This window comes from Grampus griseus, assembly GCF_964374135.1.
Source record: "Grampus griseus genome assembly, chromosome: 14".
Lineage (NCBI taxonomy): Eukaryota > Metazoa > Chordata > Mammalia > Artiodactyla > Delphinidae > Grampus > Grampus griseus.
The window spans coordinates 4,208,341-4,280,429 of record NC_139008.1 but is presented as its reverse complement, the minus strand read 5'-3'; the positions used below and the strand labels follow the sequence as shown (position 1 = coordinate 4,280,429).

At 45.6% G+C, this 72,089-nt stretch overlaps 2 protein-coding genes across 2 annotated transcripts; both read left to right on the top strand.

Annotated features, from left to right (window-relative positions):
- Positions 1-15,953: 15,953 nt before the first annotated feature.
- On the top strand, positions 15,954-21,579 carry LOC309832229 (speedy protein E4-like; the record flags this gene model as incomplete). Its single annotated transcript, XM_082669854.1, has 7 exons — positions 15,954-16,062; positions 16,582-16,794; positions 17,020-17,078; positions 17,562-17,647; positions 19,181-19,349; positions 19,510-19,614; positions 21,454-21,579. 7 exons carry the CDS (start codon positions 15,954-15,956, stop codon positions 21,577-21,579), a joined length of 867 nt encoding a protein of 288 aa, XP_082525980.1.
- Positions 21,580-32,933: 11,354 nt separating this feature from the next.
- Positions 32,934-53,554, top strand: RBAK (RB associated KRAB zinc finger). The gene is made up of 5 exons (XM_082670260.1): positions 32,934-33,029; positions 34,027-34,084; positions 44,716-44,842; positions 45,113-45,208; positions 48,810-53,554. Exons 2-5 carry the CDS (start codon positions 34,070-34,072, stop codon positions 50,714-50,716), a joined length of 2,145 nt encoding a protein of 714 aa, XP_082526386.1. The 5' UTR covers positions 32,934-33,029; positions 34,027-34,069; the 3' UTR covers positions 50,717-53,554.
- Positions 53,555-72,089: the final 18,535 nt, after the last annotated feature.

The following is a 72,089-nucleotide window of genomic DNA, read 5'->3' as shown; positions in this document are numbered from 1 at the left end:
TAGGGACTTCCCCGGTGGGCCAGTGGTAAAGAATCCCCCTTACAATACAGGGGACCTGGGTTCAATCCCTGGTCAGGACACTAAGATCCCACGTGCCACAGGGTAACTAAGGAATGGTGTGGAGGAGGTTAAGGAAAAGACCACGCCAAGCACAGAGGCCGTTTAAGATGGCAACAAACTCCTGACATTGACTGGAAATCAAAGTTCTTTACGTGTAACAATCGAAGAGGCAGGATGGGTCCTGTTAGCAAGGTCCCCTGAGATGCCAGGTCACCTGACCCCCAGCTCCAGATGCAGAGACGTCCGGGACCCAGGCTTTGCTGGCCTGGGAAGGCTGAGGGTGCCCACCTGCTGACAGGACACCGGGGGGTGGGGGGTGGGGGGGTGAGCGGGGCGGGGGGAAGAGCTGGTTGCCGCCCAAGGCAGACGAGCGTCTGTGCAGAACTGCCTCGGCTCAGCCTCGAGAAGCCTGTCTCAGAAATCGACAGCAAGTCTTCCAGAAGCTCTGCCCATATTCCATTCAGGCGTCACTGGTCACACCTGTGGCTGCCCGGATGAAGACTGGGGGCCCACACGTTCACACACTGAAAGTTATTACCAAATGCAAGAGAGTGAGGGATCAGACCATGAACTACTCTCATTTTAAAGCGTAAGTAGAATCACGCAACCTTATTCTCCTTTCCGGTTCTGCATTTGTAATTTCACAAAATGTGTGATCTGTGGGGCTTTTCTAATTGCTTGTAATTTTGCCGGATGAGAAAAAAACAGCACAATAAGAAAACATTGTAGTTTTCACTGGTAACGGGCATAAAAATATATGCACTGTTGCTGCTTGAAAACAGCATTCATGTGAATGTTCCAGATGATTTTCTATTTGGTGATGGGTTAAGTGGCTTGCCCACGTTCACTTTTATGTAAAGGGAGGATGAGAAAACTGCACTTTAAACTTAAAAAAATGGATGTCAGGAAACCTGGATAACAAATTAAGAAAGCAATCAGAACTGCAAATACTGAGGGGTTTTAGGTTAGTTTCAAAACACAAGGGAACAACCCACGACGTACGTGTCTTAAAAGACCACTTGGTACAGTAAGATTCCACACAGACAGCCTTGTAATCCCACAACTCAGAACTGGTTACACATTTCCCACAAGCCACTTTCTCAGCGTTACGTTCACAGTGTCGGCTCACTCCCCTGCTTGGTGGCAGAGAGGACGGGTCTCCTTTCCTTTCTGAGATTCTTTTCATGAGTGGCTAGAAAGCTTAAGCACTGGAATTCCATTAGAGAAAAGGAGTTTTCCTCAGAGGATTGTACGTGACAAAACCCCAAGAGGGCTTTAACAGCTGCGTCCCTGTGTCAGAGATCTCCCATGCATGGCTGGGGCCCAAATGACACACAACAGCGGGGGCCCAGGGGCCACAGTCCTAGGACGCTGCTCCACAACCAAAAAGGTCCTCTCGCTCGTCAGGGAAAAAGAAAGGTGTTCCCAGACACACACAGCCTCCACAGCCAGGAAGCGAGGATCCCACCTGCCTGGCCTGTCCCAGGAGAGTGGCTGATGCACTGCCCAGAACCAGAAAGGGGAACTGAGACCCAGCAGAAAGGGAACCACGAGACCGACGCATTCCTCCCCTCTCACGCGCCTCCGCCCGCAAAGAAGCTGCACCTCAGTACTGACCAAGGAGGGTGCTCTTCAACTAGGACTCTTACCCACACAAACGTGCTGATTTCTAGAAACTTTTGAAATGCATAGTATTCAACCTCTCAAAGTAAAAAAAAAAGTAATGAATTACATAGCAATGCTGGAAAATACAGGAAAAAGACAATAAACTTTGGAAAACAATGTTTACTAACATGACCCCAACTGGAAAAATTTAGAAACATTTAACACGACTCTGAAAGCCAATAAGACAAGGAAAACAAAACAGAACGAAACAAAACAAAACAAGACAGTATTGGGGCAGGAAGACGGGCAATGCACATGACAGGCCCTTCATATAAAAACAGAAATACACCAGTCTGAAAAGACCACACACAGAAGGATTCCAACTACGTGACATTCTGGAAAGGGCAAAAATACACAGACAGTAACAAGATCAGCAGCTGTCGGGGGCTCGGGGACACTGTGGGGGATGAACAGGTGACCGGCACGGATGTTTCGGGCAGTGAAGTGCTTCTGGGTAGCACTGCAGTGGTGGCTGCAGGTCATCACACTTGTCCAAACCTGGGCAGTAGGACACAGAGAGGGAGCCTTAATATAAACTACAGACTCCACGGGAGAATCAGGGGTCAATGCTGATCCATCACTGAGATGACGCGCCACACAGGCCTGAGAGGTTATCAAGGGAGGGAACCCAGAGGGACGGGCATAGGAAACTGCTGTCTGCTCGATTCTCCTGGAACCCTAAAACTGCTCTAAAATCTGTCTATCCATTAAAAAGAAGAAACAGCTTCTAAGCATGTGAAAATACTCTCAACCTCATTCACGATTCAGAAAAACCCCAAGGGAACGTCCATACTGCTTACCGGGGCCTAGGACCAGCGGGAACACGCCGCGGCCTAGCCCCTTCCTGTCGGGCAGCGCGCTGGAGCCCAGAGTCCCCCTGACTTGACCCACCGCACCCCACCCCGTGTTTCATGCCGTCCACGGTCTCTACACATGACATCTTTAGATCAGATGACTCACTGTCCCGATTACAAGGTTTCAGTTTCTCCACAGGATGAAACCAAAACCAGCACAGGGGGGAGGCTCTTCAGTCAACCTCAGGGTCTGCCTGCATCCACGTCTCGCTGTTCCTGACGGGAGGCCCACGTCCTAAGGAAGGAGGTCCTTACCAGCACCTCAGGAGCCTCATCCAGTCCACCTCACGCTGCTCTGAGAGCCTCGCCAACCTCTGCAGCTACCCAAGTCCTGGTCACTTGAGGGCCGTCACCCTTCCCCAAGTCACTGAGCCATGTGCTCTGACGATGCATTTATAACCAGGCTCTCGGGCTTCCCTGGTGGCGCAGTGGGTAAGAATCCGCCTGCCAATGGTGGGCACACGGGTTCGAACCCTGGTCCGGGAAGATCCCACATGCTGCGGAGCAACTAAGCCCGTGAGCCACAACTACTCAGTCTGCGCTCCACAGCCCGCACGCTACAAGTACTGAGCTCACGGCCCACAACTACTGAAGCCTGCATGCCTAGAAGCCACGGTCTGCAATAAGAGAAGCCACCGCAATGAGAAGCCCGCGCACCGCCACAAAGAGTAGCCCCCGCTCACCGCAACTACAGACGAACGCCTGCGCGCAGCAACAGAGACCCAATGCAGCCAGAAGTGAATAAATTAATAAGTAAAGAAACAAAAATTAAAACACATAGATAAGTAAATAAAAGCAGGCTCTGCTGTGTCAGCACTCTGGAGTTCCCGACGTATCGACGGGCAGGATTCCCGTCCTCTCCCGTAATTACGTCTGTGAAGTGCCTTTCCCGAGGAGAACAGAAGCTCCTGGAAGCAGAGAATTGCTCAAGATCACATGCAGAACCTGAAGACATCTGAAGTTTATGTCTAAGATAAAAGACACGACACTAGATGGCGTGAAGGGTCCCCGAGGCCAAGAGCCAGGGAAGCAGGACACGTCGTCTGGGGACCCTTCCACCAGCAGAGAAGAAAGTCTCCGTGGCCAGAACTGGCACTCAATTCGCTTTGAGCTGAGAAGCACCCGTGTCATTACATAGGCTCCCCAAAGAGTAATTCCTCCCACATGTAAGAGAGGAGATGGCTCTTCAGGCAGACAAGCCAAGTACAGTCTTCCCAGCTGGCTGAACTGTGTGTGCTGACGGTCACCATGGAGCTGGGCCCCAGAGCTCTGCTTTCTCCTCAAACCCCCAACTTCACCCTCACCCTCAGCTGAGGAGCTGCTTCCCTGAGAACAGAGAAGCCATTGGAGGGCTTCCCCACCTGCAACCCAGCTCTGCCATCCCCTCCCCACTCCAGCACCCCGGGCAGAAGCTCTCCCCTCCCCCACACGCATCTACTGGATCATTCCCACTCTTATTTCTCCCGTCAAAACACACCACAACACAACACAACACAACACAACATCCTCCCCGGACCTCAGCTCCTACTCCAGCTACTGTCCAATTTCTCTTTTCCCCGTCACAGCAAAACGTCCTGAAAAAGTTAGAAACAGAACAAACCCAGTTCTCCCACTCCTCTCTCCTAAGCGTCTCCGATCAGGATTTTACCCCACAGATCCATCCAAACGCATCATCAGCGAGGTACGACCTCCCCCCAGCGCTGGGCTCGATGGTTCCATTGAACGGCTACCTCGTTTGTCCAGTCACCCAGGGAACCTCTGAAGTGCTTCCCATATGCAGACAAAATGCTGTGATTAATATTTTAGGAGAAATACTCAGCGTGCACAATACACTTGAGCAGCCGGAGGAAAGAGCAGCACAGAAAAAAAGTTTCCGTAACTACAGAAATGAAAAGATAAGCTATTTTAATGGTAGCAAGTACGGGATGAGGGGGAACGACTAAAAACCATTTAGACTACATTAACAAGCCTAATACTACAACGTGGTAACAGAGGCTGCAGAAGGACTTTAGAATGAACCCATTTTTCTGGGTAGGGTGACAGGCTAGACGATGCAACGATGAGCCGCCAGGGACAAAAGGAGAAGGCAAGGGGCGGGGGAGCTGTAAGTAATCATTCTTGGATCTACTGGATCTAGCAATTTGAGGTGCCCTTTGGACAAACTCCACAGAGATGCTGGCAAGTGGCTGGACAGAGGCATCTATCTGGTCCCGCTGGGAGAGCTGACAGAGCTGGAAGTGAAAAGCACCACAAGGCGAAGTCAGACAGGTTGAAGAGTCATGAACCAAGAGTGAAAAGACAACACACAAAGGGGGGGAAGAAAGAATCAGTCAGGAAGAGAGCAAGGAGAGATCTGTCACAGAAACCAACACAGCAGACTCTGCAGATGGGAAGGCGACAGTGGTCTGAGGTGACGACTGGCAAATCTCCACCGGTTTGTATGCTGGATGCCAGGTCACCTCAACCGGATCAGGTTCCGGGGAGGGGCAGAACCAAGACCGCAGGCTGCATGATACAATTCAGGTGGGAAACACGGAATCTTTGCCACAGACATCACTACAGGGTGTGTAACGCGACCCTGTTAGATTGTAAGTGACAAAGAGAGAAATTTACTGGAAGGGTGACAAGGCTGTGCTTCCAGATGCTCCTCTTTGCATCCCTGGATTGAGCACTGAAAACAATGTACCTATGTGACAACGGTGTTCCAATGAACAGAAAAGTTCTATGCCCTGAGTGCTCCCTGGAAGGCATGATCTCGGCTTACGGGAAGGACAGGAAGGCACCGATGTCAACACGTTAGGGGCTGTGGCTCAGGAAGGCTAGCGGCCTACAGCGGGATCCTCAAGGAAACCTTTAACACCCGAGAACAAAAGTGCTTCGGCAGGACAATGTAAGTCAAGCAAGGGATGGCGTTTTGCCACAGATGTCAAGAACACGAGGCTTGTACTGTGTCTATAAGAGGATCGTGGGATCTACACGTGGAACTTGCCAGAAACACTTGGTACTGACCTGCTCCTCTACGCTTTGTCGAACCACATCTTTTCCCTACTCCTACTTTCCCATTTCACGTTTTGAACTATTTGCCTCCCAAGGTGTTATCACAAAAGAACAGCAGCAGGTAAATAAGTAAACAGCAAAACTCACCAGGGGCTGATTCATTTTCTGCTGCTCTTGGAACAACGTGCAGGACTGTGACAGTGGAGGCGGACCTGCAGAAGGAAAACGCAGGCAGTGAAGCTACGTCTGAAGCGGCTCGGGGTTGCACGAGCACCCGCCCCGCGCTCCACAAGAGACACCTGTGGGAGACCCGCCATTTCCTCTTCAGAAGGGCCTGTTAGAATGAGGAGGGAGCAACCACCCTCAGGTCTGAAACTCCCACGTGGCTGGGGTACCTGAGGGGATACTTTTTTTTTCAGTAGCGAGTGTACATTGAGTCCTATTAAAATAAACCTCCGTCAATAAATATGAAATTAAAAGACGCTTATAGTTTATCCCTTCTAAGTCTGTTAACAACTTAGATCAGGAAATCCACAGCATACCCGGAATAAAGGGACACAGGTGCGTTTCAGTCTTTCAATTATTTGTACAAACTTTACAAACTTCAGTGCGACGCTCAAAAAACTCTTTCATTACAACTGACTTTAAGTGGACAGAACACCTGCCCTAGGAGTTTGGAGTCCTGTTAGCGACCCCACGTGCACACCCGGTGAGGATCTAGGACAAGTCATCTCCCTCCTCAGGCACAATCTCTTCCTTCCTCAAGCGAGGCAGCAGGACAGAAGCCTTGCAGACTCATCCAGCACTAACTACACTGTGCGATTCCACAGGGCACAACCCAGGGCGGCAGCGGACACTTAGCTTAGACAACCAATGTGCTAACGCGCTTTGAGAGACACGTGCGAGATGCCCAGACGGCGACAGGAGGAGGAAGACGAGGAGGATCGCGGTTGGACCGAGGAATGGACGCGGCACGTCCCGCCCCTGCTCCCCCAGGACCCCCGGAGCTCACAAGTCCCAGGGGAGCCCCATCCGGAGAGGCCGGCCCTGCCCTCCAGCCCGGCCCATCCACCTCGGGGAGGCGCTCAAACCCTCCCGGTCGCTCTCCGGCGGAGCCCGGGGCGGGCTACCCGAAGCCCCGCTCTCCAAGGGCCGCAGGGTCCACAACCGCCTGCAGGCCCGCAGACGCAACACCTACCCCGTCGAGACTAGCTGACAGGCCCCGGGCTCCCGAGGCTCCGGTCCGGGGTCTGCTCCTCCGGCGCGCTCCTCTCTCGGGTCCCTCCGCGGCGCCTCCCGAAGCCACTGGGACCGAGGAGCCGGCTCTGGGCGTACGGCACAAACTCCCTTCAGGCCCACGGCTCTCCCGGAAACTCGCTATGCCGCGCGCTGCAGACGGTCGGGCACTGCACCGCCGCCGGCCGCTCGGCCACTCCGGCCCAGGCCGCGGGCTCCGCAGCTCGACCTCGGGGGTCCCACTTCCAGCCTCCGCCCGGCCTGCGCGAACCCTCGCCCGAACAACTCGCTCGCGCTGGCTGCCGGCCGGGCCGGACGGCGCCCAGCCCCGCAGGCCCCGAAATGCTCGCCCACAAGAGGCCAAGTCGAGGGAACCACGACCAGCGGACACCACGGCACACACAGGAAGCGACGGCGGCGCGGCGACGATGCGTTGCGCCAACACGCACAAACCGTGAGGCGCACCTGCGCAGGAGGACGCCGGAAGTCCGCCTGCCAAAGCCCGACCGGAGAGCGGAACAAGTGCCAGGACTCTATTTCCCAGAAGTCTCCGCGCCGTCCAGTTAGTGAGCGACTTAAACGTCTTCAAGTCATCTGGCCGTGAAGAGCTGCTGGGCTGCGACGGTGGGCCGTCTGGACCAGGGACTCAATTGCCCATTTGTCTTCACTCCTGTTAGGGATCAAGGAAAGCTGTGGCCTCAAGCGGGGGCTGTGTGATGGCCTCCAGGGTCCCTGGTCCTTTCCCTGCCCTGAGACATTTCGGGTTACATCAGAGATTCCCCCACCGCCAAGAGAGGGGAAGGAGCGTATCATGTTCGCTTAACTGAAACGCTACAACTTTCCTTCAAATCCTAGGATACAATAAATGCCCAGCCATGATACAAACTAATATTACCCACGGAAAGAAAAGAAAATAGAAATTGTAGCTGTTTACACAGCCAACACGATAAAAACTGTACGAAGATCAGATACCAGGGATCTTACCTCTTAAAGAGGATACCGTTTATGTGAGGTAAAAATATCATTTTTCAAAAATGGAATCATAAGGGTAATGATTTATCACTATTTGGGGGGTGAAATAATATAACTGTGTTTTTGGCCAACTGTTCCTTAAAAGCTGCTAGGGGAAAAGTTAAAAATAAAATCTCCAGGGACTTCCCTGGCGATACAGTGGTTAAGACTCCTAGGTTCCACTGCAGGGGGTACGCGTTTGATTCCTGGTTGGGGAACTAAGATCCCGCATGCTGCGCAGTGCAGTCCCATTAATTAAGTAATTAACAAAAATAAAAAATAAAATCTCCCGCCAACCGAGAAAATCCTCTACACAAATGTAGACATAAAGAAACCGGTTTTACTGTTGAATAACCATTAAACCAGACTGTTGTGCACCACAGGCGAAGCACTAATGTTTGTGCAAATGAAATCAACCTCACCTTTTTTTTTTTTTATAGCTCAGCAGATAAAATCTGTTGCATACATGTTCTCAAGATAAACGGGAACTTGTCTCATGTGAAAAGACTTGACACCACCATAAAAATGGCATACATTCTTTCAGAGTATATCCTAAATTCACCTGGTAATCTCGGTGGCTGTCCATGCTAGTTAATACCCTTTATCCAAGGGAGAAAGACAACTGCTCCTATCTCTAGGATAAGCAGGTACTTACAGCTCAGAGCCAAGTGCCTACCACCTAGCCTAAACTCCCCCGGTGACAGAGATAAAGAAGATAGCTCTCAGGTCCTTAACAAAGACATTCCTGGGTTGTAATGCTGGCAAGAGACTGATTTAGCTTTTAGAAAGATTTAGATGCTTACGAAAGGGACAGAGGAACTATTTATATTACAAGCGTCTTGAGGAAATCCTCTAAAAACGGAAATAAGTGATGATTGGTCCAAATGAATAAGCACATAACCCATTGCTGATTTCCCCAGCTGAACTGCCACATTACATTAATCCTGAACAAAATGCGTGCTTCTCCAAAATTGCTCTTGGAAGTGGCTGCTTAGAGCCAGGAATGGTCTTTTCCGGTTCTTGCTGCTGTTGACTGTGGCCTCTGCCTGAATTCTCACCGATGAAATGCTGCTCCTGTGGGAATGACAGCGACCACGCCTCCTCTGAGCCGAGCCTGGCAAACCTCCAGGGCGCATTTCTCGCCTTTTCCATTTTCACCACGTAAAGACGTCAGCTACACGGAGTACCTTGCTCGGAAGCACCGTGGGTGGGCAGCGCGCCCATCAGCCCGCCACCAGGCCTCCAGTTCTCAGCTCACCCACGTGCACCGACCGGGTCTCAGCAGAACACTGGGGTGGCCTGTGAACCCCAGCTGCTGTGCCCACCTCAACACCTCACTCTATCCCTTCAGCCCAGGGACATGCTGGGCTCCCCAGCCCCCTGCCCTGTACTTTGCCCTGGACACTCTCTGGAAGTATTTCTGTTACCAGTTGTCTTGAGGAAACGCTCTAAAAAAGGGAATAAGTACGGAGTCATCCCAATGTATAGGATGTCCAGCAGTGAGCTGATGTCCCTCACGACTCACCCCTCTCTCCAAAAGGCGGAAAACCGTCATTTCATACATTTCCCCCTTTTTAAAGCTGTTTTAAGCTAGGAGGGTAAACCTGGACCCTGCGACTGCACCTTGACCAGAAGCAGCAACGGCCACCTTTTAGTTTGGTTTCTTTAGGATCTCTTCATATATATGGATATTTACAAAACAAAGCTTTCTGCTTGTGTATCTGCATCTCTATTAACTACAGATATTTCCCCTATTTTGTCAGTTCTCTATTTCTACTGAAGTATAGTTGGTTTGCAATGTTTCAGGTGTACAGCAAAGTGATTCGGTTACATGTATTTATGTAAGAATATATGTATTCTTTTTCAGCCTCTTTTCCATTATGGGTTATTACAAGGTATTGAACATACTTCCCTGTGCTATACACTAGGTCATCACTGTTTATCTATTTTACATATACAAGTGTGTATCTGTCAATCCCTGTTCTTTATCTTTTTAACTTTTTACTCTCACATTCTCTTATACACACACTTAAAAAAGTATGTTGTGTTCAAATCTTTCACTTCCACTTCATACTTTTAATCTGCTTTGACACTGTACTTGAAGAAGCCTTTCCCATCATGCATTTCCTAAGTACTTACCTCTGTTTTCTCCTGTTTATTTTTGGTCTCTTAACATAGCAATTTTATCACGATAACTGGCACCCATCTTCAGGATTTGTAAAATCCTTTTCCTCTTAAAGTCTCTCAGCCATTTTTTTCAACACTAACACATCTACCACAACCGGAAACGCAACGTTTAAGAAGAAAACTCAAGTTTGTAATCTAACAGAAAAGGACAGGTTCTTCTTTGAAGTTCAGCGACACGTCTTAATTTGAAGGCAGGGGAGGGACTTCCCTGGTGTTCCAGTGGTAACGACTCCGCCTTCTAATGCAGGGCACGTGGGTTCGAAGCCCGGGAACCCTGGTCCGGGAGCTAAGATCCCACACGCCACGGGGCAATTAGGACCGTATGCCGCAACTAAGACACGACGCAGCCTAAGAGAAATAAATCTTTTTTTAAAAAATAAAAATAAAGGCAGGGGAAGCAGGAAAGCGACCGTCACATGTGAATTCCTTCTTATTCAAAATACAGGTCGTAGCAGTTTGCTTGGGCTGCGTCACCAAGTACGACAAACTGGCGGGCTTAAGCAACACAAATGCACTGTCCGACATTTACGCAGGTTGGAAGTCTGAGATCAAGGTGTCAGCAGGGTTGGTCCCCTCTGAGGGCCGTACGGGAGGATGTGCTCCAGGCTTCCCGGTGGACAGGGCGGTTTCCTCACCAGCACATGCACTATGCATGTACCAGGTAGGTGCCTGGGCTGAACTCCGATCCCAGGGCTGCTTATCCACGGCAGCACCGGGCTGCTGGAGGGGTTGTCACGGACGCGTTGGCAGGAGGATAGGAGGCTGACACAGACGTCCGCTCAGCTGTGGACCCATGGCCTGGCCACAGCCCTGCCACAGGATGCCTGGGTGAAATCCAGGTCACGGTTCACCTCCCTCCTTCTTATTTCATTCAACGACGCCTTGAAGCCCCCCTACGGCACCGGCCTGGGTGGCACGTCCCACCCAGAGATTTCCACATCCGAAGCATGTCAGTTGAGAAAGTTAAAGTTAGGCCCTAGCTCAGTGCTGTGGAAATAAATCTGTGAGGCTGGGTCCAGGCATCTGTGTTGTAATGTTTTCTCCACGTGACTCTCATGCCGAAAGGACTGTGTTGACAAAGCACTTGTGCTTCACTCTACTGATATTTCTGCACTAGAGCTACAGCCGTTGTTATATTAAACTGCATCCACAGGAGGAAAAGAGAGGAGGAGAGGTGATAGTTTTGCTTGTCTGCAAACACGCTGTTACTGCACCAAACTTGGGTCCACTCGCCCGCACGCACTAAAGCCAATCTACTGACACCGGGTCACGGTGAAGGAAAGTGCCGCGTTTCTGGCAGGGCAACAAGCAAGGGGTCCAGGTATCTAGGGCTCAGAAGGCCCCCACTCCCCAATGGCTTTCAGGGAAAGGTGTTTACAGATGGGGTGAGGCTGTTGGTGGGAATGTACACTGGTGCCGCCACCATGGAGAACAGTGTGGAGGTTCCTCAAAACACTGAAGCTAGAGCTACCGTACGACCCAGCAATCACACTCCTGGGCACAGACCCTGAGAAAACCATAATTCAGGAAGACACATGCACCCCAATATGTATAGCAGTACTATTTACAATAGCCAAGACATGGGAGCAACTTAAACGTCCATCGACAGAGGAATGGATAAGGAAGACGTGGTACATACATGCGATGGAATACTACTCAGCCATAAAAAGAATGAGATGATGCCATTTGCAGCAACATGGATGGACCTAGAGATTATCATACTAAGGGAAAAAAGTCAGACAGAGAAAGACAAATACCATATGATATCACTTCTATGTGGAATCTAAAACAATGATACCAATGAACATCTTTACAAAACAGAAACAGACTCACAGACATAGAAAACAAACTTATGGTTACCAAAGGGGAAAGGTGGGGGAGAGGAACAGATCAGGAGGTTGGGACTAACGTACACACACAACTATATACAAAATAGGCAATCAACGAGGACCTCCTGTATAGCTCAGGGACCTCTACTCAATATTCTCTATTAACCTAGGGAGTCCCCTGCTGGCGCAGAGGTTACGATTCTGGTCTTTCACGGTCGTGGCCCGGGTTCAATACCTGGTCAGGGAACTGAGATCCTACAAGCCACACAGCGTGACGAAAAAAAACACAAAATTTTGTAATAACCTAAATGGGAAAACAATCTGAAAAAGAAAAGGTATCTGTGTATATATAACTGAATCACTTTGCTGTACACCGGAAACTAACACAACATTGTAAACCAACTATAGTCCCAAAATAAAATTTAAAAAATGTTTAAAGTGAATTACAAAAGAGTGGGGTGAGGGAGGGGAGGTTAAGGGGTGTGTGGTCAGCTTGTGGACATTCTTCCGATTGGTTGGTGGTGAGATAATTTGAGGTCAACATCATCAACCTTCTGGTTCCAGCTGCTCTGGGGTCTACGTGCTTGTGGGCAGCATGCAGTTCACGTCTTCCACCTGCTGGGGGCTTCAGTCTGCAAAACAGCTCCAAGGACGAGGCTCAGAACAGTATCCACAGCCCTTGAGGAAGAAGGAAATGTCCTTGACTTTGTTTAACGGCTACACTAGTATTATTTGGTCGTTTTGGACTCTTTTCCTTTCTTTTTGCACTTTCTCCCTTCTCTGATTAAATTGTCCATTTCGACCTCAGGGAAGGCTAGGAGGCTAAAATTTTCTAAAGACAAGAAGCAGGCAGAAGACATGGGGAGAATCCGTCCCAGGAAGGCCCCACAAGGTCCTGCTCACTTACAACATCAGATTCGATCTGGGCTGTTTACGCCGTTTTTGGACAACATACCAACACATCTTAAGACTGGTCCCACCCGATTTTAGCACATTTGGACAAGGTGAGGTGGGGTGGGATTATGCAAATCCAGATCTGAAGACTGGATAAAGTAATCAGGGTATTTCACAGTATACAAGAGAAATTTTCACAAGGACAGAATACCAACCTTCTAAGATTTGAAAGCCTGTTAACCAAGAGGGAGAGTGAACTTCTGTTCTGTTATACGAGGACCCAGTCAGCGGTGATGGTTGAAAGCATGATGAATGCAAATCTGAACTCATTTGCCTCCTAACGATGGAACGTCTACAGCAGAGGGACACAGGTCCTCAAGCAGCAGTGCTTTTCCCAGCAGTGCGGACCCTGAGGAGAGCCGGGCTGTGGCAGCTCTGGAGGACCTCAGATGCTCTTTGCATGGCCTCTGAGACCTAGAACATCTCAGAAAGTCCACGAGTGCAAACCAAATGGACACTCAGTCCCTGCACCTTGGATGAATTGATCTGACTCTACGTATGCATTGCTTGGGCTAATTAGAAATATGTAAGTGATCAAAAGACAAACTAAAACTCTGGGCACATCCTGAACAACAGAAATACTTCTCATCAAAGTCCAAACAATAATGCAAAAGCAAGATTCAGAGCCAAAATGTGGAAACAACCCAAGCGTTTGTTGACAGATGAATGGATAAAGAAAATGTAGTGTGTGTATTCATACAACAGATATTATTCATCCACAAACAGGAAGGCAAGTTTCTAATTGATAGAAAGAGCATGTAGGTATTTTTCAATGATTGTTTGACATTTCTTTGTATAAACAGTGAAAATTTAACAATTCCACTTGTAAGAGGAAAGGTTAGTGTTTCTTTGTAGAAACAGTTAAGTCTCAGCAGTAGAGGCATAAGCACACACGTGCACACAGAGTAAACAGAAATACCGCCCCGCTCTCTCCCCCTAGTCTGATCCCCCGATGAGGCCTGCTGAGTCTCCCTCCAAATATATGGAACCTGTTGACTTCTCTCCATCTTCTCAGACGTCGTCTTCCTGCACTACCACGCCAAATTCCTAACCATATCTGGGTCTCCCGACTTCCACTCTTGCTGAATCCCCACCGCATCCATTTCTACAGCAGCCAACATCAATCGTTTCCCTTTCAGTGCAAACTGGATCACGACACCTCTCATTCACTGCTTTCCCACTGCACTTGGCATACATCTGAACTTCTTCAGACCCAGGGTTTTATTTCCTTCTCACTCACTGTGTACTGTCCACACTGGCTTTGGGGTCTAGGAAGGAAATTTTGACACAGGCTACCACACGGATGACACTTGAAGACATTATACTAAGTGGATAGGCCAGATACAAATGGACAAATGTTACATGAATCCACTTCGGTGACAGCCCCAGAGAGGTCAAATTCGTGGAGACAGAAAGTGGAAGGGTGGGTGTCAGGGGCTGGGGGGGGGATGGGGAGTCAGTGTTTACTGGGGACAGAGTTTCAGTTTGACAGCATGAAAACATTCTGGAGACGGACAGTCGGGATGGTTGCACAACAATGAGAATTCTTTATTTTTTTTCTTAAGAGTTTTGTTTTACTTATTTTTGGCTGCGTTGGGTCTTCTTTGCTGTGTGCAGGCTTTCTGTAGTTGCAGCGAGGGGAGGCTACTCTTCGCTGCGGTGCACGGGCTTCTCATTGCGGTGGCTTCTCTTTACGGCGGAACACGGGCTCTAGGCGCACGGGCTCAGTAGTTGTGGCTCGCGGACTGAGGAGTTATGGCTTGCGGGCTCAGTACTGGTGGCGCACGGGCTAAGGTGCTCCGCGGCATGTGGGATCTTCCCGGACCAGGGCTCGAACCCGTGTCCTCTGCATCGGCAGGCGGATTCTTGACCACTGTGCCACCAGGGAAACCCAACAATGTGAATTCTTCATGTCACTCAACTGTACCCTTAAAATGGGCAAATTTCATGTGATGCAAATTTTCTCACAATAAAAAGAGAGCAAAGGGAGGAGGGAGGGAGGGAGGGAGGGAGGCAGGGAGGGAGGAAGGTAGAGCAAGACGCAGACCCCCAGGCGAGGAGTGGAAGCATGAGTTGGGAAGTTCAGAAGAAGCTTCTAGTGATACTGCACGATCCCGAGTTGGCTATTTTCTTCTCTGCATCTCGGCTGCCGTGTACTTCCTCCCCTCATAGAAAAATAACCTGTCTTGAACTGGAGATTTTCCCATTTAGGCTTTTCTACATGTGACATTTTTATTCAGGTAGTGAAATCTCTGGGACAACAGTGATACTACATTCTCAAAATTCTGATAAGTAGACGAGAACTTCTTAATTGGAATCGAGGGGCAGGCTTTGGACAACCCATGGACTTTGTGAAATCCAAAGGTGCCCTTTGTGTGTGTCTGTCTGTCTGTCTGTAGACACCCGTTGAAGGGTGCGTGAGCACGTGTAGTTCTGTATGATTTTAGCTTCTCAAAATGCCTCTTGGACTCAAAGGTGCCTGAGGGTAGCGGACGTGTGCTCCCCCACTACAGAATTCTGAACACAGTGCCAGTAAACACTGAGCAGAAGAGCTTTGCAGAATTCCATGTTTTAACGTAACTTTTTAATCCAGTGAGTCAATGTACCTGGGATATCTTTTTACATACTTATCTCACTCTTATAAGGCCGAACCGTTGCTGCTTCCCCTAAGTCTCCTTGTCCCTCTCCCCACTCTCCCACCAGCCCGTGGAAAAGGAATGGGAGGGAGGGGGAGAGTCACGCAGGGAGAGGACAGCGCACCTGCTGGGAAGCGGTAAAGCGGGGTCTGGACACCTTGAGGGGGGTTTTGGAGGACGGGCAGAGGTTGGGTCAGTGGCAGGAGATACCATTTACCCCTGATCTCTGGGACAAGTGCACACATAGGTTTGACAGTTACTTGTGATTCCCTTCAAACTGCTTGCCAGGTTGGAATGACGGATGATGACATCAGAGGCTTCCGACCTTCCTGATTGGAAGGACCAGACTCCGTGGTGCTCGGCAACAGTAGTAGACAATAGCATCTCGCCAGAGCTTCTCTCCACTGCCAGTTGCCCCGCAGCTTGGAGAAGGGACGACCACTCGTGTTTAGCCCAAGTCCAGAACAAGAGTTGGGACAAAGCAGAGTCTAGGCTTCGAGGAAGGGAAGAGTTTGGGAGACATCATGAACAATCGTCCACCGAGTTCCCAGGCTGAGGACGAGACCTGCCAGCCCAGCTCCTCAGGGTACCCCCTGGAGGTGACTGTCTATGAAGAAATCCCAGGACCGTCAGGTGAAGGAGCTGGCACGAGAAGGAATTGCAGAGGCTTGACCGGTAAGGAGGAATGGGTACAGAGGTCGGGAAAGAGCCCCTGCGAAAGGTGCCTATGAAAGAAAGGAGACATTCGGAAAGCCAGGGATTGAGGGAGGAGAGCACAGGAGCTGGGGACACGGAACACCTGGGGAGCAAGAAAGAGTTTAGGAGACGAGATCCAAGGATGAGAGGAGGGAAGAGAGGAAACAAGGGGAGGGTTCTTTTTTTTTTTTTTCCTGGTGGGAGAAATAATCTACCATGAGAAAGAGTTTCGAGGACAGGAAGCTGGAAAAATGACAAAAGGAGTCAGGGGAGGGATCAGTAGATATGGACAGAGAAAGATGGAAAGATGACTTGGGGCAAGGTCAGCGGTCTGTGAGACTGGAAAGCACGGGGGTGCTTCAGGGGGGAGGCAGAGTCGGGGTGGGGTTGGGTGGTCACCAGTGGCTGAATTCCCAAGACGAGGGCGTCATACTGTAGTCTCTTCTCCTTCGTCAGGCCCCTGGGCCGGCTGCACCTCCCCGCCTCAGCGCCCCGGCGGTAAGAGGAAGAGGTCAGTGGCGTTCAGAGCGGAGGTGGAGGGCGACCCGGCCGCTGAGGCCCAGGACACCTGGGTCGTGGAGTGGCTGATTGGGCTCAAGATGAAGCTGAAGCGACAGCGGGTGTCTTCAGTGCTGCCTGAGCACCACGAGGTCTTCAACAGGATGCTCGGTAACGATGAAGGGGCATCACTCCCTGTCACTCGGCCCCCCTAGAACGGGAGTCACCCCCTTTCCTCCCACAGTGAATGGTCTTCAATCCCCTCTTCCCGTCAGCTTCACCCTGGGCCACAACTTGGCATTTCCCCGGGGGGGGGGGCGCGGTTCTCCCTCTTGGCTCTGCAATGCTCCCACGACAGCCCTGTTCCCACTGGCAACATCTGCCCTCTTTTCACAGAGGATCCCGTCGTTAAGAAATTCCTTGCCTGGGACAAAAGGCTGGAAGTATCTGACAAGGTAAACCACCCGCTGAGATGGATTCCAGCTCCAGCGCCTGTCCTGGGTGGGCGCACGGGGTGCTTCCTACACCCACGTTTCCACTCCCCTCCCAACCTGATGCCTTGTCAACACTTCCCTCCAGGGGCCTCGAGGGCCCCTCTGGGATCTGAGCCCCACGTGTGCCCCTTTGGTGGCTGCTGCCGAAGTCCCCTCTCCTCTCAGCTCCTGGGGACTCGCCTCGGCTCCGGTTCATCAAACACAATCCAGTGCCAGTGGCCCTAAGTCCACGCCCTCAAACCCACAGCCTCCCATCCTAGGAGCGTCGCCAACTCTGACCTTCTGGCCTCCTCCCTTCCCCAAATAATCAGGCTCACCCAACACGGGGGGTCTCCTCTCCAAGTGGCACCACCCATCCTCGTCCCCTGCTCCCTTCTCCCTCCCACTCTTTCTCCTCTTCCAGGAGGTGACCTCTCTCCTACGTTCTTTCCCTCTTTCCATCAGTATCTCCTGTCGATGGTGATAGCTTATTTTAGCCGGGCCGGGCTCTTCTCCTGGCAATTCCAGAGAATCCATTTCTTCATAGCTCTGTGAGTACCTTGCTCCATCCCCGCCATCAATATTCAACACCCTGGGAGGGTGGAGAGAGACGGGGGGCTCTGACCTTTCATCTATTTTTTAAAACCCCTTTGTACTGTTTACTCTGGTGTGAAAATGACAGGATTACGGTACAGTGGTTTCTTTTTCAAACAATGTTATGTTTTTTATACCATTCGTTGTCAAAACAAACTACCCTAATGTCAATTAAAACACTGAACGAAACAAAGCAAAACACAAAACCTTCCTAAGAGGAGAGGAAGAAAGAACTGACACCATCCTGCCCCCGAGTAAACAGACTTGAGGCGTTTCCGGTTCTGATTTTCCAGTCTCGGGTCTTCCCACATCAGCACCAAGTGTGATTATCTTCCGTTTCTGCGTTCCCACGACAAATGCCACAATCGGGGGACCCTTATCACATAGCGCGGATCTGATGTAAAATGCTCCCCACTGACGTTTCTTCCAAGTCTCCCAAGCCAGTCGGCTCTATTTGCCTCAATATCCTCCCAAAACACAGGTCTGACCGCTTCACACAATTTCATTGGCTCATGCCGTGCCAAATCAAGGCCAGAGCTCTGGGCTGGAATTCAACTCTCTCTGCAATCTCCATCACACCGTCCTGACACTTTATTCCTGTGTTCCACCGTTCCTTCCAAATACCCTGCCCTCTAAGTTTCTATTGGGCTTTCTGTCCAGGTATCTTTCCCACACATTTATCTGAAGAAAATGACCCTATCCTTAAAGTGGGTTCAAACACCAAAACCTTCACGATGCCTGATCTCCCTAACTTCTGCATCCCGGAGCCACTGGAGTTAAAATCGTATTATACTGTGATGCTTTGCATTATAGTCATTTCTGATCTCCCCCCTTCCCCTTCCCCAGTCCCATCAGACTGGACACAATGTGGAAGGCAGGTCTTGTCAAAATGTCAATGCATTCCCAAAACGCTCAGCACAATTCTTTTCGTTTTGCAAATGTTCGTTATTGTGAGTCTTCGAGGTAATCAGTATTGCATTTGGCTCTGAGATTAAATGTTCATTCATTCATTCATTCATTCATCTAATGAAACCTTATAACGTACACCGTACATGCCGTGGAATATGAGGTGATGGGAACAGAGATTCACAAAAGGCTGTTGAATTCATGCATCAATATGAACCAAGCCCGAAATGTGTCATTTGGTAGGAGAGGGATGAATGCACAATCAGATCAGATCAGCTCCTGCCCTCAGGAACTGTACCTGTACCTACAACATAGGGAGAGAGGTGTGTCCACATAAAACAAGTTGAAGGGAACAGGGGGTTTGGATTTTGTCCTCATCCTCAAGGTGTGAGAGGCACCCTTCTGAAGGTCCTGCCTGGCAGTGCCTCCTTGACTACTGGGCGGCTCTCGGTGACGGTGACGGTGACACCGGGCAGGGCTGGGTGGGTCGTGTGAGGATGTTCAGCCTGCCTCTTTCCTGGGAAGCTGATCTCAAGCGGAGGCCCTTCCTGTCCTGATGACAGCGACCTGATGTCTTTCCCCAGCTATGTGGCCAGCGACATGGAAGAGGACAACCAGGCCCCCAAACAGGCCATCTTTTCGTTCCTCTATGGAAAGAACCGCTCCCAGCGTCCCTTGTTCCACAAACTGCGTTCCCAGTTCATCCGTTCCATGGGCTGGAAGACGAGGGTCACTCGGGAAGAGTGCGAGCAGGTGGGTGGGCTGTGGCGGTCTCAGGGAGGGGGAGGGCCGCAGAGGAGGGGGGGATCACGGGGAACTCGGTTTGGGACTTGGGGATGGACGAGAAAGAACCGGAGGCCGGGCAACGGGAGGCAGCGGCATCCTCATTGCCAGAGGCTGTTTTTCTTTCCAGATCCAGGCTTTTGATCCAGAGCTCTGGGTGTGGGGAAGAGATCGCGCCCTCTTGCCCCAGGGGCCCCAGGAGCACGCAGGCCTCAAGTCATCGGCCTGCGCAAAGGTAGGTCTGCGTGCGTGCGCAAAGGTGAGGGCGGAATGACGTGTTGTCTACTGAGGAAATCGGAGGAATCCCACTGCTGGACCCACATCACCTCTCACGCTGTGAAGGGGGCCAGCCGGGCACACAGCCACACGCCGACTCAGCGCCCAGCCACGGACTGACAGCCACACACAGACACCAGCACCGTGGGGCCCGTGGGCGCCAGACCTCGGGGAAACCAGTTTGTCCCAGACGCATGGGTCTCACTGAAGTCATTTCACCCAAAGCAACTGGGTCCAAATAACAGCTTTGACGAGATGGTGATTTTCTTCCATATACTGTGTTTCCAGTTTCTCTTTTTCATTCATTTTTGGCCTTACATCCCTCAGGGATGTGGGTTCTAGCATTTACCTACAACAAAGTAAATGTCTACACACAGGATATTACATACAACAGCCCACACGTTCAATAAGAGAAGATGAATTAGGACTGGCTTTATTTTCATCCAAATTTACTTTCAAATTGCTTATGGCCAGATGACCTGGGACTCTTTATTTCCCCTGACTCACCACTTCCGGACCAATGATTCCTCTTGGACAATTCACCTTTTCCCCCTCAAGTTGACGGTCAAGGGGGTTTATCACAACGAGTGAAGGTTAAGGAATGCCATCTTCAGCATGGCTTATTACAATTGACACATTAGAGTTCTAGATGTGGGCAGAGGACTGAGCAAACATTTGGTTTAAATCTTGCAAACTAGCTGTCTTAGTCCATTCGACCTGCCCTACCTACTACAGACTGCGTGGCTCATAAACAACACTCCACAGTCTCTTTTACAAGGCCAATAATCTCATTCATGAGGGCTCTACCCCATGACCTAATAACCTCCCAAACACCCCACCTCCTAATACCAGCACCTTAGCGGTTAAGATTTTAAGATTTCAACATAAGAATTTTGGGGGACACAAACATTCAGCCCGTAACACTAACCAAGTTGAGGACTGAGTATTATTTCAACATTAGGATCCAGGGACTTCCCTGGTGGCAGAGTGGTTAAGAATCCGCCTGCCAAGGCAGGGCACACGGGTTCGAGCCCTGGTCCGGGAAGACCCCACATGCCGCGGAGCAACTAAGCCCGTGCGCCACAACTACTGCACCTGAGCTCTAGAGCCCGCGAGCCACAACTACTGAGCCTGCAATCTAGAGCCCGCAAGCCACAACTACTCAGCCTGTGAGCCTAGAGCCCATGCTCCGCAACAAGAGAAGCCAACGTCATAAGAAGCAACGGAGAGTACTCCTCGCTCACCACAACTAGAGAGAGCCCACGCGCAGCAATGAAGACCCAATGCAGCCAAAAATAAAATAAAGGAAATAAGTAAATAAATGAAAAATTAATAACAAAATAGACATTAGGATGCAGGGTTAGCGTCAGGGTTAGGCATCCGGCATCAGGTCTCCTGGTCCACGATGCTGACTTGTCAGTCATGTCTATAGTGTGGTGCCAAGTTCAGAACTGAAGTGGTGCCAGAGGACCAAGGTGAGTTGAGACTAAAGCAGCATTTCTCCAAATGCCAGCTCCCTGCGCACAATCACCTGGGGTCTTCGCTGTAAAGCAGATTACTGGGCCTGACCTTAGGTGTATTCAGTAGTTTTTGGAGTCAGGGTCACCAGAGTCCAAGAATCACACTTGAAAACAATGAATGGCTCAGGACTGGGGTTCAGAATGGAGAATTTGAGATAAAACTGCAATCATAAAGGAGTCTCAATTCTGCTTAGAATGGACTAAGCATGTGAAAACCTTTATATCTGCACAGTTGCCACTTTGCAATCTGACATCCTCGCTCTTTCTCTTACTTCCAGATCACAGAGCCCAGGAGAGATGAGGATGTTCAACACGAGGGCACTCCAGACAGTGATGACAGCTGTGAGGAAGGAAAGGAGAAAGCCTCTTGTGCAGATAATCGCGAAGAACCCAGCACCTTCTAGAACAAGCTGAGAAGAGTCTTCATATCATACTCCTAGGAGCGGGGCATGCTTCTAGGAGTCTGTGGCAGGACAATAAGAAAACAGGGTTTTCTCAGATGCCATCCTTTTGGAAGTCACCACCCCAATTTTCAGATCATTTCATTCAAATCTCCCCTGAGGTCCCATTGGAGGTCCCATTTTTTATACACTTGTTTGCCCCAGTCTAGAAGCATTTGAAGGTGGAGTGTAGGGGCTCAGAATAGGAGAGAAAAAGTTTAAAATATATAATGAGAGCCATAGGGTCGTGACTGATGACTTAACTTTCACAGGCTTATTTTGAAAATGTCACCTGTAAAATTATTGTATTTTTATATTTATATATTTATTTTAAATAGTTTTAAATATTTATTTTGAAATAGTCTTCATTTTGAAACACCTTGTTCCTACAAACTTTTCTGATGAGTATTACAGCTGTTGTATATTTACACATATATACAATTTTACTCACATTTTCAAGAGAGATTTTTATTTGTATCTATTACATAATATACACTTTATATATTACATAATACTCCCATTCTACTTACAGCTAGGTGGGTATTTCCTCCCACATCTTGTGAGCATAAATTTTATTTTTTTAGTTCTCATTATTGAATTGTGGGAATTCAGTCGTAATTTTTTAACTTGTCTCAACATGTTTGTACGTTATTTTAGATTATTAAAGAGCACCGAGCAATGCAGCTTTTGGGAAATACAATAAAGATGAAAGTCTTCCCACAGTCATGATGTGTGTGGTCATTACCAGTCGGCTTCGCCTCTTTGCTGTCCAACGAGGTGTTGCTTAATGGTGTTGTGATTATCCAACCACATTTCTTAACTCTGAAAAATAATCCTGAATTATTTTTCATGCAGAGAAAACTACAGAAGATGAGGCACATCTTGCATCATTCAGGACTCCAATACTGAGAGACAAGTGTTGGGTACAAGGAAAGATAGCTTTATTGAGGAAGCCGGCAGTCCAGGGGAGATGGTGGGCTCATGTCCCAAAGAACCAACTCTCCCCTCCTGAGGTTTTGCTTGAGGACTATACAGGGACAAGAGCAAGGGGCTACATGTTGAAGAGAGGGTTACAGGGTGCGTGATCAGCTCACGGACATGCTTCTGATTGGTTGGTGGTGAGGTCACGGGGACCCAACATCATCAGCCTTCTGGTTCCAACTGGTCTGGGGTCTACGTGCTTGTGGGCAGCATGCAGTTAACTTCTTCCACCTGCTGGGGGTTTCAGTCTCTGCCAAGCAGTTCCAAGGACATGGCTCAGAATATTACCCGATAGCCCTTGAGGAGGAACTAAAGGTCCCTGACTGTGTTGAACGGCTAAAGTATGATTATTTTGTCTTTGCTGTTTTTCTGGCCACGCCACGCAGCTTGCAGGATCTTACTTCTCTGACCAGGGATCAAAAACAGGCCTCTACTAGTGGAAGAGCAGAGTCCTAACTCCTGAAATGCCAGGGAATTCTTGACAGTACACTTAAAAAAAAAACAAAAAAAAAAACAGACCAAAAGGAACACAGTTTTAAGGAAGCTTAACTTTCTCAGAAATGCAGAAATTTTGTTGTGCATTTATTTTCTTTTATTTTTAATACATTTTTCAATTTATTTATTTATTTTTGTCTGCGTTGGGTCTTTGTTGTTGCACGTGGGCTTTCTCTAGTTGGCGTGATCGGGGACGACTCTTCGTTGTGGTACATCAGCTTCTCAATACGGTGGCTTCTCTTGTTGCGGAGCACGGGCTCTAGGCACGTGGGTTCCAGTAGTTGTGGCTCGCGGCCTCTAGAGGTTTCTTTATTTTCTATTTTTTGCAAGTATTCATCAAATGTTTATGGCTTGAAGGAATGACAAATAATTTCTTTCAACGATCTTCACACTGCTTAAACTATGACGATATTTAGCGTCTCAAATTTCGTATGACCTTACTCTCTCCGTGCTCTAGTTTCTAAAAGCATGTGGGATCTTCCCGGACCAGGGCTCGAACCCGTGTGCCCTGCACTGGCAGGCGGATTCTTAACCACTGCACCGCCAGGGAAGTCCCTGTGCATTTATTTTCAAAACATAATAAGGCCGGATGAATTCAGAACTAGGGGCAGAAAGCTCTTCCAGTGAGACTCAGAAGCTCTGCTGTTTAGGCAGATTTAGAGAACAACTTTCCAACCACTTATTAAAGAGACCAACACTCCACTAGAAACAGTTATCATTTTACAGAGAGAAAACCAAACTCCCGCTTTGCATCAATATAACATTGGATACTCAGAGAACCAGAAGCTCTTTTCTGAAAACCTCTGGAATAAACATCAAAACTGAGCCGCCTTCAGCTCAGACAAATGAAATTCCCTTTCCACTCATCTCCTGCAACTTTCTATATTCACTGAGGTTGTGTCCTTCACTATCCTCTTTCTGGTGCTGGAACAATCAGTCATTTCACTTTAGGACCAAACTATTTTTGTTCCTGTTAATAAACAAAACTACATCTCATTATCTTGCATACAAAGTTGTACCTCTCGGGTGCTGGAACCAAGCAGGACCCTGCAGGGCCCTTCTATGTCCCCTGCCTCTTGTTTGTAAAACAGCTGCAGTCTCCCAGGCCTCCACTGAGTCACAAAAGAACAGGTTCAAGCAGTTAATGATTAGGACAACAGCACTCACAGAATCTCTGGTTCCTCCCGAAGGACATAAGTAACAGTGTCAGAGACACACTCTTAACTTGTTTTTCAGATACTAAAACCACTCCAAGAGGAGAAAGCTAACTGTATGATCACCAGACTGGAGCTATGACGTCAGCTGCTCCACCTTGAGCAGACCTGAACCAATGGCTTACACAATTCCAGGAACTGGCCTCAAGGAAATGGGAACAAACCAACACTGGAGTTGAAGATTAACTGTGCCTGAAACAATCAACATGACACCAACCACACCACTGCATGACCAACTTCAAGATGATGGTCAGAGATGACTGTGCTACTCTGCATGTAGCCCCCACCGGCACAGCCCAGAGACTTCCCGTCTTTTCCCTATCAACCCCTTTTCCCTCTAATTGGCAACTGGGAGATGGTTTTGGGGACACTAGTCCACCATCTTCCCAGGTTGCCAGCTTCCTGAATAAAGCATCTTTCTTCCTCCACCAACCTTTGTCTCTGGAACATTGACTTCTGAGCGATGAGCAGCTGAACCTGAGTTCTGTTCCAGCCGATAACATTACTATTGGTCAAGTCTCATTCATATTATATTAATGATAACTTTGAACCAAAGTTACTTCCATTTCACAAAGAAAACTAGCAGTGAATAATTGACAACTGCCCATCACACATCAGCATTTTAGGCTAGGAGAGCTCATGAACACACATAGCACAACTTTACATAGCCACAAACATCCCTTACACGACTTCTCCAAGTGGTAGAGACAAACACATTCATTAACACACCCACAGACACAGCCTCTAGGTAACAAATAAAAATATGCAGCAAGAGCACAGAACTTGAGATTATGCTTAGTAATCAATGTTTCGGGTTTCTGTCTTGCTTAGAAATGACCTCGGTATCCAACGATTATCCAGTAAGTAACACAATTTAATATCAGTTCAAGGCTTTACGTAAACTAAAGATCTTGGAATTTATCGACAAGCTAACACAGTACAAAACACAGTTACTGTTGAAAGAAAGTTTGTCGGAATAATAAGTAAATGCGGTTAAACACAAGTTTACATTTTTCACAGCCTTAAATATTAAGTAGAAGTAACGTTACCTTATTTGATGGGCACGCCTATATAAATTTAGGAAGAACACTCCCAAGTAGATTTTTTTAAATGTATGCCTAATACCGATAATTAAGATAGGAATAAATATTTATTAAACCAAAAATATTAAACTAGCTTCATTTGTCAAAGATTTACCTAAATTATGCAAACTTGAAGTCTTTCAATTTCTGAGTTGATTTTTGGCTGCACACAGAGGCTTGCTGGATCTTAGTTCCCTGACCAGGGACGGAACCCGGATCCTGGCAGTGAAAGCAACGAGTCCTACCACTGGACGGCCAGGGAATTCCCTGACTTGATTTCTACAAGAATACTTTTCTAGCACATTTAACATATGAGAAGTTCTAATTCCTTTCTCTCTGAGAATTTTAGGGATATATGATTTTTGTAAGCACATTTGTATCTTTGTAGGCCAATCAGGACAGAAAGCCTTCAATTTAAGATACTCTACAATGTACTTTAATAGATCCAGAAGTAGGAAAACATTACATACTCACACTGTCAGAGGTAAAGACCTCCTGAATTACAGACACACAGACATATAGAGAATGGAACTTCTACCTTCAGTTCTCAAGTCTTAGACATGAGTCAGGAATAAACACTCACCAGTCTAGATATTAAAGAGCAGTTCTCCTCCCATTGGGCAAGAGATTCTCAATTGATTTGAGCTTGTCCAAGTAGACAAACAGAAAAGACTAAGAAAAGACAAACAAACCAGATCCTCTGTTACCTCTCACCTAACTGAGATTAGTTCTGTAGAAACATAATCCCTTTGGAGAGACCATCAAAAGTCTTCAAACGACAGAGCCAAACTCAGAATCCCTGCTGCTCCAAATGGGGAACCACTCAGCTGTAATCTGAAAACAACGCAGAAACACAAAAGTAATACAAGGGGAAACTAAAGAAACAGAAAGTGCTCCAAGTTCAATGGCAGCTTGGGTTCACCCCTGGGAGAGGAGAAAAGACGTACCTGGGCTTCACTGGCTCATGAAACACACCACTTGTTGCTGGGCTTTTACAGATTTATTTATGTGTAATTGATATACAAAATCCAGCCCATGTTTAATTTGTATAACTTGATGAGTCTGGACATATGCACACACCTGTGATACCACCACCACCATCACGGTAAGATACTCTTCACTTCCAAAACATTCCTTCTATCCCTTTGCGTGTGTGTATGTGTGTTAGAAAGACTTAACACAGCACCAGGTACATGAAAAGGTGCTCAACGTCACTAATCATCCAGGAAATGCAAATCAAAATCATAGTGAGATATTACCTCACATCTGTTAGAATGCCTACAATTTTTTTTAAAAGATAAGAATTTTCAAGGTTGTAGAGAAATTGTAACCCTTGCATATTATAGGCAGGAGTGTAACATCGTGCAGGCACTGTGGAAAACAGTATGGAGTTTTCTCAAAATCTTTTTTGTAAAATTTCCGTATGTTCCAGCAATCCCACTTCTTGGTATACAGGCCCAGCTCAGAGACACTGCAGCTTCGGTTCCAGAACACTGCAATGAAGCGAATACCGCCATAAAGCGAGTCACACGAATTCTTTGTTGTACCCGTGCATGAAAAACTTATGTTTACACTATACTGTAGTCTGTTAAGTGTGCGATAGCCTTGTGTCTAAAAAACAATATGCATACCTTTATTGAAATATACTTTAGGGAAGAGAAATATAGATCAGCATAACAGGATAGAAAGCCCAGAAATAAACCCACGCACATATGGTCACCTTATATTCGATAAAGGAGGCAAGAATATACAATGGAGAAAAGACAGCCTCTTCAATAAGTGGGGCTGGGAAAACTGGACAGCTACCTGTGAAAGAATGAAATAAGAACACTACCTAACACCATAACACAAAAATAAACTCAAAATGGATTAAAGACCTAAATGTAAGGCCAGACACTATCAAACTCTTAGAGGAAAACATAGGCAGAACACTCTATGACATAAATCACAGCAAGATCCTTTTTGACCCACCTCTTAGAGAAATAGAAATAAAAACAAAAATAAACAAATGGGACTTAATGAAACTTAAAAGCTTTTTCACAGCAAAGGAAACCATAAACAAGACAAAAAACCCAACCCTCAGAACAGGAGAAAATATTTGTAAACGAAGCGACTGACAAAGGATTAATCTCCAAAATATACAAGTGGCTCATGCAGCTCAATATCAAAAAAAGCAAACAACTCAATCCAAAAATGGGCACAAGACCGAAATAGACATTTCTCCAAAGAAGATATAAGATTGCCAACAAACACATGAAAGGATGCTCAATGACACTAATCATTAGAGAAAGGCAAATCAAAACTACAGTGAGGTATCACCTCACAACGCTCAGCATGGCCATCATCAAAAAATCTACAAACAATAAATGCTGGAGAGGGTGTGGAGAAAAGGGAACCCTCGTGCACTGTTGCTGGGAGTGTACATTGATACAGCCTCTATGGAGAACAGTGTGGAGGCTCCTCAAGAAACTAAAAATAGGCCTTGCCTGGTGGCGCAGTGGTTAAGAATACACCTGCTAATGCAGGGGACACGGGTTCGAGCCTGGTCCGGGAAGATCCCACATGCCGTGGCGCAACTAAGCCCGTGCGCCACAACCACTGAGCCCGTACACCACAACTACTGAACCCACATGCCACAACTACTGAAGCCCACATGTCTAGAACCCACGCTCTGCAACAAGAGAAGCCACCACAATGAGAAACCCGCGCACTGCAACAGAGTAGCGCCAGCTCTCTGCAACTAGAGAAAGCCCGCCCACAGCAACGAAGACTCAACACGGCCAAAAATAATAAATAAATAAATATAAATAAATTTATTTTTTAAAAACAACTAAAAATAGAACTACCATATGATCCAGCAATCCCACTCCTGGGCATATACGCTGAGAAAACCATAATTCAAAAAGAGACACGTACCACAATGTTCACTGCAACACTATTTATAATAGGCAGGACATGGAAGCAACTTAAGTTTCCACTGACCGATGAATGGATAAAGAAGATGTGGCACATATATACAACGGAATATAACTCAGCCATAAAAAGAATGAAATTGAACTATTTGTAGTGAGGTGGATGGACCTAGAGTCTGTGAAACAGAGTGAAGTCAGTCAGAAAGACAAAAACAAATACCGTATGCTAACACATATTTATGGTACCTAAAGAAAAAATAAAAAAGTGGTTCTGATGAACCTAGTGGCAGGACAGGAATAAAGACGCAGAGAATGCACTTGAGGACACGGGGCGGGGGTGGGGGGGGCGCGGGGAAGGGTAAGCTGGGACAAAGTGAGAGAGTGGCATGGACATATATACACTACCAAATGTAAAACAGATAGCTAGTGGGAAGCAGCCGCATAGCACAGGGAGACCAGCTCAGTGCTTTGTGTCCACCTAGAGGGGTGGGCTAGGGAGGGTGTGAGGGAGACTCAAGATGGAGGGGATATGTGGATATATGTATACATATAGCTGATTCACTTTGTTATACAGCAGAAACTAACACAACATTGTAAAGCAAGTATACTCCAATAAAGATGTTAAAAAAAATACTTTAGGGACCTCCCTGGTGGTCCAGTGGTTAAGAATTAGCCTTCCAGGGCTTTCCTGGTGGCGCAGTAGTTGAGAGTCCGCCTGCCGATGCAGGGGACTCGGGTTCCTGCCACGGTCCGGGAGGATCCCACATGCCGGGGAGCGGCTGGGCCCGTGATCCATGGCCGCTGAGCGTGCGCGTCCCGAGCCTGTGCTCGGCGGCGGGAGAGGCCACAACAGTGAGCGGCCCGCGTGCCACAAAAGAAATAATAATAATAAAAAGAATTCGCCTTCCAATACAGAGGGTGCACCTTTGATCCCTGGTCAGGGAACTGAGATGCCACATGCTGTGCAGCACAGCCAAATAAATAAATAAATAAAAATACTTTATTGGTAAAAATCGCTAACCATCATCTGAGCCTTCGGTGAGTAGTAATCTTTTTGCTGATGGTAGGTTTGAAATAGTGTGAGAATTACTAACATATGACACAAAGACAAGAAGTGAGGAACTGCTGTTGGAAATACAGTGCCAATAGACTTGCTCAACAAAGAGTTGCCGCAAACCTTCAGTTTGTAAAAAACACAAGATCCGGGAAGCACAATAACTATAATATAATATAATGTAATATAATATAGCCTGTATATCCAAAGTAAATGAAATCAACATCTGGAAGAGATATATGCACCTCTATATTCATTACAGCATTATTCACAAGAGCCAAGATAGGAAAACAACGCAAATTTTATCAACAGACAAATGGATAAGGAAAATGTGGTATATACATATAACAGGATATTATTCACTTATTAGAAGGAAATCCTACCAGTTGTGACAACAGGAATATAACTGGAAGACATTATGGTAAGTGAAATAAGTCAGTCACAGAAGGACAAAATTGTGTGTTCCACTTATATGAGGTATCTAAAAAAGTTAAACATAAATTGTCAGGGGTAGGGGAGGAGAGGATGGGAATTGTTCAATGGGTATAAAGTTACAGTTACACAAGATGAATATGTTCTAGAGAACTGCTGTATGACTAAGTGTCTATAGTTAACGAGACACACTATTCTTTTCTTTTCAATTAAAAAATTTTAATTCAAGTGTAACTGACTTACAACACTTTGTTAGTTCCAGGTGCATAATATCAATATTTCTATATATTAGAAAATGATCACCATGATAAGTCTAGTTATGGTCTAGTTACCATCCATCACCATGGTCTAGTTACCATCGGTCACCATACAAAGTTATTATAATGTTATTCACTGTATTGCCCATGCTGTATATTTCATTCCCATGACTCATTTATTTTGTAACTGGTCATCTGTTTCTCTTAATCTCCCTCACCTATTTCACTCATCCACCTACGCCCCTCTGGCAACCACCTGTTTGTTCTCTGTATCTATGAGTCTGTTTCTGTTTAGTTACATTAGTTCTTTTGCCTTGTTTTTTAGATTCCACACACATATGAGATCATACGGTATTTGTCTTTCTCTGTCTGACTTATTGCACTTAGCATAATACCCTCTAGCTCCATCCATGTTGCCACAAATGGCAAGATTTCATTATTTTTTTTAATTTTTAAAATTTATTTATTTTATTTTTGGTTGCGTTGGGTCTTTGTTGCTGTATGTGGCCTTTTCTCTAGGTGCGGCGAGCGGGGGCTTCACTTCACTGCGCTGCGTGGGCTTCTCATTGCAGTGGCTTCTCTTGTTGCAGAGCATGGGCTCTAGGTGAGCGAGCTTCAGTAGTTGTGGTACGCAGGCTCAGTAGTTGTGGCTCACAGGCTCTAGAGCGCAGGCTCAATAGTTGTGGCACACGGGCTTAGTTGCTCCGTGGCATGTGGGATCTTCCTGGACCAGGGCTTGAACCCATGTCCCCTGTACTGGCAGGCGGATTCTTAACCAGTGAAACCCCAGCGAAGCCCCTCACTCTTTTTTTTTTTTTCGTGGCTAATAGTCCATTGTGGTGTGTATGTGTGTATATATATATATATATATATATATAAAATGCATCTTCTTTATCCATTCATCTATGGATGGACACATAGGTTGCTTCTATACACTGGCTATTATAAATAATGCTCAATGAACATAAGGGTGCATGTATCTTTTTGAACTAGTGTGTTTTTTTCTTCCAAAAAATACACGGAAGTGGAATTTCTGGATCCTTTTATAGTTTTACTTTAAAATTCTTGAGGAATGATGTGCACTACTCTTGACACAAAGTTTACCTGGTGCTGTTAGGTGAATCCATCCAGGATCTCTGTGAAGACCTCCCAAACTGTTAAAACATAAGGGTAGGGACTTCCCTGGTGGTCCAGTGGTAAAGAATCCCCTTACAATGCAGGAGACCTGGGTTCAATCCCTGGTCAGGGAACTAAGATCCCACGTGCCGCAGGGTAACTAAGCCCGCGTGCCACAACTACTGAGCTTTCACACTTCAACTAGAGCCCGAGTGCCGCAAGCTAGAGCTCACGTGCCCTGGAGCCCGTGCACCACAACTAAAGAGAGAAAACCAGCCCACCACAACTAGAGAGAAGCCCACGCACCACAAGTAGAGAGAAGCCCAAGCTCCACAACATAGAGCCCGCCTGCTGCAACTAAGACCTGACGCAGCCAAAGGTAAATAAAATAAATAAATAAATAATAAATCTTAAAAAGAAAATAAGGGTGAGATCATGACTCTCATACAGATATAAAAATGAGCACAGGCTAAGTATTTTATTTCATTCAAGAGGGAACCTGCAGCTGTTATAACCGGTTCAAAAGAGAATCTGAGAAACAGACACATTACAGATCAGGACTACTGAAATGAATATGTAAATAAAGAAATGAAGGTAAAATTGGATTCTTCCTGGGTAGGGGTTTGGCGAGTCAACTGAACTTCCTACCAAGTGGACAGAATTTCATGTTACCTACAACCTTCGAAGACGTGTAAAACAGCTCAAAGACAAGGAGAGGGCTGAAATCAACGCAGAGCGATGTCCTCCAAATAATGCTTAGTTGGCCATTGAAACACACAATTTTTTTTCCACACACATAATCCTCTTCAGGAAGTAAAGGTATGGGTAATTTTCTTCTTTCAATTCTGTATTTTATGATTTTTTCTACAGTTTTCACGAATTAAAAGTGGTTTGGAAAGCCTGTTTCTTTTTCCCTATGAGGGGGAGGAAGGTATCCTAGGCTAATACTCTATTATGTTAACGCTAAGTTCTATTCACTAATATTTTGATTAAATAGCTCACTATGATAGTAAGCTAACATGATAAACTCCTTTCCCTTATTTATCAGTTGTCTGTGGACACTTATTCTAAGACTTAAGCATTCAAGGTAAGGAAAAGATTAGCGCACCAGGACACAGGTAAGAGTCCTCGAGAAGCGGTGACATAACAGACGTTCCCTTAAAGTAAGGGGAAATTTGAGTCCCTGGTCCAGGCGGCCCAACTTCTCACCACAGCACCTCTTCACCGCCAGATGAGATGGAGATATTTAAGACGTTCCCTAACTTGACGGCGCGGAGACTTCTGGGAAATAGAGTTCTGGTATTTGTCTCGCTCTCCGGGGCGGGCCTTGGCAGGCGGACTTCCGGCGTCCTCCTGCGCTAGTGCGCCTCACCCTGTGTGCGTGTTCGCGCACGCGCACCGGCGCTGCGCCGCGCCGCTCTTGTTTCCTATTCGTGCCCAGGTCACCGCTTGCTTTCGTTCCCAGGCTGTGGCCTCCGGCGAGCGAGGATTCCGGGGCCTGAAGGGGTGGACGCCGTCTGGCCCGGCCGGCACCCAGAGGGCGCGGGCTGTGTGGGCGAGGGTTCGCGTGGGCTGGGCAGAGGCTGGAACGAGGACCCCCGAGCGCGAGCTCCGGAGCCCGCGGGCTGGGCCGGAGGGGCCGGCCGGGCGGCGGCGGCGGCGGCGCAGTGCCAGGCAGTCTGCAGCGCGCGGCACAGCGAGGTCCCGGGAGGGACGTGGGCCTGAAGGGAGCTTGTGCCGTAGGCCCAGAGCCGGCTTCTCTGGCCCAGTGGTCTCGGGAGGCGGAGCGATCCGTGAGAGGAGCGCGCCGGAGGAGCAGCCCCCGGACCGGAGCCTCGGGAGCCCGGGGCCGGTCAGCTAGTCTCGACGGGGTAGGTGTTGCGTCTGCGGGCCTGTAGGCGGTTGTGGACCCTGCGGCCGTTGGAGAGCGGGACTTGGGGTAGCCCGCCCCGGGCCCCGCGGGAGAACGACCGGGAGGGTTTGACCGCTTCCCCGAGGTGGATGGGCCGGACTGGAGAGCAGGGCCGGGAGCTCCGGATGGGGCTCCCCTGGGACTTGTGAGCACCCGGTGTTCTGGGGGAGCAGGGGCCGCAGGCTCGGCCGGGACGTGGCGCGTCCACCCCTCCGTCCAACCCCGATCCTCCTTGTCCTCCTGTCGCCGTCTCGGCATCTCGCACGTGTCTCTCAAGGCCCATCAGCACCTTGGTTGTATAAGCGTCCGCTGCCCCCCTGGGTTGTGCCCTGTGGAGTCGCACAGTGTAGTTAGTGCAGGATGAGTCTGCAAGGCTTCTGTCCTGCTGCCTCGCTTGAGGAAGGAAGAGATTGGGCCTGAGAAGGGAGGTGACTTGTCCCAGATCCTCACCGGGTGTGCATGTGGGGTCGCTAACAGGACTCCAAACTCCTAGGGCAGGTGTTCTGTCCACTTAAAGTCAGTTTCATAATAAAACACTCAGAAGTGCAGCGGTAACCAAATTGAGTCAGATGATTTACAAACAGTGCGGTGCCTTGATGCATGTTTATCCCACTTTTGAGAGCTTACATTCTCCCTTACTGTGGAATCTTTGATTTTAATCAATTCAAAGAGACAATAAGAAAATACTTAAGTAGTGTCACAGGGAAATTTTTTTTATTTGCATTTTTAATTTAACTCTTTGAAACAGTCGTTCATATTCACCAATGAGAGTAACTTGATCATGTTGGTGTTGGAAAGGTACAGGTGTGTGTTTCTCTTGTAGGACCCTTTTAGCCTCTTGAATGTTCATAGGGTGTCATTTTATTGGACTTTCTTTGATGGTCCTGATGCAGGAGGTTCCTGCCTGGGCAGGTCAGGTTACTCAGCACTTCAGTTACTTGCTTCCCTTCCTCTAGGTCCACCGTTTACAGTCTACGATTTTTCCAAGAGCAGCAGAAAATGAATGAATCCCAGGTGAGTTTTCCTGTCGATGTATGTATTCCCCCACTTTGTTTTGTAATGCATTTTAGGAGGTGTATAAGGATCCACATTTTAAAACGTGAAGGTAGAAATAGGTAAAAGACATTATCACATAAAATACAGTTGTTACAGAGTCAGGGCGGCACGTAGTTGTTGTCAGGTTCACACATATAGGTAGTATGATGCTTTAAGGCTACTGGAATTGAGCTGCAAATATGACTCATGTTCTTGACAGTTATAGAAAAAGGAAGATACCATCCATCGTGTGATTTGTGTTGACTATAAGAAGAAAGCATTTTTGTTACTTGTGGGTTTCAAAGATTTCCTAAGACCTGCAAAATTTGTTTGTTGAAGTTGAAGTAATTGTGGATAGCTCTCCTAATAACAGGCATCAAATCATTTCAGTATATGACTTAGACTTATTGTTTATCTTAGCAGTGGGCCTGCTGCCCAATGGGAACTTGGTGCATGTGATTTTTCCAGGCTCCAAAATATTGTGATCCAAGTAGACCTGTTTACATTTTTACTATTTAGTCCAAGGCTAAAACCTAAGTCATGGAATGGCCTTCTCATCCTTCAGATATTTCTGTTAGTGTGTTTTTGGGGGGTTGTACAGCACACAGTACAGACAGATATTCTCCAATAAGGTGTTTTCACTTCCCATTCCCATTTTAATTCTTGGTGTCTTGGTTTTGTCCTTACCACTCTCCTGAATCTGTTGGTAAAGATTAGCAGTGACCTAATTATAGTCAAATCCAGTGGACATTTTCAGGTCCTTACCTCTCCTGACTATCCATCTGCCTTTGACATCTGTTACTGCCAAACTCATGGAGTCTCCCTTTTCTTGGCTTTAAAAAAAATTCATTTGGGACTTCCCTGGTGGCACAGTGGTTAAGAATCCACCTGCCAGTGCAGGGGACACGGGTTTGAGCCCTAGTCCGGGAAGATTCCACATGCCGCAGAACAACTAAGCCCGTGCGCCACAGCTACTGAGCCTGCGCTCTAGAGCCCCCGAGCCACAATTACTGAGCCTTTGTGCCACAACTACTGAAGCCTGCGTGCCTAGAGCCCATGCTCCACAACAGGAGAAGCCACCGCAATGAGAAGCGCACGCACCGCAACTAGAGAAAGCCTGTATGCAGCAACGAAGGCCCAACACAGCCAAAAATAAATAAATAAAATTAATTAAAAATAAATATTCATTTAAAAACCCTTTAGAAAAAATTCACTTGTATTTCTGTATGTATCTTTAAACAATAATGAGTCTTTTAAAAAGTGGGTGGGGATAACCCACAATATCATTTTTTCTTAGTGTTCAAAGTTTCACAATTTTCTACATGTTTTTCAGTTTTTTCTTTTCAATGAGGATACAAATAGAGCCCATATGTTGCAGTTGATTAGCCTTGAATTGTGTTGACTGCATTGCAATTGTTTTAACTTTAACATATTTTTTTCTGAACCGTTTGAGAGTGTGTCATGCCCCTTTACCCTGTAATGTCTCAGTTGTATCTCCTAAGATCAAGAATATTTTCTTATGTATGCTTGCCAGAGGTAACTGAATTCAGGAAATTTCACAATGATATAATACTTTATTTTTTCAAAGAATTTTTAAAATTTATTCATTTTGGCTGTGCCATGTCTTAGTTGCAGCATGCAGACTCTGAGTTGCAGCATGCAGGCTTCTTAGTTGCAGCATGCATGCAGGATCTAGTTCCCCAACCAGGGATCGACCCCAGGCCCTCTGCATTGGAAGTCTTACACACTGGACCACCAGGCAAATTCCTGATATAATACTTTATTTTTATTTATTTATTTATTACTTATTTTTGGCTGCATCAGGTCTTAGTTGTGGTGAGTGGGCTCTTTGTTGTGGCGCGTGGGCTTCTCTCTAGTTGTGGCATGGGGTTTTTCTCTTCTCTAGTTGTGGCGCACTGGCTTCAGGGCGTGTCGGCTCTCTAGCTGTAGCGTTCCTTTTCCAGAGCTTGTGGGCTCTGCACTTTGCGGCACGAGGGCTCTAGTTGAGGCGCCCGAGCTGAGTACTTGTGGTGCGTGGGTTTAGTTGCCCTGTGGCATGTGGGGTCTTAGTTCCCTGACCAGGGATCGAACCCACGTCCTCTGCATTGTAAGGTGGATTCTTTACCACTGGACCACCAGGAAAGTCCCCTTGATATAATACTTTAATCTACAGTTCATCCAGTCATCCAACTTCCAGTTTTGTCAGTTTTCCCAGTAATTTCCTTTATAGCAATTTTTAATTTTTGATGGAGGACGCAGTCCGGAATTATGAATTGCATTTAGTTTTCATGCTTTTTAAGTCTGTTTAATATGGAATAGTTTCTTAATGCCATTATAGTAATTGAAGAATACAGGCCAATTATTTTGTAGAATTCTTTGAATTTATGTTTCCCCGATGTTTTTTCATAGATTTAGATGGTGATTTTTCGGCAGGAACACTACATAAATAATGACTCTTTTAAGATTTATGACCCAGAATAGGTCTCTCTCGGAGAAGCTCCACGTGCACTTGAGAAGGGTGCCTGTTCTGCTCTCGGTGGGTGGAGTGTTCTCTAAATGTCAGTAACATCAAGTTGGGAATGTTTGGCAGGTGCACCATATCCTTGCTAACCTTCTGCCGACTTGTCCCATGAGTCGTGAGAGAGGGGGAATTGAAATCTCCTGCGATTGTGTTTTGTCTGTTTCTCCTTGCAATTCTGTCAGTTTTTGCTTCATGAATTTTGTGAGAAGATACCTAACCATTTAAGATTATTAGGTCCTTCTGATTAATTAACCACTTTGTTGTTGTGAATTGGCCTCCTTTATCCTGGCAATGGTCTGTGCTGTGAAATGGAATCTCTGATACTTATAAAGCCATTCCAGCTTTCTTTTGAGTAGTGTTGGTGTGCAATGTTTTATTCTGTCCTTTTACTTTTAACCTATTTGCATCTTTATATGTGAAGTACAGCGCTGTAGACAGCATATAGTTAGGTCTTCTTTTTTTTATCCAATTTGATAATTTCTGTCTATTAATTGGGGTGTTTAGACTATTTACTTGTAAAGTGAATATTGATACAACCAGTTAGGTTATAGTCTGTTGTCTTTATTTTCTATTTGTCCCATCTTCTTTGTCTTCCTTCTGTTTGATTGACTTTTTTGTGATTCCATTTTATATCCTTTGTTGGGTTATTAGCCATAACACTTGTTATTTTAGTGGGTGCTTTAGTGTTTATAGTATGTAGCTTTAATTTATTATAGTTTATCTTCAAGTAATATGCCTGATCACTTAGCTACAGTTCCATTTTTCCCTTCTTGGTCTTTATACTGTTGTTGCATTTTATTTTTAGAGGTAATACCAATCCCACAATACATTGGGTTTTTTGTTGTTGTTTGTGTTTTTTTTTTGTCAAACCGAGTGACTAGTGGGATCTCAGTTCCCCGACCAGGGATTGAACATGGGCCCCTGCAGTTAAAGTTCTGAGTTCTAACCACTGGACCACCAGGGAATTCCTGATACATTGTCATTTTTAATTAATCTTTTAAAGAGATTTAAATAATGAAAGAAAATACATAGTTACCATTTCTGGTGCTTCATTCTGTTTTGTAGATCCACATTTTTATCTGCTGTCATTTTCCTTCTGCCTGAAGGACTTTCTTTAACATTTCTTCTAGTTGATAATGAATTCTTATGGCTCTTGTATGTCTGAAAATATCTTTATTTTGCCTTCACTTTTAAAGAGATTATTGCTGTTTTTTATATTCTCCAGTACTTTAAATGTGTTCCTCCACTGGCTTCTTGCTTACATTGATTCCAAGAGAAATTTGATGTCATCCTCATCTTTGTTCCTCTGTGTATAACGTGTCTTTATTTCTTTATTTTTTATCACTAGTTCTTAGCCATTTGATTTTGATACATCTTGGTGAAGGCATGCCTCCTTTTATTGTGCTTCACAGTGTGTTCAAGAACAAGGAGAATCATTCCATTTGTTCAGGTCTACTTCTCTGTCTTTCAGGAGTGTTTTAAAAATTTTCTAGTATAGATTTTGTATATTTCTTATTAAGAGTTTTTTTCTGTTGCTATTGTAAACTGTGTGTACACTTGAATTACATCTTTTTACTCTTTTTTACATAGTGAGGGCTGTTGTCTTTATGTGTGTTAACTATATATTGTGACCTAACAGCATTCTTTTTATTGATTTGGTTCCATTGTTGATTCTTTGAGTTTTCTAGGTATAGTATATCATCTGTGAATAGAAATAGTTCCACTTTTTCTTATTGCTTATTAGGCCTTTAATTGTTTTCTCTGATTGGAGATAATGAGCATTTTGCCTTGTTTCTAATCTTTCTGAGAATGTGTCTATTGTTTACCCATTAAGTAAGTCCTGACTTTAGAACTAAGAGGACTGAAGCATAGATATGTGTTTGTGTCTGGACTCAAAAAAGTGTATGTATGTACCCGTGTGTATATGTATCACACGTACTGTGCACATTAGGGTATGAGTATGTGTATACATAGGTATATTCATGTTGGTGAAGTATCCATCAATTCCTATTTTCTTGAGGGTTTTTTAAATTTTTAATTAGGTATGCGTTTGAATATTGTCAGAGGTCTTTTCGTCATCTTAGGAAATGTAAGATTTTTCTTCTTAGTTATATTATAATGGCATATTGTATTAATGGATTTCCAAATATTAAACCAGTCTATATGCTTGGAGTAAGTCCTGTTTAGGTAATTACGTATTTTCTTTTCAACGTGGTATTGGATTTTGTTTGCTAATATTTCATTTTGGATACTTGTGTCGATAGAAGCAATATTGATATGTAATTTAATTTATTTGCTTGATTGGTCAGTCTTCTAACCCCTGCCACTTCTTGCCTTCTGGACTGCCTTAACCCAGAAGGTTATTACTTCCTATAGGTGATGTTAAAGCTCATTTGGCTTACCTTGGGATAATCTTAGGCTCTCTTGGGGAATCTCAGCTGTGAGACCTGCACAGATGTGGCTGTACCAGTGGGTGAAATCCCTTTATAAACAGTAGGATAATAGAACATGTTTACTGAGCAGTTCCCTTCCAAAATACAAGTTAAATGTTTACAGTCCCAACAAGTGCTCCTTCCAACAACTGAGAACCCATTTTGCTGGTCATGCAGTGAGGTTTCTACATCCCCATGTTCGTCTTTGTTGGAACTCTCGGGTTTCGGAGGAGTTTGTCACTGACTGTTTTAAGGAAACTGTTTTCTTCAACAAAAATTGTCTTGCTTTTCTGAAAATACCTTTATAGTGTCTTTAGACTTAAATGATAGTTTGGCTTGGTGTACAGTTCTAGGTTCAAAATCCTTTTTCCTTAAAAGTTGTGGGCGTTCTCCATTGTTTCCTCTTGGTTGAGAATTAGAATGTCAGTTTCCAGGGTAACTAGTGTATTTTTTTCACTCACTCTGTAACTTTTTAGGATTCCCCCCTCCCCCTTTTCTTTTTCTTTTTCTTTTTTTTTTTGGCTGTGCAGCTTGCGAGATGCCAGCTCCCCAACCAGGGATTGAACCCAGGCCCCCGTAGCAAAAGCGCCAAGTCCCAACCAGAGGGAAGTCCCAACCAATTAGAGGGAGTTCCCTCTAATTTTTAAATTTTGGATGTTTTATCAGGAAATTTCTTGATCTGTTTCCCCAGTATTTTTCTTTGCAGATTATATGGTCCCTTTTGATGATGTTTTGTTTTGTTTTGTTTTGTTTGTTTATTTTTATGATCTTCACCTCAGGAATCATTTTCCATTCTGCCTTTGATGATTTTTTGTTCATCGTCTATCATCTCTTTCTGAAAATGTTGAATCTGTTGGATCTGGCTTCAATATCTCAAAATTTCATCATTTCAATTTCTTGTTTTCAGAGAGATTTCCTAAGTTATCTATTCTATGTCCCATTTATTATTCAAGCTTCTTACTTGAGGATTTTTTAAAAATTCAACAATCCAGTCTTTAATTTCTAAGTATTCTCCAGTGGCTTTTTCTTAGCAGAATGTTCTCATTTTCTGAAAGCAATATCCTGCTTAATTTATTAAAAAATATAAATCAGTAGACACAAATGCAAGTTGTTTCCTTTGTGAATTTGGTTCAGTCATTGTTGAGTTGTTCATCCTGATGCTTATCCTTTATTTATGTTGTTTTCTCAATTAGCTGATGATTCTTAATTTTTAAATTTCACTTTTTGAGAGAATTACTAATAACTAATGTGAACATACTCAACCCATGACCCCATTTCATTCGTCTTTCCTTTGTGGAGGGAATGGCTGCAGAAGCTCTGTAAGGGAGTGGGTAGGGGTGTGTAATTAGAGAGGCATCACTGCATTTTTTTTTCCTTCCACTTTTTTTTATTGTGGTAAAATACACATAACATAAATTTAGTATCCTAACCTTTTTTTTCCTTTAACATCTTTATTGTAGTATAATTGCTTTACAAGGGTGTGTTAGTTTCTGCTTTATAACAAAATGAATCAGCTATACGGATACATATATCCCCATATCTCCTCCCTCTTGCGTCTCCCTCCCACCCATCCTAACCATTTTTTAGTGTACAGTAGAGTGGTATTAAGGCCATTCATAATGTTGTGTAGTCATCACCACCATCCACCTCGAGAGTGTTTCTCATCTTCCAGAACTGACACTCTGCCCCCAGTAAACAGTAACTTCCCATTTCTCCCTCCCCAGCCCATGGCAACCACCATTTTACTCTCTGTCTCTAGTATTTTGACTAAATACCATCCACCTCGAGAGTGTTTCTCATCTTCCAGAACTGACACTCTGCCCCCAGTAAACAGTAACTTCCCATTTCTCCCTCCCCAGCCCATGGCAACCACCATTTTACTCTCTGTCTCTAGTATTTTGACTAAATACCTCATCTAAGCGGAATCCTACAGTATTTGTCCTTCCATTAAGCTCATTTCACTTCGCTTAATGTCCTTAAAATTCATTCATGTGGTAGCAGATGTCAGAATTTCCTGCCTTTTTAAGGCTGAATCATACTCCACTGTGTATGTATATTACATTTTGTTAACCATTTGTCCATCGATGGACACTTGGGTTATTCCCACATTTTAGCTATTGTGAATAATGCTGCTGTGAACCTAGGTATACAGATACCTCTTTAAGTCTTTGCTTTCATATTTGGGGGGTATAGACCCAGAAGTGGAATTGCTGGATCATATGTTAATGCTGTTTTTCATTTTTTGAGGAACCACCATGCTGTTTTGCACAGCAGCTGCACCATTTTACATTTTCACTAACAGTGCACAAGGGTTCCAATTTCTCCAATACTTGTAATTTTCTTGTTTTTTTTATAGTAGCCGTTCTAATGGGTATGAGGTGGTATCTCATAGTTTTGATTTTCATTTCCCTATTAGTGATGTTCAACATCTTTTTCATATACTTATTGGTCATTTGTAAAACTTATTTGGAGAAATGTCTATTCAAGTGCTTTGCCCATTTTTCAAAATTTTATTTTATTTATTTCACTTTGTTTTAAAACTGTTGTTTTTGTTGTTGAGTTTTAGGAGTTCTCTGTATATTCTAAATTTTTTTTAATTAATTTTTATTGAAGTATAAATTTACAGTGTTGTGTTAGTTTCAGCTGTACAGCAAAGTGAATCAGCTATACGTATACACATACCCCGTTTTTTGGATTTCCTTCCCATTTAGGTTACCACAGAGCATTGAGTAGAGTTCCCTGTGATATACAGTAGGTTCTCATTAGTTATATCTTTTATACATAGTAGTGTATATGTGTCAATCCTAACTTCCCAATTCATCTTATCGCCCCCTACCCCCTTGGTATCCATACATCCTTTACCTCTGTGTCTCTATTTCTGCTTTGCAAATAAGTTCATCTGTATCATTTTTCTAGATTCCACATATAAGTGATATCATATGATACTTGTTTTTCTCTTTCTGACTTCACTCTGTCTGGCAGTCTCTAGGTCCATCCACGTCTCTGCAAATGGCACAATTTTGTTCCTTTTTATGGCTGAGTAATATTCCATTGTATATATGTACCACATCTTCTTTATCCATTCCTCTGTTGATGAACATTTAGGTTACTTCAATGTTCTGGCTGTTGTAAATAGTGCTGCAATGAACATTGGGGTGCATGTATCTTTTTGAATTATGGTTTTTTCCAGGTATATGCCCAGGAGTGGGATTACTGGGTCATATGATAGTTCTATTTTTAGTTTTTAAGGAACCTCCATACTGTTCTCCATAGTGGCTGTATCAATTTACATTCCCACCAACAGTGTAAGAGGGTTCCTTTTTCTCCACATCCTCTCCAGCATTTATTTTTGTTTTTTTTAAATTTATTTTATTTATTTATTTTTGGCTGCATTGGGTCTTCATTGCTGTGCGCAGGCTTTCTCTAGTTGCGGTGAATGGGGGCTATTCTTGGTTGCGGTAGCTTCTCTTGCGGAGCACGGGCTCTAGGTGCACGGGATTCTGTAGTTGTGGCTTGTGAGCTCTAGAGCGCAGGCTCAGTAGTTGTGGCGTACGGGCTTAGTTGCTCTGCAGCATGTGGGATCTTCCCGGCCCAGGGCTCAAACCCATGTCCCCTACATTGACAGGCAGATTCTTAACCACTGTGCCACCAGGGAAGCCCTCCAGCATTTACTGTTTGTAGATTTTTTGATGATGGCCATTCTGACTGGTGTGAGGTGATCATTGTAGTTTTGACTTGCATTTCTCTAATAACTAGTGATGTTGAGCATGTTTTCATGTGTTCTTCCACCCATTTTTTGATTGGGTTGTTTGTTTTTTTGATATTGAGCTGCATGAGCTGCTTTTAATCCCTTGTCAGCTGCTTCATTTGCAAATATTTTCTCCCATTCTGAGGGTTGTCTTTTCATTTTGTTTATGGTTTCCTTATATATATTCTAGATACCAACCCCTTAGCAGATACGTGATTTGCAAATGTTTTCTCCCATTCCTTGATCTCCCTTATTCTTTGTCAACTGTGTTTTCTGATGCACAGAACCTGTGGGCACCACTGCATTTTGAACTGGTGGCAAGTCGGCAGACAAGGTTAAGTTGCTCAGGTGCTTTATGGTGAGAGTAGTCTTCTAAGAGTTGCTTTAGGAGAAACGTCCATGTCCAACATGGAAACAGTTGGCTTTTTGTCTAGACGTGCCTGACATAGTCTTGGGTTGCACCTCCTTTCCTGGTGTCCTGTCGGGTTTATCCTTCGTCCCAGACAGCAGTTTTCCGTTTGGACAGTGAATGTGTGATCACCCTCATTGCAGGGGTCCCGGCTCCATCTCTGTCCCCCGAGCCCACGGCCAGGGGCTGTCGACACAGTCTGAGTGGATCTGGCTGCTCTGTGCAGTGAGAACAGGAAGCCTGTCAAGCTGCTTGGTCGATTGTGTGAGTCATTCCTCTGTCAACCAGTCACTCTACTGCTGCAGGAACCCTAGGCCCCCTTGATGGGCCTGGAGATTTTCCAGGGCTCTGGTGGTGAGCCTGCTGTCACTTTTGCTGCAGTCCCACCTCTGCCCCTGTGTGAGTGTGTTCCGTGGTCCTGGTTTCTCATCTGCTCTACTCGATAAATCAAGAATTTCCTCAGAAACTTTCCTGCTGTTGGTAACTTCTGTGTTCCAGTGCTCTTATGAGAACACTACTTTTATATTTCTTTGAATTGGGCTTTTTGGGTTTTTGTCTTGTTTTTGAGGCAGGAAAGTATTGGGTTGGCCAAAACGTTTGTTTGGGTTTCCTGAACGGACATTTTGGCCAACCCAATACTTGCATATGTTCGTTTACTCTCTTGAATTAGAGGCAACTCTTCCTGTCCAAAAGCTGCCCTCGAGAAAGTGCCTTCTTGGTCTCTGCCCTGTGCCAACCTCTTAAATATTGGTGCTGCTGCAGGTTTTGCCATAGGTACTTTTTACACTGCGTCCTCTTCTCTCCCCTGAATCCTGTAGAACACCCAGCTGAGCCTGCGGAGCCTCGTCTGCCAGCATAAAATTAAAGTAGTTTACTTCTCTCGTGTTAGACCACGCTCCACCTTGTATGTGCCACTCTGATAATACCTCGGGCAGTCTTTCAAGCAACAGATTTTCATTGCTGCCACAATGTGATGTTTGAGATACCGCTTGAAGGAAGTACTAGAAAACTTAGCCAAGCAGATGGGTCCAGGTAGCTGGCTGTAAGAATGGAGGGGCCAGAGGATGAAAGAGTTGAACCGGGATGGCCCGAGTCCTGGGCCGCACCAGCATGAGGAGGGAGGGGGAGGGGGCCCAGCCAGCAGAGGCTGCTGAAGAGAGCAACAAGGAGAGAAATGTCCGTGTTCACTTAGCCAGTGTCTCCTCGCCGGGCTGTAAGCTCTTTGAGTGAGAGCCGGAGTGGTGGTTCATTAACTTATGTCCCCAGAACTCAGATACTTCAGTTGCAAAATTGGAGCTCTTTTTTTTTGGTTTGAGAGGTTTTTTGGCTGGTTCGTTTGTTTGACACATTAAGGAACCCCAAGGCAGTGTGTTTCTAATATGGCTTGTTTTCCTCCCACGATCTGTAACAATCAGGGTCCGTAGTTGACTGAGCTGGGTGAGCTCTTGTTCCCATAAGTCTTCTCCACGTCACCCAGTTCCCATCACGGTGCCATTGCAGGGGCCAGTGTCATTCACGGACGTGGCCGTGGACTTCACTCAGGAGGAGTGGCAGCAGCTGGACCCTGATGAGAAGACAACCTACAGGGATGTGATGCTGGAGAACTACAGCCATCTGGTCTCCGTGGGTGAGGAGAGCCTGCTTTCTGAGTTGCTTCTCTGAGGGGGCTTCCAGTTTAAGGATTTTATGCTTGACTTCGAAGAAATCAGTGATGAGACTGTTTAATTTTTTTCTGGGCACCAGATAAAGTATTTGTTTGTTTGCTTATCGATCAAAAGGTTCTGATTTTGATTAGGTGCAAAATAGATGCTTTATTTTTTGGCCTCTGAGGCAGCACCTTCTACTCAGAGACCCAGAGCCGAGCAGCAGGTCCAAGTTGGCTCTTTCTCATCCACAGGGTACGACAGCACCAAACCGAACGTGATCCTCAAGTTGGAGCAGGGAGAGGAGCCTTGGGTAGCAGATGGCGAGTTCCCACGGCAGTTTCACCCAGGTGAGGTGGTGGAGTGTGAATTTGTAAATGGTCGCTCCGGTCCTCTGGAGTGGCCACAGATGCCCTAAATCTCACCTCCTGGCACCAATAGCACTTGCCCTCCACCATGTATGTGCACGGTCCCTTTCTGATTTTGCACCGGCCTTACATTTTACAGGATTTCCGTGTCTTCTAGGACTGAGGGTGCATTCACTCCCTCTTCCTCTCATACTGTCCGTGACTAACCTCCCTATTATCACAGAATTCCTTTGTTTTCAGGCTCTCAAAAGTCTGACAGAAAAGTTAACTGGAGACTTTCCTGGTCATTCTTTTTATCTTCCATTTTCTTTCCTTCCTTGCTGTGAAACGCCTCCGGTTTGTGTTCCACCCCAGTTTCATGCCCCCCCTAGGCCCTCAGACACCCAGCGTGGTCCCCTCCTCGCCGTGGGTGCACTGGTCACTGTCCCTGAAGCCCATCCTCGGTGACACAGCACGAGTTGGGCCGTCCTCTTTCCCAAATGCTCCTTCCTGTCCCGTCTGTCTGCCCATCCCTGTGTCGGCAGCAGATGTTCAGGAAGAGTTTATTTCATCAGTGAATTCCCATTCTTCTCTGGCCTCCTCAGGAGCCCCTAGGACCTGTCTTCCACTTCTTTAGTCTTCTTTGTATCCCATAAAAGCGTTCATCTAGCCTCAACTTTGAAGACTTTTTTATTTATGTTGCTCATCCAAATTGATACCCAACATCTGTAACCTGTAGCCTCTTTAACTCTCACCTGACAGAACAATAGCACAGGAAGGATCGTCCCCTTCCTTCTTCCTTAGCACATCTGATGATAAACTGACCTTTCCAAACCGTGAATTCTGTGCATCTTCCCCAAGTCCCTTAATTTATTACGTTGTACTTGTCTTTTCTGCCTTGTTCCTGTTTTTGTCTTTTATGAAATGCCTTAAAATTTTTCTGCATATTCTCAGTTTCTTTTGACATTGGTGTAAACAGTATTTTCTCATACGTACCTGGATTACAGTGAATCCTATTTGGAAATTGCAAAATCTGTTCATTTGAAACATACAGTTGATCTTATCACTAGGCTCAGAAGATAAGCCTATAACTATTCTGTTTCTTCTTAAGTAGAATTTAAGTTCTCCTCAATCCCCCACAGTGTGGTGCAATGTTACATATCAAAATGAATGTCCTGTTTCCCCCAACTCTTGTCAAATGCCATTTAGTCTAGATTTCTAAATGTCTTCCATTCAAACTAAGCAGAGTTGTCCCTGCTTAGTTGTCCCTCTGCTCTCCCAGATGATACATCTTCTTTCCCTCTGTTCTCCCTTCTTTCCTTCCTTAGTTGTAGTTTGGAAAAAAAAAAAAAAACCATAAAATTTACCATTTTAACCATTTTTAAGTGAACAGTTTAGTGGTGTTAACTGTATTCACATTGTTGTCCAACAGAATCTCTAGAACTTTATCCTTTAAATTTGACCTTGAAAGTTCAGCTCCTGCTTGAAGTTTCCCTCATTTCTCGCTCTTCATCCAGTCTTTCCTTTCTCTTCATGGCCCCTCCACGTAGTGGTTGTTAGCACAGGATTGTGCACTCTGATGTGTAATGGCAAGTGTTTGTCGCTTAAGCTCCTTTCTCGACCTGAATTATAACCCTACAAAAAGGAAGGGTCTTAGTACTCTGCTTTTCTGTGTAACATGCAGAAGATACTCCATTTGCTCACTGATGAGCTTCTTTTGAGAGAGAATTTATTCTGAACTGCGGATTCTGAAAAAACTGCTGGGGGTTAGAGTCTAACCTGAAAGCACCCCATTTGATTCAGATTAGAAACTACTACTTTAATTTCTGTTGGACAGATTTAAAAAAATAGCAAGTGTGGTCATACTTTTGACAAGCAGAGGTTTGAGTTAGGAAAGGAGAGCACAGCTGCATGAACTAGTTTAAAATTAGCTTTCAAACGGAATGTTCATAATCAAATACATGATATATAACTTTGTGTTAAGGCTATTTTAAAATTTAAGGGAAGGAGAGCTTCAAAAAGTTGGAAAGAGACTTTATAAATATTTTAAGGCTTCTCCTGAAACATAGCTAGGTTTTGAGTACATACCAGGCTGGAAGTCAGGTTGAGTGAACAAGAGCATGTGCAGACTTGTGGTTGGGCGTGAGCAGGGCAGTGCCCAGGCTTCCTGGAGCAGAAGGTGTTTTTGGAAGATGAGTACAATGCTAGTTTGAATATATATTGTGAATCTAGGTAATGAAAATTTTACTGGTAAAGGATAACTTTTTTTTTTCTGCTGGTATTTGGGCACAGGGGTGTTGTAGATTTCTGAGCCCAGAACTGTTAGTGTTGTGTTGAATGTGGATGAGAGCAACTAAACATAGTTCAAAAGATCCAAAAACATGTAAAATACATGGAAATAAAAGTTGATATTGTAGGGGCTACTTTAGAAATCTGATATTGAAGATTTTACACCAAATGAAACCTGAGAGTATGGGAACTCTTGTTTGTATTCAGACTTAAGCTATAGTATTATGTCAGGAACATGACTGGTTTTGGTAAATTTAAGTCAGCAGATTGAAAGAAAATTCACGGAAAAACTTACTGAGCATTTGTTTTGTGTCACTGTTCTAAGCATTAATATGTGCTAACTAATGTATCAATAGTCTTTGCCCAGCCCTATGTGTTAGGAGCTCTTGTCCACATTTCAGGTGAGCAAAACTGCATCACAGTTAAGTAACTTGCCCAGGTCCCCCAGCCTATGACGCATTGGAGTTGGGGTCCTGGTGCTTGTAGCCACTGTGCACTGTGTTGTAGACAAGTCACTTAGTGTTAAAGGAGACCACAGGACTCTCCAGAGAGCTGATCTTACTGGAGAGATTGGTCTACTTAGGTTTCTTACAGACATTTATGTGCCTGGGTCTCTCCTTATAGGTCAGTGTAAGTCAGGGCAAGGGAGTTGGAGCCCTGGTTGTGGGACTGTCTCTAAACATGAGGAAATTGGAGCATTTAGAATGTTTATTTGGATTTATGTGCAGAAGAGAAAGGCAAAGATTTTGGAAGGGTCTAGGTTAGTGAGCATGTTACCATGCTAATCTTGGTATGAAGTGATATTATATAGTTTAATATACATTGTGATCTGTTTCTCCCAAACATAATCCATACTTGAATATTTCCTAGGATTATACATCCACTAATTGTTCTTGCTTTCCCACGAATCCCACTTGCTCTCTGTCCTCCCGTTTCAGCCTCGATCTGGGACCCCTTCAGTGACTTTGTCCTCTGCTCATCATTTCTTGGGTTTATTTCACGTTTCCTACCAAAGTTTTGAACATATTTGTAAAGTAACAAAGGTACTTGTGTTCAGTGTGAATTTACTCTTTCTTCTACTGCTGAGTCCTATCCTGCTCTCATCCTTTCCCCATCCCTCCCCCACCCCCCATGTCTGTCTGTTTGTCTTATATGACAAATCAAGGGGGAAAGAGGATTATATACTGAAAATTTTATTTGTGGAGATTGACCCTAAAGCCAGAGTCAAGCCCACAGTAGGCCCTTGAGTACTGCTCCCATTCTATAACTGGTATGTTCAGATTCACAAGGTTTGTTTAATTTTATTCCTTTTTAGAAGAAGTCTGGAAAGTTGATGACCTGATGGAGAGAGCCCAAGAAAATAAAGACGAATGTTCAAGGCAAGCTGTTTCTATCAACAGCAGAACCCTGACTGAGGAGAGAGAGGTTGCATTTGATAAAACTTATAACATGGAAATAAGCCTTGTTCCTTCAAACCTAATGTCTCATAATTGTGTCTCATGTGGAAAGACTTTGGGATCTACTTCAGAATTAATTATTAGTGATGGAAGCTATGCAAGAGAGAAACCTGATGAGTGTAGTGAATGTGGGAAAACATTTCATGGAGAGAAACTCTATGAATTTCATCAAAATGGGGAAGCCTTTTCTCAAAATGAAGAAAGTATTCAGAAAATTAGTATTTTGGAGAAACCCTTTGAATATAATGAATGCACAGAAGCCTTAGACAATGAAGCTGTTTTCATTACTCATAAGAGAGCTTATATGGGGGAGAAGCCCTATGATTGGAATGATTCTGGTTCAGACTTCATCCAGATGTCAAGTTTTAATGTATACCAGAGATCACAGATGGAATTGAAGCCCTTTGAATGCAGTGAGTGTGGGAAATCCTTCTGTAAAAAGTCAAAATTCATTATACACCAGAGGGCTCACACAGGGGAGAAACCTTACGAATGTAACGTATGTGGGAAATCCTTCAGCCAAAAAGGAACCCTCACCGTACATCGGAGATCACACTTAGAGGAGAAGCCCTATAAATGCAATGAGTGCGGAAAAACCTTCTGTCAGAAGTTACACCTCACTCAACACCTGAGGACTCACTCAGGAGAGAAACCCTATGAATGTAATGAATGTGGGAAAACCTTCTGCCAAAAGACACATCTCACCTTACACCAGAGAAACCATTCAGGAGAGAGACCGTATCCATGTAACGAATGTGGCAAATCCTTCTCCCGCAAGTCAGCCCTCAGTGACCATCAGAGAACGCACACGGGAGAGAAACTTTATAAGTGTAATGAATGTGGGAAATCCTATTACCGAAAATCCACCCTTATTACACATCAGAGAACACACACAGGAGAGAAACCCTATCAGTGTAGTGAATGTGGGAAATTCTTTTCTCGGGTGTCATACCTCACTATCCATTACAGAAGTCATTTAGAAGAGAAGCCCTATGAATGCAATGAATGTGGCAAAACCTTCAATCTAAACTCAGCCTTCATTAGACATCGGAAAGTACACACAGATGAGAAACCCCACGAATGTAGTGAGTGTGGAAAGTTCTCATATCTCACCAACCATCACACAACTCACTTAGGAGAGAAGCCCTATGAATGTAGTGAATGTGGGAAAACCTTACTTGAAAATTCAGCCTTTGATGGGCACCAGTCACTTCCCAAAGGGGAAAAGTCCTATGAATGTAACATATGCGGGAAATTGTTCTCTGAGCTGTCATACTATACTATACATTATAGAAGTCATTCAGAAGAGAAGCCCTACGGATGTAACGAATGTGGGAAAACCTTCTCCCATAACTCATCCCTCTTTAGACATCAAAGAGTCCACACAGGAGAGAAACCCTACGAGTGTTATGAATGTGGGAAGTTCTTCTCTCAGAAGTCTTACCTCACTATACATCATAGAATTCATTCAGGAGAGAAGCCCTATGAATGTAGTAAGTGTGGGAAAGTTTTCTCTCGGATGTCAAACCTCACCGTACACTATAGAAGCCATTCAGGAGAGAAGCCCTATGAATGTAACGAATGTGGGAAAGTCTTTTCTCAGAAGTCATACCTCACTGTGCATTATAGAACTCATTCAGGAGAGAAGCCCTATGAATGTAATGAATGTGGGAAAAAGTTCCATCACAGGTCAGCCTTCAATAGCCATCAGAGAATTCACAGGAGAGGGAATATGAACGTACTTGACATGGGAATGCTCCTCTGAAGTCAGATCTCATTTTAGAAAACCCTCTGCACATAATGAGTATGGGAAGTCAGTTGGGAGTCAGATATCACTGTCTGAGAGTTCATGTTTCTGAATGAGGAAAAGCATTTAGATGTTAGATTTATTTTAATCTGAATTTTCATAGAGAAGAATCCCTAAAACTGCAACAAGAAGCAAAGCCTTCAGCAAGACCCTACAACTCATTGGACACTAGACAGTTTATACAAGAGTGAAACTCTATAAATATTTAATATTTATTTTGGATTCCAATTGTATTCACATATCAGGGAATCATACCAAGGCGAAACCTGTCAAAGTGATGAATGTGGAAAATACATTGTCATGGAAATTGTTATACTAAAAGCCATATTTCTGATATAAAATCAGATGTTTTAAGGAATGACATCAGAAGCTATCAGCTCTGAATAAACCTTCATTGCAGAAAATGAAGTTTTAAAATCTTCTGGAGTTGATTATGAGGATCGTAGCATTAAATGTGTATATGGCGGTTTCTATCACGTTTCCAAAATGTGATTAATTCTATGCAACTCTGCCAGTTGGGATTTGAATAATTTGTGAAAAGGCAGTATTCTTATTTGAGTATTAAGATGGCAAAATGTACTAATGTAGGACATATTGTTGGTGAGATGTTTGATAGGTATAGAATAGTTAAATACATAGTTTTCTGTTCTTTAGAGGCATTTACAAATGGTTTTTAATGAGTGCTTCATCAAGAGAGGAACCAGTGATTTTTGTAAAGTTTCCAACTGCATTTGAGCAAAAAAGACTTAAAAATACTATTTTCATAAACTATGCATAGATGATTTGGAATCTAGTCTGTTCAGTGAAGGATGGCTGTACTGCTCATGCTCTATAACATAGGCCCAGCTCTCCTACCACTCTTGTTTTTTAACCCATAGGTTTGAGCGTGCAGTATGCCACTATTTTGTAATTCAGAAATTTTACCTGTGCTTTTATTTGATATGAATACAGTGTCATTATTTTGTGCATTGTCTCTTAGTCCCAGTATTTTGGAACAAATTAATGCAAGCTTCTAGCAGACATTTTTTGTTGATTAACCTCAGTGTCCTCCCTCTCTTTACTTGCTGGAAGAGTTTAGGTATCTACTATTCACAAGACACGGAGGGTAAATCCTGAGTAAACTAAACCAGTCATGCTAATTTCATTATGATCACCAGTAACTCGTTTATAGTGGTCACATGACCAAATCCTAGGTTAGCACAACAGACCATTTCTGGAAAAAAGGTAAAACAGTGATCAAATGGATCTTACTCCAGGAATGTGAGGGTGTTTTAATAAGAAAAAAAAATCACTGTAATATATCACATTGAAGAAAAGTAGTCTAGTATGCAGGAAGCGTGGTGAAATCAATATCCATTTGTGTTCTTAGCAAACTATGGATAGAAAGGAACTTCCTTTATTGGCTAAAGAGTATCTTATACTACAACAAACAGCATATCAAATGGTGAAATATTGAAAGTTTTCTCCCAAGATCAAAAAAAGAGACAAGGTTATCTGCTATGACTAATTTTATTCAGTATTGTGTAGAAGGACCTAGCCAGGAAAGTAGGGGAAGCAAAAGAATGAAAAGGCTTAAGGATTAGAAGAAGTAAAACTTTTATTTGCAGATGATATGCTTTTATACATAGGAAATTCTAGGGAATATTCAGATAATTAGAATTGAGCAGAATCTCCACATACAAGGTCATTATGCAAAAATTGGTTTTTAATATACCAGCAACGAACACAGAAAATGAAAAGTTTTAAAACAATGTCACTTACAGTGATATCAGAAATCCTTAAGTGCCTGGGGGGAAAATTACCTAACACTGTATTTTCAAGAATTGTATCCAGGGGAAAAAAAAATTACAGAACAGTAAGAGGGATATATCCTGTTCATGGATTGCAAGACAATCTTAACAAGATGTCAGTTTTCCCCAAATTAATTCATATATTCAATGCAATCTTAATCAAAATCCTAGCAAGTTTTTATAACTGAAAATTCTCAGATTCATGTGAAAATTCAGAAGACCAATAATAGTCAAAGCTATCTTCTAGAATAGACAGAACTAGAGAACTTATAGTGCTAGATATCAAGAACTGTTACAAAGCCATAGGAATTATGATAGTGTGGTAATGGCACAAAGATAAACAAATTGACCAGTGGAACAGAATAAAGATTCCAGAAACACCCAAATGTAATTCAGTCACCTGACTTTTGGTGAAGGTAATAATGCATCGTAATGTGGGAAAGGATGTTCTTTCCACTAAATGCTCTGTCATCATTTAAATTTCATAATTTAATAGAAAGTAGAAAAATCAATTGAGGTGGAGTGCAGTTTTAAGTATGAAATGTGAAATAATAAAGCTATAAGAAGACTATAACCTTACAGCAAGCAGTTTTCTTAAGACCCAAAAAGCACTGAATCATAAAATAAAACTTGTTAATTGGAGTATATTACATTAAAGAACTTCTGTTTCTCAAAAAGCCACCATTGAGAAAGTGAACAGGCAGACCACAGAGGGGAGAAGATATTTGCAACTCAAATACATGGCAGCAGAATCGAGTGCAGAAGAGGGCTTGGTAAACGTTTTTGGGGAGGGGCCAGATAGTATTAATATTTGGGGCTTTGGGCTTCCCTGGTGGTGCAGTTGTTGAGAGTCCACCTGCCGATGCAGGGGACACGGGTTCGTGCCCCGGTCCGGGAAGATCCCACATGCCGCAGAGCGGCTGGGCCCGTGAGCCATGGCCGCTGAGCCTGCGCGTCCGGAGCCTGTGCTCCGCAACGGGAGAGGCCACAACAGTAAGAGAGCCGTGTACCACCAAAAAAAAAAAAAATATATATATATATATATATATATATATATATATAGGGCTTTGTGGGCGACACAGTTTTTCACTCACGACTACTCAACTTTGCTGTCGTAGTGTGAAAGCCATAAATAAGACAAAAACGAATGAACGTGGCTATGTCCCAATAAGACTTTATTCACAGATACTGGTGGAGGACAGGATTTGGCCAGCAGGCCATAGTTGCTGACCCCTGATCTAAAATAAAAACACCTACAAATCTACAAGAAAAAAAAAATGGGCAAAAGACTTGGACGTCCACTTCATAAAAGAGGCTATCCACATGGCCAGTAAACATATGAAAAGGTATGTTAATTTTATTAATAATCTTGGAAAAGGCGGATTTAAAACCCTGTGTGGCACTACTGCCACCCTCTGAAATGGTTAAAATGAAAAGCATGAAAAAGCAAGATTTGGCAAGAACGTAACAGGAACTTGCCTACACTCCTGTTGGTATTGCCCATTGATAGAACCATTTTGGAAAGCTGGCACTTAGAGCAAACCTGTGTTTGTACCCTTTTAACAAACCCAAACCTAGCAGACATGCATGAATGTGTCCACTGTGCATGTACATGTCCACCAAGGGACATGTCCTAGAATTTTCATGACCTAAAACTTCAAAAAACAACTCTGAAGGCACCTACCTATGCAGTAGAACTTTGAACGTCAGTGGTGTGTTTCCGCCACAGAACACTCTAAGGCAAGGAGAATGAATGGGTAGTAAGCACAGGCAATAGCAGCTCAATTTCACGAAGAATGTTAAATGAAGGAATCTAGACACAAAAGCAAACAGGTAAAGTATAAGAACAGGTAAAACTTGGCTATGCAGTTAGAAATCAGGATAGCGGTTAGCCTTGGCCAAGGCTGACAAGGAGCATTCATCTGGTGCTGGTAATAATTGGTTTCTAAATCTAGGTGCTGAATATCTGAGTGTTCTGTGCACTCAAGCTTTGTGTGTTTTTCTGCATGTATATTACACTTACATAAAATGTTGTTAAAAATCACAAGTGTCTACCATTTTTGTCGCTCAGCACTCTTGCCATATTTTTCTAGATGTATATGAGTATGCTGCATAACAGGAATTAACTGGTAGATTTTGCATAATTTTTGTGCAGGAAATACTCTTAGTTTTAATGGCAACTACTAAGATTTCCTACACTGACCGTAAAGCTTAGTATAAAGTATATTTTCAGTAAATATTTGAAAAGGTGACAGGGCCATTACATATGTTGTCATCCTACCATTCTGCATATATAAATGCATCTGGCACATATAAATAGGTCTGGACTGCCTCTTCAATAAAGAACTGATGTGTGTAAACCTTTCATATTTTCTCAGGCGAATTGTTTTTTACATTCCTGAATTTGGGATGCATCTTAACCATCACACTGTCACAGAGGTGAGCTTTCTTTGAGGTTAAGTATAACGGTGAGTTTGATTTGATAAAAAAATTTTTTAAGTTTTCAAGTTATCCTTTCAGCAAATTTAAAATAGGCAGTTAACAGCACAAATGTTAGTGAGTGAAGGATATAGTTAAGACCTTGCAGTATAAAATGTAAGAGCACTCAGCACGGGGAATGGGGGGTGCTGGCTGGGTTTATGGCACAACAGTGAGGAATTATGACATTTGATGGTGTGGACTATGTACTTAGTTGTTTTTTTAATATATATTTTAAATTTCATTTATTTTTATTTTTGGCTGTGTTGGGTCTTCGTTGATGCGTGCAGGCTTTCTCTAGTTGCAGCGATTGGGGGCTACTCTTCGTTGCGGTGCACAGGCTTCTCATTGCTGTGGCTTCTCTTGTTGCGGAGCACAGGCTCTAGGCGCACGGGCTTCAGTAGTTGTGGCACGTGGGCTCAGTAGTTGGGGCTTGTGGGCTCTAGAGCGCAGACTCAATAGTTGTGGCGTACGGGCTTAGTTACTCCGCGGCATGTGGGATCTTCCCTGACCAGGGCTCGAGTCTGTGCCTCCTGCGTTGGCAGGTGGATTCTTAACCACTGCGCCACCAGGGAAGTCCCCCACCTGATCCCTGTAAAGAGGGGAAACATGGCAATGACAGCGTCACAGTGTTCCCCAAATTAAGTTATATGAAGGCCACAAAGAAAAAAGTAACCCTCCCCAGTCGCCACAGTGGTAATTATAACAAAAAAAATAAATTTTCTTTCACATTAAAGAAATCAACCCCCTTGTAGTTCCTGCCGGATTGGTGAACTGCCATTGAATGCTGACTTGTGAGCAAAGGGTATGGAGTGGAAACAGTGTCAGGAATCCTCCGAGGGAAGAAGGGATGGCTGTGCTCAGTGGAGGAAGATGTGGAGTCGGGACAGTGAAGAAACTGGTGCAAATATCATGGCATCTGCCGAGCGCACCTTCACAAATGTTCTCTCCACACGTTAGCCCAGGGGAATCTGCCTGACTGATTGATCAGTGGGAGGGGAAAGCCAGCACTGAACCCCCAATCCTGTGGGGGGAGTAGATGAAACAAATATAGGGTGTTGAGACCTGTGTCAGAAGAAGTTTGATATTTTAGTGATGATTTTAAAGAAGTGGAGTCCTTTTGTAGCACGATGTCGGGGAGGGGTTGACAGGCTCAGGTGGTCCATCCTTGCTTGGCTGTGTTCCTGCTGAGGCAGCTGAGTCCTCCATAAACTCACACTGAGAAGCGGGGCTAGGACTGGCCTTTCCTCCGGTCAAAAGTGCAGGAACTCCCAGGAGAAAGTGAGTTCTGGCAAAAAAAAAAAAAAAAAAAACAACCCTGAGGACTTTAGCCACAGAAGAAAGACAAACAGAACCACCTGTGCTAAATAAATATCCTCAAAGAAAAAAGTGTATTGATAAAGCGATGTGGAGGTAAACAGTTCAAAAGAAGGGAAATACTTAGTATCAACAATAAAAATTCAGTATATTATATGAGCCAGTGGTTAATGAGTGGGAGACACTGTGTAGCAATGAGCTTTTGCAGAAGGCTTTAGAGAGTAAAGAAAATGTGATGTGAAAAGGTGAGAAGTAGAGATTTCAGCAAGACACCCACAAATGAAGGGGAGGAGCTACACGGAGGGAGGGGAGTGACCATTTTATATAAGTGAAAAACCCAATATGATGTCAAATTAAAAGAACAGTTGGAGCTCCAAACAGGAAAGATACTGAGATATCCATGTCATTAAAGTGAAATTTAAGAATATCAAAGATAAATTTTCGAAGGCTTCTCTAAAGAGGCAGTCACCCTAAAGATAGCAAGCAGATGCCTCATCGTCCATGTTCAACCATGGTGAAGTAACAGGAAGCAGATTTCCTCTCCTGACTACATAACTGAAAAATTGGACAAAACAAATGAAACCATGGCGTTCTGACACTGGATATCAGGCAGGACGGTGATCCCTGAGAGAGGAGAAACAAAGTGGCCCCGAGGCCACAGTGCAGGGAAGAGCACCCGAAGCAGAGCTGGGTGGCCTCCCCGAGTTGAGAATTCAGGAAGGCTGAGGAGCTAGAAGTCAGGGCAGTGTGAACAGGAGAGAGCTGCGCAGGGCTCTGGGATGCTAACACTGGAGAACCCCAAAACTCCAAACACAAGGGCGTTGGGGGCTCCATTCTGGGGCAGGACTGCTCAACAAATAGAGGTGTGGCTCTGGTTAGGGGCGTGGCCTGCTGTGATAGGGCGTGGCTTTGTCCTGGGGGGCAGGGCCTTTGTAGAGTGGTGGGGTGGGCGTAACAGTGGACAGGACGTGGCTCGGGCCAGGGGTGCGGTCAGCAGTGGAGCTTGCCTTGGGCTCAAAAAGGTGCAGCTGCCACTCCTCAGGCGAGAACTGTTTAGATCTAAGAGTCCTTGGGGGGCCAGAGGCCAGTGACCGGAAGACACGGCAGGCCTGTGGGCAGGCCTGCAGGCAGGTGAAGAGTGACAGACCTGTGTGTGAGGCACCGGGCACGTGGAAGGGGGAGGGGATAGAGAGGGGCGTACAGGGGCGAGGGTGGGGATGGAGGGGACAAAGGGCGGGGCCCCTGACCACCCACAGCTCGCACCCTCCCAGCTGCCCTGCCTGCCTGGCCACGTGGTGCCCGCTGCTGCTGCTCCCGGGCGCCCGTGTCCCCACCGCCACTGCCGCTCCCATCCCAGACGCCAAAGCCCAGGACAGCCTGCAGAGCCTCCAGCAAGGTCGAAGCAGCCTCTTGTTGGGGGCTAGGGAGAGGAGGACGGAGAAGAGGGGCAGAGGCACACAGCAAGAGAGGAAGCCAGAGGGACACCGGGAAGGGAGAGAGAGATATAGGGAGGGGGCCCGGGGGACAGAGACAGGGAGATACAGCAGAACAGACGAGGGGCAGGAATAAGGAAATAATGGGACAGAAAAGAGATGGGACAGAGGGGCAGGGACAGATAAGAACGGGACAGGATTGGGTTGGGGTGGACTGGTTCAGCCCTGAGGGTCAGAAGATGGAGGGGGAGGAGGTCGAGGGGATATGGGGACAGGTCTGGAGGGGCATCCGAGACCCACACACCACCTGCTCCAAGCCCTGGGGGGACCTGCCCTGGGGCTCAGTGCCTGTCCAGGAACTGCACAGCACAGAGGACCAGGGTGCCGGCTGGGGAGCCGCACCCTTCCAGCAACACCTGGAGCCAACTTGTTCTTCCCCAGGTACCCAAGCTGGAGGAAACAGCGCTGCGGGCAACCGCAAGGCACATCACTCACTTCCGCTGTCCTCCTGCGGTATGAGGTGGCTGACACGGCAGTGCAGCCCCGGAGCCTGGGAGGCAGGCCTGTGGCTCTGTGAGGAGCATCCCGGGCGACCTGGAGCCTCCCCAACCCCAAATAACACCCACCCAAGACCCACTTCTTGTCCCTTCCCAGGCTCAGGAGCAGGGGCTGGGGGTGGGCAGGGGACAGACGTGTACCCTCACCAGACCCCACCCCCAGCTCCATTTAGTAATAAATTCTTTCTTACAGCCAGCTATGGAGGTTCCTTTTCGGGCCAGTCTCCACTGTGTAGCTGTCTAAAACAACTTCTTTACTTTTACCTAATCGCTTTTGGAATTTCCTGAGGCAGGAACTGGGCTCTGTTGCATGAGGCTTACCAGAGAAGAGTGGCTCACATTTGATTCTCAAATACATTTTGTTGTGGAGAATGGAGGTCACATAGCTGCGTCCCCTGGGTGCTGTCTGGAGGGACACGCTCCCTGATGCTCCAGCCCCAGGCTCACCTTGAAAGTCACCTAAAATGATGATCATATGGGACTGTTTAAAAATGCTGAGTCCTTATAAGTGTCCTAATGCTGAAAATTGAAGATAACACACATAGATGGGTGTTGGGCAGCACAAATATTGAATAATATCCCCCAAATTGAGAAGAAACTTTAAGACCGAAAACAAAGCAGGCAACCCCATAAAGTACAATTATGAAGTGCGTTGTGGGTAACTTACCTACAGGCAGACGAGTATCCGGAGGCATTTATTTGCAGCTAAACTCTGTGCTGCTGAAAGGGGTACAGGGGGATTTACAGGGGCCAAAGCTAAAATTAGAATCTGACAACCAAGGGAGATGCTCGGCGGCACTGACGGGAAATGGGGTTTTTCCCCCCCTTGGGGATCTCATGACCATTAACCATCTGTGCCAGCAGAAGGCATTCTTCCAGTTTTCATATCAGATGAAGGCAAGGGTACATATGGAGCTTACCTGGCGGGGGTGCATTCCTTGTGAGTGGGCTAAAGCTCAGGCCAGGGACGGGGGGCGGGGGGGGACCGCGGGCCCGAGATGGAGCTGACAGCGTGGGGTCAGTGTGGTTCTGATGCACAGTGGGTCATCACGAAGGAGGACACTTGCTAAAATTAAGTTTTGAGGTTAAAGAAATGACAGATTCCTCGTCAGTTCTGTTCTGTGTTCTGGGGTCCGATGTTGGGCGCAGGCCGTGGGGCCGTCTGGGCCCTACGGCAGCACAGGCATGTCCAGCTGTGCTGCGGCTCTGAGGGTCCCAACCGTTGTCTGGAGAGGTCCCTACTCCATCCAAGCCAGAGGAGATGGCCCACCGTGACATCTGTCTTCAGGTGGTGGGGCAGGATGGGTGTATGGGCATCAAGAAAAGGGGCAGGGGGCAGAGCTGGAGGCCAGAGAGGGAGGACGTGCAGACAGCCGGGCTGGCATAAAAAGGCAAGATGAGTGGGCGTGACTGGTAATTATAAACTGGCTCACGAGGGTAGGGGTGCAGCTGGTGGGGGTGTGGGTGCACCAGGGGCCTGGAGTGAGCATGCCTAACAAAGATATTGGGCGGCAAGAAATGGGGCCCAAATGGTGCAGGGAAGCCTCCAGAAGGTGTGATGGTTGCCCTGCCCCGTCTTCAAAACACATCGTGACTCAGGTTGTCTCTGGGACCCCAGGCTGACAGAACCATCCAATCAAATTGCAGCTCCTTCTGCCAGCAGAATGCCCAGCGAGTAACCGCAGGTCCTGGTATTGGGACCCTTTATATCTTTGGGGCATGTGCCCCAAATCTCCAGACAGACGAGGGGGTCCAGCGGCTGGTCCATCCTCTGTGCCTGGACTTTGTGCTACTCCACTGCCCGCAGCGCCTGTCTCTGTCCTCGCCTCAGCCCGTCAGGAAAGGAATAAAGTGAGACATCATTCCAGAGTCAAGAAGAAGATATGAAAATTCTGTGCCAATACATTTGATAAAATGCACAGCTTTCTGGAAAATACAACTTACTGAAACTGTAAGTTTAAAAAAGTTTTAAATTTGTAAAAATTTACAAATTTCATCTGTAGTTTAAAATTTTCCCACCAAGAAATCGAAAGGCTCAGATGACCTCATTAGTAAATCCTTCTGATCACTAGTAAAATATTAATGGCAATTTTATACACATTCCAGAGAATAGGAAACCTGTGTTTGGAAGCCAGAATAGCCTTGTTGCAAAAAACCCCAAGAACTAAATTTTGAGAAAGGAACAATTTTCAGTCCAGTATGTTTCATGAACATAGATGAAAAGATCTTAAACGAGATATTAGCCAAATCAATCACTGTCTAAGGCAGATAATTGTGAGAACAATGGCTTAATCACATAGGAAACCTCAGCCCCAGGTTGCCGGGCACAGAGCTGTTCTGGTGAGTATACAACAGAGTAGGATCCAGCAACTGAAGACAGAACGTCACATGGTGTAGAATTCAGGGCTGAGTCCGTTGAGTTAGGCGTCATGTTTAATTCAGGGAGAAACGAGATTCAGATGAAATGTTAATTTTGCACGGGTAAGGAAGAGGCAGATCCACGACAGATACTCTTTTCTTCTAGTCTGGCTTTAATCTGCTGCAAGACTCAGATTTGCTGACAAGTGCACCTCAGAAGCTTCATTTGTGGTTGGAGGCACCAGCCCTGAGGACCTCATCCAGCGTGGAGCCTGGGGGAAGGAATCCACAAGCCACTCCCCACAGAGGCCAGGCCACGGGTGTCCCTCCAGAGGGAGAAGCAGGTACTACTGTCGACTGCTGATGGATGACTGATTTGCAATCCCTTCTTCCTGGATGATGAGTTCTAGAACCTGCTTGGGGTGTGTGTGTGTGTGTGCTCTCAAGGGGAAGGGGAGGGACTTCCCTGGTGGCACAGTGGTTAAGAATCCGCCTGCCAATGCAGAGGACACGGGTTCGAGCCCTGGTCCGGGAAGATCCCACATGCCGCGGAGCAACTAAGCCTGTGCACCACAACTACTGAGCCTGTGTGCCATAACTACTCAGCCCGTGTGCCACAACTACTGAAGCCCGCGCGCCTAGAGCCCGTGCTCCGCAACAAGAGAAGCCACCACAATGAGAAGCCCATGCACTGCAATGAAGAGTAGCCCCCGCTCGCCGCAACTGGAGAAAGCCCGCGCGCAGCAACGAAGACCCAAAGCAGCCAAAAGTAAATTAATTAATTAATTAATTTTTTAGAAAAAGAGGAAGGGGAAGCAGGTTTGGGGTTTGGTCAGGAGTGGGGAAACTGCTTCCTGTGGGGGGAGGTGGTACCCGAGGCTGGTAAAGCTGAGGGGCAGCGAGGCAGTGGTATGATGTTGAGTGTCAACAGCTGGCTCTCTGAGTGAACGGAACCCCGACTGGTAGTGTGTGCCAATTTTCACAGTGTAAATAATCCTACTCTGGCTGATCTAAAGACACCACTGTGATGTGTACCTTCTGCTTCTCAGAAAAGACAACTCCCTCTTCCCCCTGAGCTCACTGTTGCACACAATCAATGACTTTCAGGTCAGTGGCCTGCAGCTCTTCAGTGTAGTTGTGGCTTCGGCTATCTATGCCTTTTTTCACTAAGGTGGTACTATATGCTATCCATAATTTCCATTGACCATATTTGGCATGCATGATGCCCAATTATCTGAGGAGGACATGACAAGTGTTCTATTGTTTCGGGTTTTGTTTTCTTTTTGCGGTACGCGGGCCTCTCACTGTTGTGGCCTCTCCCATTGCGGAGCACAGGCTCCGGACGTGCAGGCCCAGCAGCCATGGCTCACGGGCCCAGCCGCTCCGCGGCATGTGGGATCTTCCCGGACCGGGGCACGAACCCGTGTCCCCTGCATCGGCAGGCGGACTCTCAACCACTGCACCACCAGGGAAGCCCCTGTTCTATTGTTTTATTTCCGAAAATGGGTCTCACCACTGGGATATAAATTGGGATCTGGAAAAATCTTATGCCATTGGCAACATTTGTCTCTCCTCGTGTTTCCAGAAAGGGATTTTCACGCCTCTGAGGAAGTACAGAAGGTCTCTCCACCCTCTTCGCCCCCTGCTCACCTGGACTCACAGTATTTGTGAGTTTGGAGGAGGCGCTGAGTACGCTGAGCAGACCCCACCCGGTCTCTCTGGGGTAACCTGTCCTTAGGTCCTTCTTTCCTTCACAGAAGACACCTGTGGCTTTCCAGTTCACCTGTGGCTGGCAGGTGCAAAGTATTGGGCAACCCACATGGCCCCAGATCTAGATCATTCCTCCAATTCAGAGTTATTCTTAATAAAGCTGATATTTTCACGTCTGTGTGTCTGACTTCTGTTTGTGTCTCTCAGTGAATTACAAACTTCGGATGGGAGGAGAGCAGTGTGACCTGCCCTCTCACAAGCCCCCACATCTGCTGTTCTATTCACTTCCTGCATAAGTAAGTGTATGTGTCAGCTTGGGTATCTTTGCTCTTTTTACTTCATCCCACCACCTCCAGAGAATGGTGCTAAAACTACAATCATTTGCACGCAGAATCTGCAGGATGCAGCATCTAACCTTCCCCCAAACCTACCAACCAGCCTGTGACAGACTTATCTCCACTCGGCCGGAAAACCTGCAACACGGAATTTATTATTTTTTAAAGAGGCTTAAACCCCAAGGATAAAGGGAACATAAAAAGAGTTGAAAGCAGGAACTTCTCTGGTGGTCCAGTGGTTGACTCCATGCTTCCACTGCAAGGGGCGCAGGTTTGGTCCCTGGTCGGGGAACAGGGATCCCACGTGCCTCTCCCTTCGGCCGGGGGCGGGGTGGGGGCTGGGGAGAGAGTTGAAAGCAGAAGAGAGAGGTCCACACCATGTTAGAAGAGCAAGGATGTGCTGATGGGCATTGCCTGAGCCGAGCGAACAGGACGGGAGCGTAAGTTCCTGCAGCAGAGCAGAGGAGAGGGCTCAGGGGTTGGGGGACCCAGGGACCTAGTGGGGGGGGATGAGGAGTGAGGCTGTTAACAGGAGGGCTGGATAAACTGAGTGGAGAGCAGTGAGACATCAGGACCCCCCCAAACCCTGCACGGACACTCGCCCCAGCCTGAGATGGAAGAGAAAGCGGCTCTGCGCTTGAAGGTGGTGGCACAGGTGAAGCACTCGAGTGAAGACAGGGCCTTCACGGGAAAGCCGCACGCCCAACAGTGAGACCACGACCGCCCCCTTCCACGGCTCGGTTCCTGAGCGGAGAGCACCCTCGCCCGTCGCGCCCGGCAGCAGAGCGCAGGATTCTCCGTGGACAAACCGGCCCACGCGGGGAAGCCGGCTGCAGTGGGAGCGCCGCGTCCCCGGGGAACGTGCGGGCAGCCCTTCCCTCTGGCGGCAGCGCTCGGAACTGCACCGCCAACTCGCGTTCTTTCCTCCCGGAACTGTTGCGCCCCGGCCGGGGCCGCTGTGTGCGTGGACCTGGGGACACCCCCAGTCATGAGCGCCCTGTGGGCTACCAGTCTAATGAGGAGACAGACAACACTTTGATGGAAAACAATTACTGCTGTGAAGGGAGCAAGGGTCTCAGGGAGGTGATAAGGGAGGGACCGGCTGAAGACCAGGGACGTTTGATGTGGTTTGAAGGATGGCCTCTGGGTTCCGGAGGCTGACCTTTGTCCCCAGGGCTACCCAGGCTGGGGAGCAGAGGTTTTAGCCGGGCTCCCCATTCTGGTCTCCTCCTCCTCCTCGTCCCAGGCTGTGAGTGCTGGGCTGTGGGCCCCCTGGTGTTGGGGCCTCTGGGCTGCCGCTGCCCGGGGCCTTGTTCGTCTTCCTCAGAAAGGTTTGAGGGGTTGAGGTCTGGATCCCCGGCTCTGAGCGCTTGGGTCCCGACCAGGGGTTCTGAGCTCAGGTTCCCTCGGGCTGAGGGAACAGAAATTTTTAAGAAGCCGGAAGAGGAATTTCGGCAAAGCTTTCTTGGGATTCGCGCTGCAGCACGAGGGAGTGAAAACAAGTAACCTGTGCCCTTGTGTGCTCTCCAAGGAGGGTGGGCTGCCTCCTGAAATGGGGTGAGGGTGGGGGAGGATCGGTGGGTCTGCCGGGGAGGCGGCGGCTTAGGGGGTCTGCCCACCCCCTTGGTGGTGCAGGGAACATGCCCTGCTTTTGCTCCAGGCGCCTCAGAAGTGGCAGTTGGTTTGTGGCCTTTTTGTATCTCATTGTTCCTAATTTGCCCCGTTTGCGCATGCCTGCAGTTATTTTTAGTCCCTTTTAGTTTCTTTATATTCTGTTGCTTGAGGAGACCTTTGTCCAGGTGCCAGCCCTGCAGCAGAGGGTCCCAGCCTAGCTCCCTTGAGTCTGGGGAAAGCAGGAGCTGAGTTAAGGGTCTTGGGGAGAGTGCTTTGTTTGCCCAACGCACGGCAAGTCAAACAGTGAGGAGTGAGGTGCACAGCAAAGAAAACGTTTATTCAGGAGGCCACCAGGTGAGAACAGGAGAACAAACCTCAACCCGCCTCCCTGAAGGGGAGGGGCTCAGGATATTTACGGACTAAAGCTGCCACGTGGGGAGTCACCTGGGGAAAGGTGATTGGAGATAAGAAAACTGTGAGGCAACTGTAATTCTGCGCAGGTTAAGCTAAGCTACAGGTTTCTTCATGGAAGGAGAAGGGCGGCTCCAGCACGTTCTGAGGGTGGAGTTCTCCACCCTCTGACGTCAGAAGGCCACACATCAGCTGCTCGCGCATGCCCACGTGGGGGGGGGTCAGTAGTCTCAACCAGTCTTAACCGGCTCAAGCTCGAGATAGACACTGCCGACTTCAAGTGCCTGAAAAACAACTTGGGCAAACATCTTATTGTTTAGGCCACTTGGGAGGACATGCAAGTTTTTTGTAGCAACAGTTAAAGCGAGCTTGATGCTGACGTCAGTACAGTTCATTATTTATTAAGCAAGTTATAGCTTAATGGATCTGATGACTGCCCTCAGTTTCAAAAGGAGTGGACCCTCTTCTCACTGATGCCATGGACCAGCCCTAAGACAGACGGAGATGGAGGTGAGAGTTCCAGACTCAGGACCTGTGTCCAGGAGACCCCTGTGTCACCCCCAGGTCAGTCTGCCCTGGAGAGAATTCTAGAGCCCCTGGAAAGGATGGACTGGGCTTGGGGCTGAGGATAGTGGCGGTGTCCCTCTGGGAAGCGTGGGGGAGAATTGGGAGCCCAAGGAGGCCCCTCCAGCTGGAGAACATTCACAGTTCAGGAGTAAAGCAGGCTGACCCCATCCAGCCCTGACTCGAGAAGCAGGGTAAGGTCCGGTGTTGGAGGATGGGTGTGAAATGGAGGACAGTGCAGGCACAGACACCTGGCTCGCGTCCTCCCCCAACATAGTCTCTGCTGAGATGTGACTGCTCCCTTCTCAAATGCGGGGTCTCCATTTCCCCATCTGAAAAATGGGAACAGGAGTAGCATCTCCCACAAGAGGGGGCTCCCTATTCCCTTGGGCTGCTATGTTTGTTTCATAAAGTTTTTTTTATTATTATTTATTTATGGCTGTGTTGGGTCTTTGTTGCTGCATGCAGGCTTTCTCTAGTTGTGTTGAGTGGGGGCTACTCTTCATTGCGGTGCACGGGCCTCTCGTTGCGGTGGCTTCTCTTGTTGCGGAGCACGGGCTCTAGGCTCACGGGCTTCAGTAGTTGTGGCTCATGGGCTCTAGAGCGCAGGCTCAGTAGTTGTGGCGCGCGGGCTTAGTTGCTCCGCCGCATGTGGGATCTTCCCAGACCGGGGCTCAAACCCGTGTCCCCTGCATTGGCAGGCTGATTCTTAACCACTGCGGCACCAGGGAAGTCCCGAGCTGCTATGTTTGATAGGAGCGTGGAGCCTGGGCATGTGAAGAAGGCGTGTGCTAACCAGCTTTTATAGATGTTATCATAGATGAGTCGGCATCTTCTGATCACAGGGCCAAACTACTGGCCAAAGGTGTTTTGTGATTTGGCTCTTGTGGGCATACAGGGCACGATGTGTCTCTGGTTTGGGGGAGCAGGGGACGTTGAGTAATGAACCCTATTAATAAATTTCCAGAGCCTTCCTTGGGGGCTTCCTGAGGACCCCTGGAGGAGGTGCCTCCAATCCGCCACCCCCCACCCCATGAATAGCGCAGAGCCCCACCCTCTGGCGGCAAAGTGTGGAGTTGCGTTTTCCCAGCATCTCTCCACCTTGACCCATTTGGCAAAAGCCCTTGCTCTGTCCTCCGGGCTGGGAGGACTGTGCGCCCTCTCTAATCTAATAAAGTCTCTGACCCAAAGGGCTCCACCAGGCAAACGTGAAATTTGAGAGGCCAGTTTGTAGGGACAAGTACCACATTTCATTCCAGAAAGTTACAGCCCCACCAGCTGTGTGTGAGAAACTCCACTGGCCCACTCCAGATTTAGAAACTTAAAAAAATTTTTGCCAATATTTTTGCAAAAGCAAAATATTTTAATTTTTTTGACTTATTGAATCAAGGATGAATTTGAGGGAATGAGCACTTACAGAATGGAAAAATAAGGATCTCTGAAAATCTTTTATAAAAGCAACAAAAACATTGGCAAAAATTGTCAAAATCTATCAATAGTTTTCCAGAACTTTGGAATTTAGCCAAAGGCTTGCAACAATTTGGAGTTTTTTTTTTCAAGAAAATGGCTGAATATCTATGAGAACAGTGAACTTTGGGGCACTTTAACTTGCACTATTTCCATCCCCCTCTCCCCAGCTTTGTGGCGGCCTTGAAAACTGATGGCCACAGAAACACAGTAGCTGTGAAAACCAGCAGCCTGGTTGCCACCGGAGGGAACCAAATGGGTTTGAAGCTCCCGAAAAGCCTCGTCCCTAGAACATTGTCAGTATTTGACCTGTATGGCGAAGCCCTGGAAGGCTCCATTCACAGGAATTGTCTTTATTTGCCCTGATTAAGAGCTCACTCCAAGAGTAAAGGTCTATCCCCTGGGCATTTGTCAGAAACAATCAGTGGCCATTGATTAACATTATAGCTATCTGAGGTGATATCAGTTAGGGCAAACAAGAGGCTGGCCACGAAACTTACAAGGACAATTTCGGGAATGAGAAGCCTGTGTGGGGCTTTGAAAGGATCTGATGTATTTTCCCAGGGATCTAGAAGATCATGCCCATGCATAGGACTGTGCATATGCCCAAGAAAATCCTTAGACAGCTTTAATCGCTCACATCTGGCTGGCCTTGAGCTGCTGAGCAAATAGGGAATGCCGGCTAAGGCAGAGCTGTGGACTGCTGGGGCATTGAAGGTGGTCCTAACACACAGGGCCCCCTTGGTAAAGCCTGGGAGACTTATTGGTTTAAGGCATGTAAGGAAACCTCTGTCCCATCATTAACTGAAAGCTAAAATAACTGAGCAGAGACTTCACACAAAAAGAATAGACTTTAGAGACTTCCCTGGCAGTCCAGTGGTTAGAACTCTGAGCTTCCCAGGCAGGGAGTGTGGGTTCAATCCCTGGTCAGGGAACTAAGATCCTACATGCCATGTGGCACAACAGTTTGGAGTCTTTTTTTTTTTTTTTTTTTTGGCAGTACGCGGGCCTCTCACCGTTGTGGCCTCTCCCGTTGCGGAGCACAGGCTCGGGACGCGCAGGCTCAGCGGCCATGGCTCACGGGCCCAGCCGCTCCGCGGCATGTGGGAGCTTCCCGGACCAGGGCACGAACCCGTGTCCCCTGCATCGGCAGACGGACTCTCAACCACTGCGCCACCAGGGAAGCCCAACAGTTTGGAGGTTTTTGTTTTTTGGTTTTTTTAAAGAAAATGGGAATACAGATTTTATAGAATTAGTCAAAGAAAATCAGCAAATAACAAACAGCACAACAACAAAGGACAAAAACAAACTGAGGAGGGAAAAGGGAATCTGATTACTAGAGGTGTATATTATTTAAAATGTTCAGTTTTATGAAAAAAGAGCGGGGGCGGGGAGACATGCAAAGAAACAGAAAAGTGTGGCTCATACACAGAAAATTAAAAAAGCAGTTCATGGAAACTGGTCCCGAGAAAGCCCAGATGTTGGATTTTCTAGACAAAGAGTTTAAGCCATTAAAAATATGTTCAAATAAGGAAATTACAAAACCTGTGTTGATGGGCTCATAAGATGTAATTTGTATGACAAAAATAGCACAAAGGAGGGGCAGGTGTATTGTAGGAGTGTTTTTGTGTACTGTCGAATTAGGTTGGTAGTAATTCAAGCTAGACTGTTTTAAATTAAGATTTTTTAAAATTTATTTATTTAATTTTGGCTGTGTTGGGTCTCTTGCTGTGCACGGGCTTTCTCTAGTTGGAGCGAGTGGGGACTACTCTGTTGCGGTGCTCAGGCTTCTCACTGCGGTGGCTTCTCTTTATGGCGGAGTGCAGGCTCTAGGTGCACAGGCTTCAATAGTTGTGGCACTCGGGCTCAGTAGTTGTGGCTCGCGGGCTCTAGAGCGCAGGCTCAGTAGTTGTGGTGCACGGGCTTAGTTGCTCCGTGGCATGTGGGATCTTCTCGGACTAGGGATCAAACCTGTGTCCCCTGCGTTGGCAGGCAGATTCTTAACTGCTGCACCACGAGGGAAGTCCCTAAATTAAGATGTTATTTGTAAGTTACAAATGGTCCCTGACGTACTATGGTTTGACTTACAATTTTCTGATTTTACGATGGTGTGAAATCAATACACGTTCAGCAGAATTTTGAATTTTGTTCTTTTCCCTGTGTAGCAACACGTAGCATGAGACTGGGCAGTGGTGACGAGCCACAGCTCCAGTCAGCCACACAATTGCAGTCATGACGGTAAGCAACCAATATACACTTACAACCATTCTGGACACATACAACCCTTCTGTTTTTCACTTTCAGAATAGTATTCAATCAATTACATGAGATATTCAGCACTTTATTATAAAAGAGGCTTTGTGTTAGATGATTTTGCCCAACTGTAGGCTAATGTAAGTGTTCTGAGCCCGTTTAAGGTAGGCTAGACTAAGCTATGATGTTCAGTAGGTTGGGTGTATTAAACACATTCTCGACTTGCAATAATTTAAATTTAGGATGGGTTTATCAGGAGTAACCCCATCAAAAAACATCTGTATAACTCAATAGCATTTTGAGTGCCATATGTATCACTGTACTGCAACATTTTTTAAAAAAACAGCTCAGGATATAGTCGTGTTTCCTATTTCCCAAGCGGCTCCAGGGACGTAGTCCTGTTTCCTATATCGCTGGTGGCTCCGGGGATGTGGTCATGCTTACTATATCCCAGTGGCTCCTGTGATATAGATCCAGTCTGTAAAACAAGAAAAGTATATTTTAAATACTTTTAAGACTTAGTGGAGCAAAGATTATTTTGTTATTGATTTAGGTGTCAAAGTATTGTGTTTATTATGTAATGACACCATGGCTATGCTAAATACAATATCATCGACCTTACTGGACTAAACACTCATTGCAGTGTTCCCAATTCACAGGAAGCATAAGTAAGAAAAATTAGAAAGTTTTAAAGAGAATAACTTAACACCAGAATTTCTTCACAAAAATAAAAAGTTAAAATGAGGCTGCAGCTAAACTAAGTTTCTGAGTGGCCAATTTATTCGCCAGGCAAAGAAAACCACTTACTAATGGTAAGTGAATTAAATCCTAATAGAGGCAGCTGAAAAAATATGTACAGAGAAAATAAACACGTTCTAAAACTTTTAGTTTTTTTGGTCTTTGAAAAATTGAGGACATTGATAGCAACATCAATAGTCAATTTTAAAACAAGACAAGTGATTTTGAGTGATTTTCCTTGTCTTTTGATGAGTTGACAGTTGTTGCTAATATTGCTCAGTTCATTGATTTGTTTGAAAAGTCAGTGCCAAGTTTGAAATGATTGAGGAATTAGCCTCTATGAATAGCAAGGAGCACTACAGGTTAGAATATTTTCAAAGAACATGAAGTTCAGAAGAGCCAATGAAGTTCACAGTTGACACTACTGTTTTATAACATATGATAGGTTGAAATATTTTTCAAAAAGTACCTGCTGATAAATAATGCAATTAATAACCGTAGACTTTAATTAGATTATTTGTTTGCTTGTTTTTGATATTGAGTTGTATGAGCTGTCAGTATATTTTGGAAAGTAACTTTTTTTTTTTTTTCTGGTACATGGGCCTCTCACCGTTGTGGCCATTCCCATTGCGGAGCACAGGCTCCAGACGCGCAGGCTCAGCGGCCAGAGCTCGTGGGCGTAGCCGCTCCGACGCATGTGGGATCTTCCCAGACCGGGGCACGAACCCGTGTCCCCTGCATCGGCAGGCGGACTCTCAACCACTGCGCCACCAGGGAAGCCCGGAAAGTAACTTCTGATGGTTGTATCTTTTGCAGATATTTTCTCCCAGTCCATGGGTTGTCTTTTCATTTTGTTTATGATGTCCTTTACTGTGCAAAAGCTTTTAAGTTTGATTGTGTCCCATTTGTTGATTTTTGCTTTTGTTTCTTTTGTCTTGGGAGACTTGCTACGATTTATGTCAGAGACTGTTTTGCCTATGTTCTCCTCTAGGAGTTTTATCATGTCATGTCTTATTTTTAGGTCTTTAAACCATTTTGAGTTCATTTTTGTATATGGTGTGAGGGAGTATTCCGACTTCATTGATTTACATGAGGCTGTTCAGCTTTCCCAATACCACTTGCTGAGGAGAGTGTCTTTCCTCCATTGTATATTCTTGCCTCTTTTGTTGAAGATTAATTGACCATAGATGTGTGGGTTCATTTCTGGGCTCTCTAGTCTGTTCCATTGATCTATATGTCTGTTTTATGTCAATACCATGCTGTTTTGATTACTGTAGCCTTGTAGTACTGTCTGAAGTCTGGGAGGGTTATGCCTCCAGCTTTGTTCTTTTTCCTCAAGGTTTCTTTGGAAATTCTGAGTCTTTTGTGGTTCCATATAAATTTTAGCAATATTTGTTCTAGTTCTGTGAAAAATGTAATGGGTATTTTGATAACGATTGCATTAAATCTGTAGGTTGCTTTCAGTAGTATGGCCATTTAACAAGAATTAATTAATATTAATTCTTTCAATCCAAGAGATATCTTTCCATTTGTTTGAATCATCTTTAATTTCCTTTATTAATGTTTTATAGTTCTCAGCATATAAATCTTTTACCTCCTTGGTCAGGTTTATTCCTAGGTGTTCTTTGATGCAATTTTAAATGGGATTGTTTTTTACTTTCTCTTTCTGAGATCTCATTGTTAGTATCAAGAAATGCAACAGATTTCTGTGTAATAATCTTGTATCCTGCTACCTTGTGAATTCATTTATTGATTCTAATAGTTTTTGTGTGGAGTCTTTAGGGTTTGCTATATAGAGTATCATGTCATCTTCATAAAATGGCAATTTTACCTCTTCCCTTCAAGCTCGGATACCTTTTATTTCTTTTTCTTTTCTGATTGTTGTGTCTAAGACTTCCAATACAATGTTGAATAGAAGTGGTAAGAGAAGATATCCTTGTATTGTTCCAGAATTTAGCGGGAAGGCTTTCAGCTTTTCACTGTTGAGTATTTATTGGCTCTGGGTTTGACTTATATTTTCACAAGCTTTGTACATTTGTCAGGCTAAGCTTTTTTCTGCTCTACAAATATTTTTGCCAACATCAATTGCAACACATCTTAGAAGATTTACTGCAGGTAATGAATTCTTTCAGCTTTTTTTCATCCATAAATTTTTAAAAATTTGTCATCGTTTTTGAAAGGTATTTTCACTGGGTATAGATTTTTGTGTGTGTGCTTTCAAGATGTTGCTCCACTGTCTTCAGCCTTGCATTGTTTATGACAAGAAGTTGGCTGTCACTCCTATATTTATGACTCTGTGTATCATG

Coding starts and splice junctions, on each gene's coding strand:
- RBAK (XM_082670260.1), top strand. Junction 44,843..45,112: donor CAGCCATCTGGTCTCCGTGG/GTGAGGAGAGCC, acceptor TCTCATCCACAG/GGTACGACAGCACCAAACCG. Junction 45,209..48,809: donor CCCACGGCAGTTTCACCCAG/GTGAGGTGGTGG, acceptor ATTCCTTTTTAG/AAGAAGTCTGGAAAGTTGAT.